Raw genomic sequence first — 59958 nt, 5'->3', positions numbered from 1 at the left:
GGCCGTGCCCTGAGGGATATCTGTAAGGATAAAGTGTGGTTAATTTAGTTTCTTGCTTCAGTAATGGTAGATAGCTCTCTGATGAGAGTAAATTGTTTACAGGATGAGATCTAGGATTTGCTTCAGAGCAATGCTGGAGGGTAAGGGAGGTAAACTCTAATACTTCTATTTTACAGACTGTCATCGCCATCATCATCATACTCAGATATGCCAATGGATTTGTGATTAGTCTATTGGCATCATGAGTATGCCATTGGGGGCATCTCTGCACCACCATTGAGACAACAAGGTGACACAATGGAGGATGCTGGGTCTGCAGTCAGGAAGATCCAAGTTCAAATGTGACCTTAGACACTTACCGGCTTTTTGACCCTGGGCAAGTCATTTAGCCTCTGTTTTGCCTCAGTTTCCTCAACTGCTAAATGAGGATAATAATAGCACCTTCTCCCTGGGTTATTGTGAAGATTAGATGATTTAATATTTGTGCAGTGATCATAGTATCTGCTGCATAGTAGATGCTATATTAATGTTTATTCCTTCTCTTTCCCTGTGATCCCACTGATGCACTGATGCAAGTGGCAACCCATCCACGCCTGCCCAGCTGTGAAATCCTATCCATGTCCTCCTTTTCTTTTTAACACTTTTTTATGTATTTGTTCCAAAACTTTTAGCACTTTTTTTTAATGTATTTGTTCCAAAGCAGAAGAGTGGAAAGGGCTGAACAATTACGGTTAAGTGACATACAGCTAGGAAATAGTTGAGGCTAGATTTGAATCCAGGACCTTTCATCTCCAGGTCTGGCTCTCCATCCACTGAGCCACCTAGCTGTGAACCACCTCTCCAGATCATTTTAGAAGTCTGACACAAGGACCACCCCCCCAACACACACACACACACATATGCAGACATGTTCTTGAGAACTTCCTCACTTGCTCTCAACTGTTCAAAGGTAGAAGTGAAGTCTTTCATCAGATGCTGCATTATCCCATGTCACCATATAAATATTCCATCTTCTTTTGGGATCATACATGCTGTTGAAGATATCATTTCCTCTAGTTCTTCATAGGATCTTCATGTATATGTGCTGCAGCCAGTTCATGCCCACCATGCATTACCCATTGCCCTCTGAGCCCATCTATCAGGATTATCATTTGCAAGATCCTGCAAATAGCCAATGAGTTGGGTTCAAAATTAAACTGTTTTTGCAAGGTTCCTGTAATTACCCCAAACTTCTTTCTTTTGGAAAAAAAATGTATCTTTTTATCACCATCATTCTACCAATAGTTCATGGCTGTGTCATAGAGTACTCTAGAATCTAAGGAATTAAAAATGAATAATAATAATTATTATACTATTATTAGCATGGGGAGTTTTGAAGTTATGGCACTAAAAACAGTTTTTACGAATAGAAATACTTATTGTTACAATGGACCACAAATTCCCATACTACAAATATAAATCTTGAAATATCCTGGCAAATTCAACCAATAAACTATACTGGAATTAGACCACGATAAAATGCTGGGCTATTATTTCCAATAGACTAAGCATAACATTAATCCATAAAAACTTAAGAACATCACTTAAAAAACATGTCCCTGGGGGCAGCTGGGTAGCTCAATGGATTGAAAGCCAAGTTCAAAGATGGAATGTCTTGGATTCAAATCTAGCCTCAGACACTTCCTAGTTATGTGAACCTGGACTCATCACTTAGCCCCATTACCTAGCTTTTACTTCTCTTCTGCCTTGGAGCCATTGATTATAAAACAGAAGGTAAAGGTTTAAAAACAAACAAAAAAAAGTCACCATGCCAAAAACTTGAAACTAATGGAATAAAAAAGCGTTCATGATATAGAGACATAGCAGGGCACCTCAAAATCATGTGGAGAAAGAATGAGGTAGATATCATCTGTAAAATGGGGATAATGATAGCATCTATTCCCCAGGGTTGTTACAAGGATTAAGTGAGATAACATTTGTAAAGCACTTTGCAAACCTGGAAGGGTTATATTTTGTTGCTGTTGAGGGAGCTAGATAGGGCTCAGGACTTGGAATCAAGAAGACTCATTCCAGAGTTCAAATCCTATCTCAGATCCTTACTGGCTATATGGCTCAGGGCTGGTCACTTAACCCCTTTGCCCAGCCCTTACCATTCTTCTGCCTTGAAACTAATCCACAATAGTGATTCCAAGACAAGGCTTTAAAAAATAAAAAGTAATTTTTAAAAAGATGTCTACTGGATAGCATAGGCTTGCAAGGGTGGTCTCACTCAAAACTACTGTAGTGAACGACATGTAGGACGGACAATCCAGTTGCATCTCTTTGTGCTCTGGTACCAAGAGCAGTCAGAATACCTCGGGACAAAGCCAGCATCCCATTACCCCACTTTCTGGAAGTGCTTTAGTGGAGATGGTTCTGACCACTGAAGCAGGCAGGTCCTGAAATGGTTTGAAAACATGAATGCTTTCATTTTGTTCCACTACCGTAGCATAACAAAATGAGGATCTGATCTCATTAGGTACGGTCAAGGGCTTCAGAATGGTTTTATCAATAAAGACCTTCGGCTCCTTACTGCTTAGCAACATATTGCCAACCAGGACATCAGGTTAAAAAAACAACAACTAATTTTTATCAATTTGGGCTTTAGTAAATGAAGAGATAATAATAGCAGCACTTTAAGGTTCACAAAGAGCTTCCCAAATCTTATCTCATTTATTGGCCCCACAATCCTGGAAGGTTAGGTGCAAAGAAATCGAGCTGCTACTAAAAATGTTGCAGATCTATTGTCACTGGAAATCTTTACCTAATGAGGAAAACTCCAGAATTTTTTTTAAAAATCCCTTACCTTCAGTCCTTGAATCGATAAGTATTGATTCTAAGGGGGGGGGGGGGCAGGGAGTGTGGTAAGAGCTAGACAATCAGGGAGGAGTGACTTGCCCAGAGTCATACAGGTAAGATATATCTGAGGGCATATTTGAACCTACGTCCTTCTGACTCTAGGTCTGGCCTCTCTATTGATTGACTCACCTGGCTGCCCCCAAACTCCAGAAATTATACCTAATAACAAAACAGATGACAAAGGGATCAATGATCTCAGCTGATTTTGAGGAGATGGGCACAAACAGCCCAAAATTGTGAAAAGCCTTGTTTTGAGTTTGATGGTAAGAACACAATAGAAGACCAATTCACACAAAACAAAGCAATCTTGGAAAATCCACATCTGCCACCCATCACGAATGTATGCTTTCCCAATAGCATCAGCAGAAAGGGTGAGCGCATCTGAGAACAAAACACACAGCCTTGTATGTGGTGGGCACCATACCAGCAAGAGCGTTAGAAAGAACAGTAGGCTACCTAGGAGTGCACCCAAGAAGAGGTTCCAACCATCTCCATGGCAGAAGGGACTTGAGAGAGAGCCACAGCAAGAATGTTAGCCTCTTCCTCATCATAAAAAAAGTCAAAGGATGGATAAACATTTTTAGAGTACTTGATACATAGGTCAAAAGCTGCAGAATCACTACAGAACAAGTAGACATCGTTTTCCTCTACAATAGTTAAGACCAATAATATGAATGGGCCATTATATTTATTGAACATAACCAACAAGAGTGGTTTACTTCCTGGTGGAAACTGAAACGGCTTGAATGAACTCAGAACTCTCTCTGTGGGCTACAGCCACAAGAAGTCAGTGGTCTTTTGCTGACAAGGTTGTAGACAACAAAAGCCTGAGTAATGAGAATGTTTGTGGAGTTGTGAAGGGGTTTATGATGGCCATCCAGGATCAGGTCATTGCTACCAGAAATGACAAAAAGACACCCTCTGTTAGAGGGGCATCTGGATTTCAGAGGTGCCAAGACTTGGGTCCATGACCCATCCCTACCACACACTGGCTCTGTGACCCTGGGCAAGTCTTGGAATTCTAGGCAACCTTCTAAGTCCATTAGCTGCAGAGAAGATGCTGATTTACAGTGGTTGAGGAAATCTCATCCAGAAGTTCTTTATGCCAATAAAATCCCAGATTGAGTCTATGTCTTATCCTTTTGGAACAGAAGGAAAGCCATGTGGCACAGGGAAAGGATCAGGGACTCTGGAGTCAGAGAACCTGCATTTAAATCCTGCCTCTAACATTTGCTGCCTATGGGATCTTGGACAAATCATTTAACTTCCCAAGATCTCAGTTTCCTCATCTGTAAAATGGAAAGATATAGATGACCTCTGATGTCCCTTCTACCTCTATATCTATAATCTTTAAGGACTTCTGGCTTAATGATTGCTCTAAAATGAAACATGTGAGCAGTAGAAATTGGGTTACAGCATTGTAGAGGCAACTAGGGGTGTGAATTTTAGTTTTACTAAACCCTGCTTAATCTTTAGAATTCTAGCAACCAGGAATGTATACACCCCCACTTAAGAATTAAGTATGAGGGAGGAAGTCCATGACCCACTTGTGCTAGCAACTGACAAATCAGAAACAACTGACTGACCCCTGGGCCATCCAAATCCAGGTTTAAGCCACATTGGTACATGTAAGACACAGGAAATGATGTAAAGAACTGTCTTTATATTTCACATCACTTCCTGTGAGAGGGACTTGGCTGTGGAACTCGACCCTGGAGGAGCTCTAGCATGAGACATCAGACTGCTTCCCTTAGATGATTACATGGTGAGTGATAAGGCTGACTCCCCCTTCCTTGACTTTTCTGGAGGCAGCAGCCTCTGGAAAGGCCCATCTCTTGGGATTCCCTTTTCCTTGGCTTTTCTGGAGAGACCCCTTGGTTAAGGCCTCTGAACTCCTGCCTGGCTCAGACCAGGCTGGAGCAGATCTTTTTCCCTTTTCTCTTTTTCTCTCTCATTCTTAATTCCTTCCTTCTATTGTAAATAAACCACCATAAAATTCCATTCTGACTTGAGTATTTCCTTGGGATTTAGAATTTAAATCCCCGGTGACCAACAAATATATATATATATATATATATATATATATATATATATATATATATATATATATATATATATATATTGTCCAACCATAAAATTTACCCCTTACAGTCAATACAGAGGATAAAGTGCCAGGCCTAGAATCAAGGAAGACTCATCTTCATGAGTTTAAATCTGGTCTCAGATACTAACTAATTGTGTGGCCCTGAACAAGTCATTTAACCTTGGTTGCCTCAGTTTCTCAATCTAGAAAGGAAATAGCAAACCAGTCTAGTATCTTTGTCAAGAAAATCCTGAATGGGGTTATACAAAGTCACACATGAAAAATGACTAAATAACAACAAACAACAGATCACCTGTATATAAAAAATAGCATTTGTTAATATCTAGCAAGATACACTATACATTAGAAGATTATACATTAGAAGTTTGCTGTCATTCATAGACTAATAACAAAGATTAATTTTTTTAACCCTTATTTTCTGTCTTGGAATAACTACTGTGTCTTAATTCTAAGACAGGAGAGCAGTAAGGGCCAGGCAATGGAGGTTAAGTGACTTGCCCAGTCACACAGCTAAGAAAACAAGGCCATTCTTATAGACTAAAATGACATCCTACAATCAACCAGGCCTAACACTGATCCTTCCAAGTCTAAGAGCAATGGTTTTAGAGAAACTACTACATTAGATACTCATAATCTCCAAGCTTTGTGGAAGAAGAACTAGAATTTCAATAGCACTTTTAAGATTCCCGAGGCATTTTATACATGTTAAATCACTTGTTCCTCCCAACAACCCAGTGAGGGAGATGTTATTATTCTCCTCATTTTACATATAAAGAAACTGAGTACAGGGAGGTTTAAGCTCATAGGCTTAATAAGTGTCTCCTGAGGCAGAAGATGCACTTTGCAAATGATTAGACTGAAGCCCTTTACGTTGGCCAAGTCAACAAGGCTGAAAAATCGCCTGCTCTGTGTGTTCCCTCTAGAGGGAAGCCTTGGGCTGAGGACCATTAGCCATCATTTGAATGACTGCACTAAGGGAGGCTGGAAGCTTGCCTCAAGTTTTATTTCCCAATTCCAAACAGGAAAGGAGAAATTGCATTTCAGTGACAGATAATTAAAGCAGCAGATCGGAATTTCAATGCACATGAGCAATCAGACAAGGGCGATCTGCTTCCAGGCAGTGAGTAGCCAGTGGAGCAGGTGTACCAGAATACATTAAGAGCAGAGCAAATGGAGGGAACAAAGAGAAGGCAGGACTCAATGGAAGACAAATGATTTCCAGTATCATGCAAATAGCACCTAATGTGGAACAGGCTTGGGGCTAGATTGCATTTCTTCTTAAAATGAGATTTCATATTACATCAGTTATCCTCCTTGATCTCCAAAGAGTGTGGGGATTTCACACTCGGCCTCTTCCTAACAAATTCTGGGATTATAATGTTCCTCTTGCTCTTCTACTTAGCCTTCTCTATTGATGTCCTCCGAGTTCCACATCAGGTCAGACAGACTTCAATTATCTGGCATGGCCATAGTTGCTCTCACATTCAAAAGAGGAAGTGCAATTCCCACCTTCCTTACTTCTTTCTTTAATGGCTTTCCTGCTTTAATTATTTTGTTGTCAAAAATCTTTCAGTGACTTTTCTACTCAATTGGAATGATTTTCAGAAAGGCTGGGAATTTAGTTTATTATCTCCCCACCACATCCACTCCCATTCAGACCCCCTAATACTATCCTGTTTTTAAATAATCAATTGGTGGCTCAGTGGTTCAAGAGCCAGGTCTAGAGATTGGAGGCTTGGATTCAAATTTGATCTCAGAGACTTCCTAGCTATGTGACCCTGGAAAAGTCTCTTAATCCCCCATTGCGTAGCATTTACCACTCTTCTGCCTTAGAACCAACACACAGTATTGATTCCAAGATGAAAAGAATAAAAAAAAGAGAGAGAGACCACTCATTTTGAAGGTTAAAAAAAAAAGTCTAGGTAAAATGGAGATTTCAATTCTCCTTGATAATAGTTACAATTTAAATAAATCTTTATGGTTGCCAAACTAATTCACAAATATCTTTTTATCCTGAAAACAACTCAGTTAAGTAGGTGCTATCATTCTACCCATTTTACAGATGAATGAATTGAGGCAAACAGTATTAAGCTACTTACCCAAAGTCACACAACTAAATTTGAATTCGGGTCTTTCTGATTCAAATTCAGTGCCCTAGTAGTCACTGTGCCCAAGACAGAGGTAAAGTATTTTGGAATAATTCAAGAGGACGTTAGTATGGAAAGTTAGAGTAAATGTTAAAAAAAATAAAGGATGGACAAAAGGTATAAAATATCAGGACTGGAAGAGAACTTAGAGATTTATAGTTGAGAAAACTGAAGTCCAGTATATTTAAGGTATTTACAGCATTTGGTGAAATCAGTGATTGTAAAGATGTCTTGTTACAAGATATCATTTGTGAAAGTCTGCTCCTTCCCTTCTTGTACTTTCATCAAGGATATCCTTAATACATTTGCAATGAATTCTCTTAAAAATTTTGAGTAGATGAGAAAAGACAGATGGACTATTATTCCCAAATCATTTCCCAGATCAGCTTTTTGAGGGGAACAATAAGGTCTAAGATTTTTCCCCAAGCCTTTGGTATCAGTTTTGCCTCTCTAATCCCTCTGTTGTCTAACTTATCTTCCACGTAGGTTAAAAATAAACATTTCTACATCATAAATCTGATTATGTCATTCTCCTGCTCAAGAAGCAAGTGATAATATATATAAACATCTCTGTTGACAACTAAAATTCTTCATAATCTGGTTCCATCCTTTCTTAAAAAAAATATATATATATATATATATACACCTTACCTTCCATCTTAGAATCAATACTAAGTACTGGTCCCAAGGCAGAAGCATAGTAAGGCCTAAGCAATGGCAATTAAGTGACTTGCCCAGGGTCACACAGCTAGGAAATATTTGAGGCCATATTTGAACCCAGGACCTCCCTATTCTGGGTCTACATTCTATCTTTACCTGCTCATTTCCCCTCTCTCTCTTTTACATTCTCTGTTTAAGCCAAAAGGATCTACTTGAATTTTCCCACATACGCTATTTTATCTTGTGTCTTTACCCAGGTTGTTCTTCATGCCATGAATACTCTACCCATCTTATCTCCATCATTTAAAATCACTAGGATTTCTCAAGGGGTATAGACAGACTGGTATTTCTGATTTAGGGAATGTCTGATAAAGGAAAATCGCTATACCCAAGTAGGCATCTTTTTTTCTGCATTTTCAAGTTTTAGAGACTTTCTTAGGATTCCAAGAGGCTAAGAGATTTGCCCAGATCCCCCAGCCAGAAGAATTCAGGTCTTCATGGCTTCGAAGTCAGCTCTCTGTTCTTTACTCTAGATCAAATGTCACCCCTACATAGGACTCTTTCTCATTCTTCCAATTATTAGTGCATCCTTCCCAATCACTTGGTATCTATTTCATATTTTATTTGTACATATGTTGTTTACCCTCACCCCATAGAATGCAAACTCCTTGAGGACAGGGATTATTTCATTTTTGTCTTTATGTGGCATCTAATAGGTACTTAGTAAATGTTTGGCGAGTTGATTTAAACATTTTTCAAACTTTAAAGCACTCTATGATATTTAAAAGTTATAGTGACATATGTTATAAAATCCTTCCATTTTCCAGTTATGTATTGTACTCATAATTACATATCTAAATGCTCTTGCTATGATTTTATATTGTAGATTCTTTTGCCAAACTTTCTGCAAATTTACTTTTCTTTCCACTCGATGATGTTTCATGAGATGGCATTACTCATATGCTCCTTCATAATATCTTACAAGCAAGTTTATTCTTTAAACTATGTTGTATTTGGCCACCTCTCTGAATCACAAAGAGATTAAGATTTAGTCAGGAGTTGCTCAAAACGAGAGAGGGTGTTTGCTGTCCAAGACATATAAGAAGAGTCCGTCTGTATTTCAGGAGAAATGGGATTTTCCTCTCTGAGTAGTTTGGGAACAGCCTCTTAAAAATTTGAATTGGACATTTGAATGGGATCCTCCTTTTCTATTGGATCCTGTGAAGAGTGTTTAAAATTTTCCAATTGAATTTCTACTGCTTGAATTTTTGTTTGCAATTTCAGATTTTCAGTCTTTTGCATCTTAATATTAAGTAGGAAAAGAAGAATTCCTGAAAAGGAGCCATTTGGGAATCATAATGGTTTCGAATTTGACAAAAAAAATTTTTGACAAAAAAAAAAAATATATATATATATATATATATAGTTTCTCCTTTAGGGGCAGAAAGGTAGCCCTGCAGGTCAGCAGAAAAGGGAGGAAAAACAATACAAAACAAAATGAAAACTGAGTGTTCAATATTAGGCTCTAGTGGCAGGGGTGAGGAGGTTTAAATCAAGCATTATGGGCTGGTTTTAAGGGTAATGACTTCTTTTAGCTGGAGTGGGAAGAGATTTTTTGGTTTGGGTTTTTTATTGTTGTTTTTTGTTTTGTTTTTTAAGAGGGAGTATAGGAAGCTGGGTGGACAGGATTTAGTTAGGAGAGAGATCCAGTACACCCCCCCCCAAAAAATGGAAAATGAATCCCCTCCACTGGACTGGGGTTTGGGGGACAGGGAATTTAAAACTTACCAGAATCAGGAACAGCAAGCAGCAGTGACAGCAGAAGGGGTTAACAGGAACAGCCTCTGTGAGGGAGAAACCAGGCTACCCAGCTCTCCTGGTAGACAGGTGTAGGCAATGAGCCTGAGAAGGCTTTGAAGGGTTTTCAGAAGGGAGAAGGGAGAAAGAAAAGGGGAGAGGGAAAACCACAGCAAGAGAAGAAATCTGGTTCCTCTAGTTCTTAATCCCTTCATGGTTGCCAAAAATTGTAGGATTTTTAATAATAAATAAAAGAGAGGGGAAAGGGAAAAAAAAGGTTCTTTCAGTCAAGTGAGCAGAAAAAAGAGAGACAGAGACTCACACCTACAGCACTTTACCAAAAGTACAAGCTCTGAAAGAAGAGCCCGGCAGGGTGGGTCTCAGCCAGATTTATCTCCCAAACATCCTCATGTAAAATGAGACATAACTTAAAAGGATGCTGGGAATGTAGCTCAGGTGTGACAAATTTTCCACCTGCACATGGCTGAGTTTCTTTTTAAAATTTATTAAATTTATTTATTTTTTAGGATATTTTTCCATGGTTACGTATTCTCTCTCTCCCTCCCCCTCCCTTTCAGAGATGATAACCAATGATAAGGGTTTATACATATCTTATTACTCAAAACCTACTTCCAGATTATTCATATTTGAAATAGAGTATCTTTTTAAAACCACAACCCCAAATCATATACCTATATGAACAAGTGATGAATCATATGTTCTCTCTCTAGCTGTGGATACCATTAGCATTCTTTCTCACAAGTCTCAGAATTGTCCTGGATCATTGCATTGCTATTAGTAGCAGAGTCTATTACATTGGATTGTTCCACAATGTTTCACTTTCTGTGTACAATGGTTCTGCTCATTTCACTCTGTATCAATTCATGGAGGTCTTTCCAGTTCATATAGAAATCCTCCAGTTCATCATTCCTTTCAAATGAACTTTGTTATGGTTTTTTCTAATTCAGTAAAAAAGATTTTGGTAGTTCAATGGGTACTAAATAAGTAAATTAATTTGGGTAGGATTGTCATTTTTATTATGTTAGCTCATCCTTACCCATAAGCAATCGATGCTTTTCCAATTGTTTAGATCTAGCTTTAATTGTGTGGAGAGTGTTTTGTAGTTGGGTTCATATAGTTCTGTGTTTGTCTTGGTAGATTCCTAAATGTTTTACATTGTCTAGGGTGATTTTAAATGGAATTTCTCTAATTCTTGCTGTTGAGATGTGTTGGAAATATATAGAAATGCTGATGATTTATGTGGGTTTATTTTGTATCCTGCAACTTTACTAAAGTTGTTGATTATTTCCACTAGCTTTTTAGTTGATTCTCTAGGATTCTTTAAGTAAACCATCATATCTGCAAAGAGAGATAGCTTGGTCTCCTCATTGCCTATTTTAATACCTTCAATTTCTTTTTCTTCTCTAATTGCTACTGCTAGTGTTTCTAGTACAATGTTAAATAATAGAGCTGATAATGGGCATTCTTGTTTCACTCCAGATCTTATTGGGAAGGCTTCTAGTTTATCCCCATTGCAGATGATATTAGCTGATGGTTTTAGATATATACTGTTTATTATTTTTAGAAACGACCCTTCTATTCCTATGCTTTCTAGTGTTTTGTTTTGTTTTTTTAAACCCTTACCTTCCGTCTTGGAGTCAATACTGTGTATTGGCTCCAAGGCAGAAGAGTGGTAAGGGCTAGGCAATGGGGGTCAAGTGACTTGCCCAGGGTCACACAGCTAGGAAGTGGCTGAGGCCAGATTTGAACCTAGGACCTCCCATCTCTAGGCCTGGCTCTCAATCCACTGAGCTACCCAGCTGCCCCCTCTAGTGTTTTTAATAGGAATGGGTGTTGTATTTTATCAAAGGCTTTTTCTGCATCTATTGAGATAATCATGTGGTTCTTGTTGGTTTGCTTGTTGATGTGGTCAATTATGTGGATGATTTTCCTAATATTGAATCAACCTTGCATTCCTGGTATGAATCCCACCTTGTCATAATGAATAACCTTCGTGATCACTTGCTGGAGTCTTTTTGCTAGTATTATATTTAAGATTTTTGCATATATGTTCATTAAGGAGATTGGTCTGTAGTTTTCTTTCTCTGTTTTTGACCTGCCTGGCTTTGGAATCACTACCATATTTGTGTCACAAAAGGAATTTGGTAGAACTCCTTCTTTTCTTATTCTGTCAAATAGTTTGTATAATATTGGGATTAGTTGTTTTTTGAATTTTGATAGAATTCATTTGTGAATCCATCTGGTCCTGGGGATTTTTTCTTAGGGTTTGTTCAATTTCTTTTTCTGATGTGGAGTGGTTTAGGTATTTTAATTCTTCTTCTGTTAATCTAGGCAATTTATATTTTTGTTAATATTCATCTATATCATCTATATTGCCATATTTATTGCCATATAATTGGGCATAATAGTTTTTAATGATTGCCTTAATTTCCTCTTCATTGGAGGTGAGTTCTCCCTTTTCATCTATGAAACTGTTCATTGGTTTTTCTTCTTTCCTTTTTTTTATTGGATTGACCAGTACTTTGTCTATTTTGTTTGTTTTTTCAAAGTACCAGCTTCTAGTCTTATTTTTTAAATCAATACTTCTTTGACTTTCAATTTTATTAATTTCTCCTTTGATTTTTAGGATCTCTAGTTTTCATCTGAGGATTTTTAATTTGTTCATTTTCTAAGTTTTTTAATTTACATGCCCAATTCATTGACTTCTACCCTCCCTAATTTGTTAACTCAAGGGTGTAAATTTCCCCCTGAGTACTGCTTTGGCTGCATCCCATATATTTTGAAAGGATGTCTCATCATTGTCATTTTCTTCAATGAAATTATTGTTTCTATGATTGGTTCTTTAACCAATTTTGGAGAATCAAAATATTTAATTTACAATTAATTTTTGACTTGCCTCTCCATGTACCCTTACTAATTATTATTTTAATTTCATTGTGATCTGAGAAGGTTGGATTTATTATTTCTGCTCCTTTGCACTTGTTTGTAATAATTTTATGCCCTAATACATGATCAATCTTTGTGAATGTACCATGTGCTGCTGAAAAGAAGGTGTATTCCTTTTAATCCCTATTTGTTTTTCTCCACATATCTACTAACTCTAATTTTTCCAAGATGTCATTCACTTCTCTTACCTCTTTCTTATTTATTTTTTGGTTTGACTTATCTAGTTCCAATAGAGGAAGGATCAGGTCTCCCACTAGTATAGTTTTTCTATTTATTTCATCCTTGAGTTCCACTACTTTCTCCTTTAGAAATTTGGATGCTATGCCATTTGGTGCATACATGTTGAGTACTGATATTTCCTCATTGTCTATAGTGCTTTTTAACAGGATGTAATTGCCTGCCCTATCTGTTTTGACTAGATCTATTTTTACTTTGGATTTGTCAGATATCATGATTGCAACTCCTGCCTTCTTTTTCTCAGTTGATGCCCAATAGATTTGGCTCCATCTGCTCACTTTTACCCCATGTGTGTCTACCTTCCTCATGTATGTTTCTTGAAAACAACATATGGTAGGATTTTGGTTTCTAATCCACTATGCTATTTGCTTGCATTTTATGGGAGAGTTCATTCCATTCACATTCAGAGTTATGATTACCAGCTGTGTATTTCCCAGCATTTTGATTTCCACTCCTAGTCCTGCCCTTTCTTCTTTCACTATTTCCTTCTACACCAGTGTTTTGTTTTTAATCAGTCCCCCTAATTCCCACCTTTATTTTACTTCCCTTTCTGCCCCACTCCCTTCTCTTGATTTCTTTAAAGTCTTTTTAAACTACCCCCACCCTCTCCCTCCCTTGTATTGCTTCCCTCCCCACTAGTCCATTTGCTACCCTTCTACTTCTTTAAAGGGTGCAAATCAATTCTCTGTCCCAATGGATTTGATTGTTCTTCCCTCTTTGAGTCAATTTCAATGCTTGTAAGAATTGTGTATTTCCTATCTCCAATGTTTTTACCCTTCCAGTGTATTGGTGTTCTCCCCCACTCCTGACATGAGCTTCTTTATGACATATAAATATACCCCTTTTTGTTTCTTTTCCCATTTCTCTTAGTATTAACCTCTTTTTAAACTCTAGTTATATTTATATGTATATATGTACATATATTTATGCATACATATATCTATATACTTATTTATGTCTTGCCATTTCATCCTATTCAGTTTGTCACTGTTCCCTGTAAGTATAATTCTTCTAGCTATCCAGATGATAGTAACAATTTTTAAGAGTTACAAATATCTTCTTTTCTTGTAGGGATACATATCATTTTAACTTATTGGGTCCCTTAAAAAAGGGTTTTTTTTTTGTTTTGTTTTTTCCATCTTTCTTAGTTACCTTTTGATGAGTCTCTTCAGTTCTGTGTTTGGGCATCAAATTTTATGTTCAGGTCTGATCTTTTCTTTACGAATGCTTGGAAGTCTTCTATTTTAATAAATGACCATACTTTCCTCTGTACGAATATAGTCAGTTTTCTGGGTAGTTGATTCTTGGTTGTAGTCCTAGTTCCCTTACTTTCCAGAATATCATATTCCATGCCTTTTGGTTCTTCAGTGTAGATGCAATCAGATCCTGTGTTATCCTAACTGTAGTTCCATGGTATATGAATGGCTTCTTCTTAGCAGCTTGTAATATATTTTCCTTGGTCTGGTAGTTCTTGAATTTGGCTATGACATTCCTGGATGTTTTCAGTTGGGGATTGAGTACAGGAGCTGATCTGTGGATTTGTTCAATCTTCATTTTTCTGTCTTGCCCTAGAATATTGGGGCATTTTTCTTGGATAATTTCCTGTAGAGTGATGCCCAGGCTAAAAAGCCTTTTGTCATGGTCTTCTGGTAGACCAATGATTCTTACATTGTTTCTCCTGGACCTATTTTCTAAATCTTCTGTTTTGTGGATGAGGTGTTTGATGTATTCCTCAATTTTTTCATTCTTTTGATTTTGTTTTATAGTATCCTGCTGTCTTGTGAAGTCATTTGCTTTTAATTGTTGTAGTCTAGTTTTTAAAGTCTGAATTTCATCCCTGGCTTTTTGGTCCTCCTTCTCCTTCTGGTTTGATTTTCTTTGGAGGTCATCTTTCATTTTCTTTGCCTCATATTTCATCTCCTTTGCCTCATTTTCAAGCTGATTAATTTTGGCTTTCAAGACACCATTTTCTCATTTTAGTTCAAGTGCCTCTGTTTCCAGATAACTTATCTTGCTTTTTAAGTTGTTTTCAGCCTCTCTTAATTGTGTTTTGAATTGTATTTTGAGTTCTTCCAAAGCCTGTGTCCAATTCACTGGAGTTTCTGTGTTTTTGCTTGGTATTCCTCGATCCTCCTCTGTTTCACTTGTTCTTTGTTCATTGCCTGGATAGAAGCTGTCGATTGTAATTTCTTTTTTCTTTTTCTGTTGTTTGCTCATATTTGCCCCTTCTTTTCCCCCTCTAGTTGCCTGTAGTGTTGCTCCTCTCATTATGTGCTGGATCTGTGGGTGTTGGCTTTTCTTTTCTAAAGGGACTTCTCTTCTCTGCTGATTGGTCAGGTTGAGTCCTGATGTCAGATCTTCCTCAGGTATCAGCAGAAGCTGAAAAGAGCTGGGCTTCCCACCTTGTTATTAAGGTGTTCTGCAGTAGTTCCAGTCTTCACTCTTGGAGCTTGATCAGCAAGGCTCTCAGAGCAGTCTGTAGGGGAGGGGTGTTGGAGCTTGAGCTTCCCTGCCCTATGAAGGCTTGATAAGATTAATCCAGGGTGGGGTTGATCTTGCAGAGCTAGATGTGCCCTGAGGCCAAAACCTTGGGAAGGCCAGGGGAGGGGGCAATATGGAGTGTCTCAGCTATGATTGGGTTGCCTTCTCTGAGCTTCACCTCCAGTTATCTCCCCACCACCTGTGTTCAAAGCCCTGAGCCTGGCACAGCTTTACCTGAAAGGTACTCCTTCCAGACTAGTGTCCTTGCCTACCCAGAGATTCTAGGCACTGATGGAGGCTCAGTACTGTAGGTGAGGGAGGGGTCCTGTGACTTTCATTCTTCCTTCCCCTTAAATCCAAGTGTTCTCAAATTCAGGCTTTTGGGGGATGTACATTTTAAGTTGAGTCCAGGAGGAGGGTTCCTTAACTCTGAACTGTCATTAGATTTGGTTTTCAGTTCCCTAGAAGCATTTTGTTTTTAATTGGTGAGGGTTTTCAGAGGTCTAAACTTTTGGGGCCTATACACTGCCATCTTGACTCTGCCTCTCATCATTCCTTTCAGCACAAGAGTATTCCATCACCACCATATACCACAATTTGTTTAGCCATTTCACAATCAAGAGACAACCCCTCATTTTCCAGTTTTTTGCCATTACAAAAGGCACAGTTATAAATATTTTTGTCACAATTTTTTATCACTTTGGGGTACAAACCCAGTAGGGGTATAGCTAGATCAAAGGGCATGGAATCTTTTAAAGCCTTTTAACCCTTTTTGGGTTCCAAATTGCCTTCCAGAATGATTGGATCAATTCACAACTCTACCAGCAATACATTAGTGTCCCAATTTTGCTCAGAGTTGTTTTGATTTGCATTTTTCTAATCAGAAGGGATTTTTCATGTGATTATTAATAGTTTTGATTTCTTCACCTAAAATTGCCTATTCATATCACTTGACCATTTGTCAGTTGGGAAATGGCTTGATTTCTTGTAATTTGACTTAGTTCCTTATATATTTGGGAAATTAGACCTTTGTCAGAGAATTTTGTTATTAAAAAAATTTTTTTTTAGTTCGTTGCTTCCCTTCTAATTTTGGTTGCATTGGTTTTGTTTGCACAGAACCATTTTAATTTAATATAATAAAAATTATTCTTTTTACATCTTGTAATGTTCTCTATCTCTTGCTTGGTCCTGAGAAAATTTCTAAGCTTTTTCTGGTCTCTGTTTTAGTGAAATAGACAAAATTTTCTTAGGAAATATTAGTCTGTATTAATGTCTATTTTTATCTATTCCTCTTTTTTCCTATTTCAGTAGTTTGCTTACATAGATCTGGTTGTCTCCTCATTTTATTCTATTTTAATTTTATTTTTCACTTTAATCTTTCTTCTAACAAGCTGTACATACAGAGTTGATTAATGACTCCCATCTCTATAAGTAGTTGTTTTTTATCTGTTTAAATATAATCAATTTCAATTTTATGATGTTATTTGTTGCTTGACATTTCCAATGTCTCCCAACTTCTTTCTCAAATTACATAGTACATAGATGTAATGCTTCTGAATATTCTCTAAGGCTTTGACCTTTCTCATTTCTTATTCTTCATCCATGTTTACCAATAATACTGTCCCATTCTCTCCTATGACCACTTTTGAATTGAAATAACCAAGAATTAAACTACATGCTAATTAAATTTGGAGGATTTTAAGGAGTTCTTTATTGAATTGTTCTATCTCTTCTTTCTTTGCAAAAAATATTGGTGCATAAGTCACAAATATTTAATAATCTTACATTAACAAATAATTTTTGAATTCATCTATTTTTAATAAGATACTTAAAACCCTAAAGATATTTAAAGCTAATGAATGAAAGAGATTCACTACAAAATAGTATCTTTCATTTAATTTTACTTCTAAATAGACAGATGTGCGGGCACAGATGGTACAAAGAATTTCTGGTCAACAGTGGGCACATTAGCAGAAGTGTTAGTAGGAACTGTCAAATGTAATATGGAAATAGCTTCATTACATTAAACTTGATATCATAAGAGTGACATGATGGTGATGAGCTCACATTTATAAGGCACAATTTAACTTGTATTTTTTAAGATGAATTGTTATTTGCTACTTTTATGGAAAAAGTGGGATTTGAGTGAGTCACCACTGCTTTCTTTTCTCTTTCTCAGTCAAATTTCCTACTGCCCAAGTGAAAGAAGAACCAGGAGAATCTTATACACAGAGATGAATATACTGTGGCATAATCGATTGTAATGGACTTCTCTACTAGCAGCAATGCAATGACCCAAGATATTTTTGAGGGACTTATTAGACAGAACAGTATCCACATCCAGAGAAAGAACTGTAGGATTAGAAACACAGAAGAAAAACAACTGCTTGATCACATGGGTTGATGGGGATATGACTAGGAATGTAAGACTCTAGGCAATCACCCTAGTGAAAATATCAATAATATGGAAATAGGTCTTGATCAGTGACACATGTTCTGATTCAGCAAGTATTTATTAAGTGCCCATTTGGTCATGCCATTGTGCCATGTGTTTGGGATACAAAGACACAAATGTAACAGTCCTTGCCCTTGAGGAACTTGCATTCATTTTACTGGAAAAAGGAGAAAGTACATAAATAAGTAAACAAGTTAATTTGAGGAAGGAGACAAGTTCTAAGCAATTAATCAGCCAGCATTAAATTAGTTTAACCCAAATTAGCTAAACCCATTAATTTAGTGGGCTAAGCCTTAGGGATACAAAACAAACATTAATAATCACTGCTCTCAAGGAGTCTACATTCTATCAGTTCCTATATACATATTTATATAAGTATATACAGACTAAATACAAAAATCAATGAATGGTAGTTAGGAAGAAAGGGCAGTAGTAGTTGAGGGGATTAGGAAAGACTTCAGGCAGGAGATCATATTTGAGCTGAGTCTTGAAAGAAATGTGTGTCCTACAAAGTAGGTAGCAAAAGATTTTATTCTCCTTATGGAGAAGAGCTAGTGCAAAGGGAAGGAGATAGGAGACAATACACCTTCTTTGAGGAACAAGAAGTATAGTTCACCCTAGAAGGAGCAATGTAGGAAAGGGAGAAATATTAAATGAGAAAGGTAGGTGGGAGACAGATTGTTGAAGTGACTTTACCCCATTTGCCTCAGTTTCCTCATATGTAAAATGATCTGGAGAAATAAGTGGCAGCCTGCTCCAGTATCTTTGTCAAGAAAATCCTAAATGGGGCCATGAGGAGTCAGACTGAACAGGAACAATAGAAACAATATGGAGACACTAGAGTTGATTGAGTAGAAGAGTGTCATGGTTAGGCTTGCACTTAAGGAAGAATTAACCACTTTGGAAACTATGTAGAAGATGAATTGAGATGGGGAGAGACTGGAGGCAAAGAAACCAATTAAAAGGTTAGTGTAATACTCTAGGTGAGTCGGGATGAGAGTTTGAATAGGGTGTCAGCTGCAAGAAGGGGGAGATATGAGAGATGTGGAGGTAGAAACAATGAGATTTGATAACTAATTGAACATATGGAATGAAGAGGGTTAGTGAACAATTAAGGATAACAGTAAGGTTGCGAAGCTGCGAGCCTCAAAGAATGGTGATGTGCTAGAAATAATAATAATAACAATAGATGATAGCATGATATCTAGCAGTTATATATCACTTTGAGGTTTCCAAAGTACTTTATAGACATTATTTCTTTATCTTCACAACCCTGGGATGCAAGAGCTTTTATTAGCTCTATTTTACAGATGAGAAAAACAAGGTAGAGACTCCAATTTCAGTAATAACTTGCCAAGGTCACAAAACTAGCCTAGAGCAATTTATATCAGTCCTGGAAGATGCTGACCATATAGGCCATAGCATAAATTCAATTTCTCTCCAATAAGAAAGATTTGGTGCTGCTTTCATGGATTCCTGTATTTGCTTTGAATCAACTAAAGCCCTGGGTTGATGCTTCTCTGCCTGAGTGTAGGCAGAGTCTGTGTTAGACAAGCCAGGCTCCTAGAGGCTGGTAAGTACTTGTTTGCTTTAAGTATCCTGGATGTGCCCATTCTCAAAGGGATTGCTGGGGATGGACATGTTATCTCCTCTGTGAGTATTTACAAATGGTTTATGTGTTAATTTACTTTCAGTGTTAGATATATGCTGAAAAATGAAAGGCTAAATGTAGCACTAGAGTCAATATTGATTTTAAAGCTCTTCAAACATAAAGAAAAAACACAATTATAGAATCACAGGACTTTAGACCTGGACACTTTCAACCTTAGAGATCATCTAGAAGGGATTCCCATTCAGTGGTTAGGGGTATGTTGTTCAGTCGCATCTGACTCTGTGACCCCATTTGGGGTTTCCTTGGCAAAGATACTGGAATTGTTTTTGTCATTTCTTCTTCCAGTTCATTTTACAAATGGGAAACTGAGGCAAATAGGGTTAAATGTACAATGGTCCAGATGGTTCTGCTGAATATTCTGCTTAAGTAAGAAATAATTGTAAATCATGTTTTGAGTGGTAAATTAACTTTCTCTAGGGGTTCACAACACTTTTTTTGGTTATTAGGGTTTGGGAACCAACTCAAATGGTTTTTTTTCTGTTTTTAATTTGCTACATTAAAAATCCCAAGTAATTCCCTCCTTCTATCCTCTCCCCAAACTAGAGAAGGCATTATTTGACAAAAAGGTGAATACATACACACACATATATGGCTCCCTAGTGTTCCAAGTTTAATTCTCTATCCACTATACCTCTTCCAATGGAAGAAATAATTTTAAAAGAGTCCCTTTCTTGGAAGGAGGACAAGATAGCAATAATTGCTTATGAGCTAATAAATTTGTGGTAGAGAATGCAATGTACCATACGATCCATCCAAAGATTTATCAGCCACCTGCCCTGCAGAGAGCATTATGTGCTGGGCACATGAGAATGCCAAATTTTAATAAAATGCTGTCTCTGGTCTCATAAGACTTCCAATGGAAATGAACATTCAAATAGATCACTCAGCCCAGCAGCTCCTGCACATGATTTTAAAGCTCAAGTAAGAAATTTCACTGGGAATTAGAAAACTTGGATATGAATTCCAGCTTCCTGTGTTATCTTAGATAAATCACATTCCCTCTCTGGGCTTCAGTTTTCTCATTTGTAAAATGGTGTTGTAGGTAGTTTCTTGCTCTGAATCCAAAATTCTTTGATCCCAAGTAACAGAATCTCCCTCCTGTCCTCTTCTCTCTGATAGCTCTTGTGGATTTTTTTTTTTTCTGCATGACTTTCTAAGGGAAACACATCTCCATGACACACATTCAGGAAGGCTCAAGAGCAGCACCATGGTCAAGGACTCCAAATCCTTAAAAAGGTCAGATACCCAAGTAGGTATCTGGGAGATTGGGTGATATTAGCAGGAAGAATTTAGAATTGAGGATTAGGGTTAGAATATTGGTTCTGCCTGTGTGACCCTCAGGAAAGTCACTTACTCTCACTTAGTCACTGTCTCCCAAATTATAAAATGAGAGCATTGAACTGAAGAAGCTCTTTGATCTCTTCTATATCTAAAATGCTCTGACTTCTCTGAAATTTTGATTTCATGTTTAAAATAGGAATTGTCCAGGATGATTACTAAGATTCCTTGCAACACTAGCTCCAAACCTCCTACGAAGCCTGTGAGGTAATAGATTGGGGAACAGAGTATAAAATACTATATCTATTTGATGCTTGGATTCTAAGCTAGTAGATTCTGATGGGTAGAGATTTCTCCTTTTGCGTTACTGTGAATTCTGTCTTCCTAATTAGATCCTTCTTAATTAGTTCCTTCTTTTTAGAAACCACATCTCCTTTCTATTTCTATTTCATAATGCCTAATAGAACTATAACTAGGTAAGAGTGACTAGGACTTTGTCCCAGGGTGCTTACTCAGAGTGGGGCACATTTCTTTCCTGTATCAGACTTCTGGTTCACCATTCCCAAGATTTGTGATTTACTATCTCAATTAACATGGGACTATTACTCATAGGGGCTAATTCCTATGACATCCCTTTCTGGAGGTCAACCTTCCCTCAAGATGTACCTTAACTCCACTCTCACCCTGTGAGCTTGGGGAGTTGACGTCCATTGATCATTTTAAAGGGGAGGCAAAGTTAACAAAATCCAGATTGCCTGGTAATAGCTTCTAGTTCAGAGTCCTCATTCACCTAATTGTTAATAATCTGGTTCCCATGCTGCTAAATTATAGTACATGTGAGACAAAGCCCCAGTTGGCCTGCCTTATTTATATGATTGTAAATGCTTTTTTAAAATTTAGAATATTTTTCCATGGTTACATGATTTGTAATCCCCTCCACTCTTTTTCTTCCCCCTCCCAAATCTGACAAGCAATTCCACTGGGTTATACATGTATCATTGTTCAAAACCTATTTCTGTGTTATTCATATCTGCAGTAGTTCGATCCTTTAACATCAAAACCCCAATCATATTCCTATCCCATTACATGACCAATCACATGTTTTTCTAATGCATTTCTGGTTCCACAGTTCTTTCTCTGGATGTGAATAGTGTTCTTTCTCATAAGTCCCTCAGAAGTGTCCTGGATCATTGCTTTGCACCTAGTAGAAAAGTCCATTACGTTCGATTGTACCACAGTGTATTAGTCTCTGTGTACAATGTTTTCCTGGTTCTGCTCCTTTCACTCTGCATCACTTCCTGGAGGTTGTTCCAGACTCCATGGATTTCCTCTACTTTATTATTCCTTTGAGCACAATAGTATTCCATCACCAAAATATACCACAATTTGTTCAGCCATTCCCCAATGAAGGGCATCCCCTCATTTTCCAATTTTTTTGCCACCACAAAGAGCGCAGCTATAAATATTTTTGTACACATTGTGAATTTTAGATTTACTCCACCCTTCTTAGTCTAACAAAACAGGAATGTTGACACCCCTACTTAAGGATTAAGTGCTAAGAAATATGGCCTATGACAGACATGTGCTGGCAAATGACAAATCAGAAACAACTGACAGACCCCCGGGCTGTCTTAAGTCAAGTTTAAGCTGCCATTGGTACATGTGAGATGCAGGAAGTGATGTAAAAACAGTCTATATATTTCACGTCACTTCCTCTCTCGGGGGTCTTTTCACGGAGAGGTAGCTCTGACCCTTGTGGCAGAGAGGTGGCTGGTGGCAGAGTGCTGGGCGTCTTGGCATCTTGGCGTGGCTGCAGATATTGTCCGGGTTTGGCAGTGAGTGTCCTTGTTACAATACTGGGAGAAGCTTAGTAGCCTAATTCAAGTGAGGCATCTTCCCTGAGCTCTGTCAGAGTTTAGGCTAATGCTTCCTTTTTCCTTTACCTCCTAAAAGCGCCATCTTCCTAGGAGGTCCCTCATCTCAGAGGAAGCCTCATGGCTGGAAGGTCTCTGAACTCCCCTTGGCTCAGGCTAGGCCAGAGAAATCCTATACCTTTTTCCCTCTCTCTTCTTCTTAATTCCTTCCCTCTATATTAATTAAACCACCATAAAATTTCCAAAACTGACTTGAACATTTCATTTGGGATTTGAATTAATTCCTGGCAACCAATTAAATTTATATTCAGCCTCAACCCTAAATTTGCCATTACAACATATTTTTCCCTATTATCTCTTTGGGGTACAAATCCAGCAATGGTATGGTTGGGTCAAAGGGTAGTAAATGCCTTTTTTAAAGGTTATCATCACTAAATCTTCATCAGTATCCTCTAGCCAATTTATTCTTTTATTTTAACCCTTACTTTCTATCTTAGGTATGAGTTCTAAAGCAGAAGAGTGGTAAGGGCTAGGCAATGAGAGTTAGGTGACTTGCCCAGGGTCATGCTGCTAGGAAGTGTCTGAGGGCCAGATTTCAACCCAGGTCCTTCTGAGTCCAGGTCTGGCTCTCTCTCCACTAAGATGCCCCTAGTCAATTTATTCTTATTTAATTTTCCTCATATAATCATAATCAATGTATACTCCATTTCTCTACTTCTGCTTTTTCATGCTTCCCATTATTTCATTAATAGCTTTCCAGCTTTCTCTACATCCTTTATATTTCTTGATCTTAACTGCATTAAAATATTCAGTTTCATGAATAGGCCATAATTTTTTAATCTTTCCCTTACCTTCTGCCTTAGAATACAGTATTGTGTATTGATTCTAGGGCAGAAGAGTGTTAAGGGCTAGGCAGTGGAAGTTAAGTGATTTGCCCAGGGTCACAAAGCTAGGAAGCTTTTGAGATTAGATTTGAACCCAAGACCTCCCATTTCTAGATCTATCTTTGAGCCACCCATCTGCCTCCACTGCTTTTTTTTTTAATAAATGGATTTTTTAAATGATAAGATCTGATTTAAAACTGGACCTGAAGGCACTGGACTTTCACCTTCAGCTTTTCCATAAATAGGGTTATTTTTCATACCAAGGTGATTAAAATCAAGGGAAGGGGGGAGCAAAGTGCTTGGGCCAATAGATCCTGAATCCCTCGATGCCTTATATTATGAACATAATAAAATTCTCCCTTTTTAATAAGGCAATTCTTGAGCCTAGCTCCCCAAACAGCAGTCACTGCTGGCTATCTGCTTTATGCTCTATGGCAGCAAAGGCTGATCTAAAATAGAAAAGGAACTTATCTCAGCTAAGCAACTCACCTCCAAACAAGTTTCATGTCCCCAGGATACCATCTTATACTCATGAGTGCTCAGCTAGGTTGTGATTAATTTGATATTGTGTAGATCAACCTTAAGTGGCTTGTTTCCCCAAACATCTTGCTGTAAATGCTAAAAATCACATGAAAGCCAAAAACAAAAAGAATATGAAGGCTCCCCCTTTATGACAATATAATTGATGAGCAGCAAGGATGCTGACAGAGAGACAAGAGAGAGATGAGAGATGAAAGACAGAGAGGAAGAGGGGGAGAGAGAGAGAGAGAGAGAGAGAGAGAGAGAGAGAGAGAGAGAGAGAGAGAGAGAGAGAGAGAGAGAGAGAGAGAGAGAGAGAGAGATGGAGAGGGAAAAAGAGAAAGAGAGAGAGAGAGAGAGAGAGAGAGAGAGAGAGAGAGAGAGAGAGAGAGAGAGAGAGAGAGAGAGAGAGAGAGAGAGAGATTTTTAATTCACTTAGATGCAATGCTTGACTTTGAAGGTAACCCTAGGCCCCTGAGGATACTGAGCAAGAATGTGTTTTGTCAATGTTGCTATTGTTGAATCTCCTTCAAGAAACCTTGTTTCTTGGAGGAAGATTGTGGAGCCTGGCAAAGCCTATAAACTATATGTGACAGGAAAAGGTCACATTGCTTATGCTATCCTGATACAGATGCTCAGACAGCATCTGAATTTAAGCCTCTCTGTTACTGCCTAGGTCTGTAGAAGCCTCTAGCAAAGCGACCAATGTTCTAGGGTTGGTTTTTTTTTTATGTAATCTGTAGCTCAGAACCTGAAGATATGAACATCTGAAACACTTTTCTTGCACAATTTTTTAAGTTTCTCATAATTTTAAAAATATCATTTATTGCTTAAATGAGAAAAAAGTTAGTCTTTTCCAATAACATAAGAAATAAAGATGCCTTTGATCCTCTATACTATGTAACATAATCCTAAAAAAGCTCATTATAGTAATGACAAGAAATAAATCAGAGAAATAAGCATAAGCAAAGAAGAAATAAAATGTTTGCTTTTGAAGATAACATAATTTACTTAGAAAACCCTGAGAAGTCAACCAAAAACTAACTGAAATAATAAATTCAGCAAAGTTGTAGGATATGAAATAAATCAACAGAAATCACAAGCATCCCTATATGTTATCCAAAAAATCCAGCAGGAAGACATAAAAAGGGAAAATCATTCAAAATAACTTCTGAAGCTATAAAATATTTGAGAGTCTATCCACCTGAATATACTTGGGAATTCTATCTAATACTGCAAAATAAAGGAAAAATTAAATAACTGGAGAAATATTAATTCTCATATGTAAGTAGAAGCAATACAATAGATATAAAAATACTAAATTAATATATTTATTCAGAATCACAGTAATCAAAATAGTAATAGATTGTTTTGTAGAGCTAGAAAAAATTATAATGAAATTCAGAGAGTAGAACAAAATGTAAAATATTTCAAGAGTAATAATGGAAAAAATGGAAAGGAAGGAGGTCTCTCAGTATCAGATCTCAAATTTTACAAGAAAACAGTAATCGCTGAAATGCTTTGGTCAACTGACTAAAAATATAGAGGTTGATCATCAGAACACATTAGTAATACTATACAAAGAAGCAAAGAACACAATGGCATGGTGTTTGATAACCCAGAGACCATAGATATTGGAGTAAGGTTCATTATATGACAAAAATTGATGGGAAAACTGAAAAGCAATTTGGCAGAAACTAGGCATGGACTAATATCCTACATGGCTTATACATGAGGCAATATTATAAGAAAATTAGAGGAACAAAAAAGAAATTACCTTTCAGATTTATGGATAGAATTCATGACTGAACAAATAATTAAAAAGATTACAGAAGATAAAATGGGAAGTTTTTATTATATAACATTCTGAAACTTTTGCATTAACAAATCTAATGCGGTTCAAATTAGAAGGGATACAGGTAAATGGGAAATCTCTGAAGCAAATTTTTATGATAAAGGTCTCATATATTCCATCCATGTGTTCCTGTCTACTTGTGATATTTACATATGTCTATTCTCATCACTAATATCATGGATCTTGGGTATATTTCTGGACAAATAAACCCAGGTTTACAGGAGTGTTATTTTATTGTTGTTTTTTTTCGTACTATGCCATTTCTGTAAATGCTATTGTTTTGTCATTTTTCAGTCATGTCCAACTGACTCTTTGTGACCCCATTTGGGCTTTTCTTGGCAAAGATATTGGAGTAGTTTGTCATTTCCTTCTCCAGCTCATTTTCCAGATGAGGAAACTGAGGCCAACAAGGCAAAGTGACTTGCCCAGTATCACACAACTATTATGTGTCTTGAGACCAGATACCTGGTCCAGTACTCTATCTACTTTGCCATCTATTTGCCCTGCAGAAATTTCATTAATTTGAGCTCATTGTATCCTTTGGCTGACTACTAAAAGATAAACATACTGGGGGGTGGGGGGTCTCTTGATCTGAAGTTTTAAAGGTATAAACCAACAGAGTGTCTTGAACTTGGGGCAACCACCCTTCCGGCACTTGTCTTGGAGGATAGTGAAGGAGGGGCAAGTATTCAACATTTAGGATTGAGATAAGTGCACGGACTGTTTTTCATCTTCCCTTTCAACTTTCATCACATCTCCTGTCCACCCAACAATGAGCCTCCTTCTAAACCATTTAAGCCACTGTATACATTGTACAGAGTAACACTAGTGACACTTACTCTGAACTGCTTGCTTCTGCCAAAAAGTCCCTTCTCTCTTACAAGTAAAGATGTCACTCAACAAGTCTAATATTCTATGAGAGTATAAAGAGTCTCATGAAACAAAAAAATTTAGAATTTTAGGATCAACTTCATCTTAATCAGGACATTTTGAACTTGTTTTGTAGGTGCCACTGAATTAGTTTGTATATGTTGGATCCATTATTTATTATTTATCTCACTTTCCAATTTTTTCCCTTCCATCTATTGCCTCAAGGGTGGAGGAAGGACAAAGAAAAGAGGCAGAGACTTAGGACAATTTTGCCACTGATGAGCTTTGTAATTCACTTTAGCTGCTCATTCTCCGCTTAGGAGGATGAGATGCTGCTAAGGAGCTCATCCTATTATACTGAGCCTGTCAGCAACAACACTCTTTGTTCCTTACACCTTCTGAGTGACTGCTATGCCCAAAATCAATAGTCACACAAATGAATTTACCCAGAAGATGCTTATCATCCGCCCATTGTAACAACAACAGTCTTGGGAGGGGATGCATAAATAGACTAGGAATGTTATTTCAAATTGTAGCAAATGAGTTGTCTAGAGAAGAACATATTCAGTTACTAACCAGCTCAAATGAACTAGATACCCACAGAGACGAGTGCTTTCAGATCCTCTTCAAACCCTTGTGTGTGTAATTTGCTTGTGTTTCAGAGCATGCTCTACATACAAGTGTTAATCCCATATTAAAGAGCAAATCTAAGGAGAATTAGATATCTCTTCATCAGCAAATTATATCTTCGCTTGGGGTAGATTCAGTTATGAAGGCTCACAGGTATTGTAGACCAACCCCTTAATTAAGTCTCTAAGACCAAAGTCTATTTAGACTATTAAATTATGTGTGTATTTATGTATGTATGTAGCTATCTATATCTAGATATGTCTCTAGACTATGACCACTCCACATATAAATTTATAATTGACAATAAACCAGTTATACAAGGTAAACAAATTCCTAATTGTTCCCTGCCCTGGTACTTATTTCCCCTCTTGTCAAGATTTTGTCAGATTTCTCTTCATCCTAGCACACATGACTTTAATACAGCTCAACAATTCCATAATGGGGAAAGGAATAGGAATTTCACCTGCTGATAAAAGTTTGATGGCTCTCAAGCAAACGAGGACATTTTAAAAGGTTTTTAAGTTTTTTCCCCTTTAAATGTACCCAACAATATATTTGATAGAGTTTAATATTATATAACATTACAGTGCAATCACTGTTATATGATACCTTGAGTAACAACCAATAGTTTCAAATTTTTCACAAGCAATAGCCAAATAGTTTCAGATGAAGCTTCAAGACATTCTAAAATATGATCATCAAAGCTGATAAAATAACATGTTTTCTAAATATATTTTTTTACCTTCTTTTAAAAGTTCAACTCATAATCTGACAACATCCAGACTAAAGAGAAGCTGCTTTAATCAGATTCAGTGCTAATCAGATGATATAAATTTAGTGAGATGGATTTCCATATTAGCTTACATAGAAATGCCCTTATTCTATCACACATGACTCTAATACAGCTAAATAAATTTAGATAGTGCTTACAATTCTCTAATATGGAATGATCTGAGCTCATTTACAAATTTTCCCATTCTACCCAAGTGTAAACTATTTCTTTCACCTACGAAGGTTTAACACCTTACACCAAATTATCAGCAGAGCTCAAACAATCTTATAACCATTTCCAATAACAAGGTTCAAATAAAGCAGCAAAGATACTTTGGAAACCATAATTACAATCCCAGTGAAATAAAATATGCTTAGCCTCTGCATTATTTCCCAAATCTAATTACTTCAAACTGTTAGCAAGCTGGTAACATCTTACAATGTCTAAGGAGTTGTTTTTTTTTAATAGAAAAAAATTTTTAATGTCAGTCCTTTTACAATTAAATCTATAACCCATGAGAAACAAAGAAAGGTTTATTTTTCTAACAATACTTTCTAACACCACTAATGATCACATTTCTAATAGGCTAACAAATTGGTAAGCTGGGGAAATTGACTTAATACCAAATAGCAAAATAAATCTGACTTACTATAATTGTCTCACTAAAAATAAAACCAAAATAAATTCAATTACACCTGTATCTATATTTCCAAATAGTAACACATGAAATACTCAATTCTCTAGTACTTTTCTTTACAAGGGCCAATCATTTGAAGCACTGTATAAGTCCCATGGTTTTCAGTTAATATAAGGTAAAAAAAAAATTTTTAGGTAATCATTCTTTTTTTTTTCAGGTTCCAATTTACCAGAATTCCCCTAATAAAGTAGTGCCTTTTATTCAGAATATATTTCAACAAGTCAATTCTGGGTTTTAGAACTAATGGTAGTCCATAACTTTTGGCTATTTATCCTAGAACTGCTCAAAAGAACCTGACTCGTGAAATGTCAAATGTCCTCCTTAGTTCAGAAAACTTCCTCAAACCTTCTTTAATATGCTTGACCTTTCTATCTTAATTTTTCTCCCATTTTATATACATCTTTCAAGTGGTCTTGAAAACCACACCTTTCTTATTTCCTTTATTATTATTCTCCTAATCCTACCTTTATTTCCTCAAGTTTTCATTCTTCACATTCTATCTAGATCTCAGACTCTACTGAATATTGATTTTGAAATGTTAGCACATAATTGTTGGTAAGCAAAATTCAGTGACTTACTAAAACATTTATCTTCCCAGCTGTATACTTCATTTCAAGTCATGTGACCCATTTGCACTAATTTATCCACTGTAATAATTTTTTTCTCTTCTTTATCAATGATAATTCATGTAATTTCTAGGAGACCACAGTAACACAGATTTTTCTCATTCTCCCATAAGGGGACAGAAAACTACAGTGTTCATTTCTAATCCCATTATATGAACCCATTAAGGTATTGCCAGCAATTATAAAATCTTTAGAAGGCCTGAAATGACCCCCACACTCCTGTTGAAGCACAGAAGGTGGGAGAGGGGTGTGTTCCCAGCTTTCCCAGTCCTAGCTGGCAATCCCTCCAAAAAAAAAAATTGACTGCTAAATCAAAAATCAAAGTCAGTTGTATTGTCTAAAAAGATCCACTCAAAGGAATCCTCCAAATTAAATCATACTTACTCCATTCTCTTCTCTGTTTCCTTGTTCTTCATCTTTCAGAACCCAGAGTGTTAATAATCTTGTTTTTAATTAAGATAGCTGTACTTTCTAATTCTTAACATTTTTTACAATAGTAACAAAACATTAAACTTTAAATTGATTGCATTTTAGGTTACTATGGAAAAACCTTGATCAAAATATACCTTAAAGGACAGAAACTTCCCTTTTTAAAAACAATCTTCAATGTGAACTAAGAGAATGCTGCTATTTCCACCCCCTCTCCCATGAGGTTTAGTGGGAGACCACTAATTACTGGGTGGTATGCCCTTCAAGAATTAAAGGAACAGGACTTAAATTCTGTTACTGTTCAGGCTATTATTCTCTAGATGTTATTCTTACTGAGTTTCTCCTTTATAATCTTCTACTTCCAAAATTCATATAATCAAATTAAACTGTTGAGTTATAGTCAGTCATAAATCCTATCATTTCCTAAAAAATGGAGGCACCAAAACCCATTATATCAACTTTAATAGTTTACAAAAACTTTGTTTTATACTCATTTCAATTATATTCCAATGTATTATTCACAAGTATGACACAGAGCATTTTCCTAAATGAATTTCACGTATATTTCAAGCTACTTTTCTTAAATAAGCTTCTTTAGAATGAGTTGGAAGCAAGGCATTCTTAACACTCAGATCTACAATCTGTTATAAAATGGAAGGGATCATATACTTCATGGCAAACTTCTAGATTCAAGCCAATTCTAAAAAAAAATTTAATTGATTTCTGCCTTTCTCTCCCATGTATCCAATTAGATTTTTCAATAAAACTTGTTCACCTAAATTATATAAACTTTTCTATGATTTAGGTGCATTTCAGCCTCTCCTTATAGGGTTTTCCTCTTAACAGTAAAATGACCATTCTTTAAACAATAAATTTGCCTCTCTACAAGCAAAAAGTGATGAGAGACCCTATTCATAATTTTAGTTTCTTCAAAACAATTAGCTCAAAATCCACTATGATAATTGCAGCATTTTAAAAAAATCATTTAAACCACAATTTCAGAATTCATAGTAGAGAAAACTTACAGTCCAGTCATAAATTTAGATTCAAATTATTTAAGAAGTCATAATTAAAGGGTCTCTCATCTGTTTTTCATGTGTATTTTAGACTTTGAGATCTAGGAAAGAGATATGAATTCATTCTCAAGAAAAAATTCACAATGTCATTGAATACACATTCACAGAGGAATTACAGACATTCAAAGACTTGACTTCAGACAGGAGCAAAAGACAAAAGAGACACAGAGCATATCAGGGAAGTTTTCATTCCTGGCTCTCTCCTAGAAAGTCACATCCCTGCTGGGGGATCTAAATCATAAATCATAATCATAAATCATAAATCTAATCATAAATCTAAAACATAGATTTAAACCTCCATCATGTAGTTTTAAACCTTTATTCTGCCAAGCATCTACTAATGCACATATAAGATCAATGGGATTCTATTCTCATTTTGGGCTACTAGCTGCCTTCTGAGACTGTGCTAATTTACACACCCAGAGATACAAAACACCACAAAAAGACGGACAAAAGCTTCCTTTCCTACAAGATTCTCATTAGTCTAATCCTTTGTGGGATGGGAAATATTTCAGCCAAATCATTCCAATCAGCTTGCAGGTGTCCAAATCTTACTGCAAAGCCAACTGACTGCAGTTCCAAAAAAAAAAAGGTGGGGCAGGACCCCTACCCAGCATGACCCAAGGGTCTTTACTAACTGTCTTAATTACAGAGGCCAACTCAACTGTAAATGACACAGGTTCAATATGCAAGTGTGATTAGATACTAATGAGAGGGGACTGGAGATTATGAATATAAACCTACTCTTAGGACTAGGCAAGATAAGATCTCAATGAATCCCACTTCTGACATCAAAATGGTGAGTTCTGAAATAAATCAAACACATGCATAAAGAAGAAGGGTGTCTTTAACTGGGAATTAAAGGGTCACAAACCTGAGGCATGGCCACATACAAGGATGTCCACTGAGGAAACTGACATAAAGATATTTATGGGATCAGAAGAGGGAGTGGGGGGCATGTGAGAAGTGAGGTCTGATCATGAGGTTCCAGCCACATCTGGCTGTCTAAGCAAGAAAACTTGCTCCATTCTGGTCAGTTTTATTCAAGTTTTATCCAAGATGCCCCAAACTTAATCAGTTATCAAGGCACTTCTGGAAGTCCTGGCTAGCCTAAATTAGTTCTATTTACAGGACAAACAGGACTCAGATTCCCAAGATGGTACCCACTCCAACCTGATTAAGGACAAAAATACCTTAAGACCAGATATGGAAGACATTCTTAGGACTATTTGGGAATGGGAAAGGAGAGGTTCATACTCTTAAAAAAGTCCTTTTGATAGAGAGGGAAATATCACAAACTGATATTAATACAATATTATAATTAATTCTCCTCCCTCCTACCTGTCTGTCCCCCATGCCTGGAATTCTCTCCATCATTATCTGTCTCCTGATTTCCCTGGTTTCCTTCAAGTACCAGCTAAAATCCTGCCCTCTACATTAAGCCCTTCCTGACCCTCCACTTTATTGCTTGTGTCTTCCCCCCACCTTTGATTATCTCTAATTTGTCCTGGATATCAACAGAATTGTGTTCTTGTTGACTCTCTGATTAGACTGGGAGCTCTTTGAGAACAGTAATTATCTTTTGCCTTTCATTGATCCTCAAGGCTTAGCACAGTGCCTGGTACCTAGCAGACCCTTAATAAATGTTTATTGATTGATTCAAAGGTAAGTAGAATTTTTTTATTATATATTAGAGCACAACTTTCTACCTCAGCATAAAATCCTATAATCCCCTAAAGTCTATGGACTTTTCAGAACTAAGTTACTTAAGTTTAGTTGCTTAATATTCAATTTTCCATGCATGAAGTTTCACTTTCTTGGATCATGCCAAGATGGACACACATAGGATATCCAGGAGATGAAGATCATGCATGTCCTTTTGTGAGTGGCTATATCCATCCAATGAGTTTGTATATTATCAGTAAATCCTGACATTACATCAACTTTTGAAATCCCAGTCCTGACTATCATACCTCTCTTCTACTGTTATCACATAATCACAATAGTAAGAGCTCACAATTTCACATTGGTGGCTAGAGTCAGGAAGATCTGGGTTCAAATTTAACCTCTTTCTTTGCATGTAACTCTATAAAAAGAGTTCTTAACTTGGGGTATATGAACTTGCATTTTAAAAAATATTTCAAATATTAATATTATATGATGTATTCTGTTGTGTTACATATATTATATTAAATATTTTATTTTAAATGTTGAAATATTTTACATGCATATATACATATATATGATTGACTCATTTTGTAATGCTATATAGTTTCCTTTAGGCAGCTAAGGTGGTACAGTGGATAGAGCAGTAATCCTGGAGTCAGGAAGACCTAGGTTCAAATTTTGGCTTCTGACATTTACTAGTTAAGTGACTTTGGGCAGATCACTTAACTTCTTTTTGCCCCAATTTCTTCAACTGAAAAATAGAGGTAACAACAGTGCCTACATTGCATGGTTATTGTGAAGAGAAAATGAGGGGATATTTGTAAAGTACTTAGCATAGTTCATGGAACATATTAGATGTCATGTAAATTCTTATACTCTTTTATTTTATGCATTTGAAAACATCTTGAGAAGGGATTTATATGCTCCACCAGACTGGCAAAGGAGTCTATGGTGCAAGAAGAAAAGTTAAGAACCTTTAACTCTAAAACCAGCAAACACTGATATAGTGCTTTAAAGTTTGCAAAGCACTTTGCAACCCTTACTTTCTGCCTTGGGATGGATATTGAGGAAGAACTACAGTGAAGGCGGGGCATACCACTTAATGTATGGAAATTTGAATATTAAGCAACTAAACTTAAATGACTTGCCCAGAGTCACATAGCTGGGAAGTGCCTGATACCAAGTTAGAACTGAGAACCTGGCTCTCTATCCATTTTGCTACCTAGAGACCCCTATCTTATATGATTCTTACAATAACCTCTGAAATTGGTGATGTTATTACCCTCATTTTACAGATGAAGGAACTAAAGATTAAAGAGGTTAAATGATTTGCCCAGGGTCACAGCTAGTAAGTATCTAAGGATTGATTCACACTCAGAACTTCCTGAATCCAAGTCCAGTGTTTTATCTACTCTGTCACCTAGCTGATCCTCATTAGTGGATAGAATTTCTATACCAAGATGGAATCATGGTAGTAGTAGTAGTAGTCTCTGGGTAACCGAGGATGACGATTGTCTTTGTTTGCACAAAGACACTTGTGCGTGAATGAGATTTAAGTGGAAAAGTCAATGCACAGAGATAGTCCCACTCTCTCGGCATTGGAAGCCTGGGTCCAGTGGCACGAAAAGTTGTTACACCTGGAGACTTCCTCAGCTGCATTGGATGGCCATGTTGTCTTTTGTGCTCCAACATACCCTTAGCACTCCACAGTGCTTTGCTGCGTCGACCTTTCAGCCATTGAACCTTCTTATTGGTTTCTTCCGCCTGTTCCGCTGAAGCAGTCTTCACATGCTGGGTGAGCAAAGCCCTGGTTCACCAGGGGTCAGCAACGACCCGATGGCTACCCTCACAAGGTTTGGCCGGCCTGTCGAAGGCGTTGCCCGGGGTGTGGCCATTGCTGCATGCTAGCAGCTACTGGGAGCCACAAGTGAGAGCTGGATGTCAGGTGGGGGTCAGAGGCTGGAGAGCTGCCCTAGGAGGGCACAACAAGCCCTCCATACCAGAGATATTACCCCTCCCTGAGCACCCCATACACCCCGGAATCATGGTACTAATCCCTAAAAGACATACTGAAAAAGGAAAAAAGGTGAACTTTTCCAAATATCAGCCTTTTTGTCCTTCTAAAACTTGACTTCTCACATGTTTAATATCCTTTATTTGCCATATAAATGACTAGAAACACTGGGAAGAGTGGATAATTATTGGCAAAACCAATCAGCTTCCTGAGGGTACCTCTTGAGAAATATTCTGGGAAGCTTCTAGAAGGGCAGCACAAAGAACAGAGATAAGCAAAAGGCCTCTGAAAAGTCTCTTTCCAAAGTGACCCAATTTCACCTTTGTCCATGGCCCAGTGGCTACCCCATGGGCATGCATCTCCTTAACTGCAATTCATGACCTTTCACCAAGACCTTTCCTCCAAAGAAACACAAGCCTCTGAGGTTTATTTTCAGGTTCATGAGACTGGGAAGGAAGGAAGTTGTCCTAGTATCATGCCTAAGGTCACTTGGTTCTTTAGTGGCAGTTTACAAAGACAATAAAAAGAATTGTGAGGTCTGGAAGCTGGTAGAAAGGGTCTAGGCTTATGATTTCCTTGATGTAGGGAACTCTCCATGTAAAAATTCCTCATCATTGATCGAGATCAATAATATAGAGTCTTGGAAAGTTACCAGGGGCACTGTGGTCAATAGGCTCATAAATTCAAAGCTCGAAGTGATCTTAGAGGACCTCTTGTTCAATCTTACTTCCCCATTTTACCATATAATGGGAATCTGGAACACGCCCAGAGCACCTCCACATTAATGATGATTTTTGGTGGAAGTGCCACCACTTAGAGGCACTAGATTATGGGTGGATGTTCTGTCATTGGTTTTTTACACACACACTTAGCTCTCTCTATATATGACTTTAGCTCCAGTGAGAGGTAATGAGGGTCTAAACCATGTTAGTGGAGAGAATTGGACCAATAAAAGAAGATATAGGGATATTTGTAAAGGGAATACAGTCAAAGGAAAGACGATGAGCCCATTTTGGATTAAAGATATTGGTAAAATAATCCAGATAGTAAGATACTGAAACCTGAAGTTCAGGAGAGATTCTTCTTCCTTTTTCCAGTAAATATCTCCATGAAGACTTCCTCTGGTGTATAGGAAGATTTAAACTATTTGTTCCAATGGTCATGAAGATGACTAAAGCAGGCATTGGGGAGTATTTAGAACTTGGTCAGATATCAAAAACATCAAGGTCATCCACAGTATTCAAAGCCATCACCAGTCATCCTGACTTTTGTCCTGCCACTGGTCCTGGATGACTGAAAAAAAGAGCGAGGATGATGAGTTTGTACAACTGTCTGGCTTAAATCCAATTCACTTGCAAGTTCACACTTCATCCTTGTGATGTCCCTGATCCTCTTTGAAAAAACAAGGAATGAACAACAAAGCCAGATGTTCTTCTGCCTCCAGCCCCTCCTGCAGGTCTTCATGGCTGCTGGTGGCCAGCACCAGGCATTACTTTCAGACGAGCAAATGCCCCTGAGAGATAATCTTTTTCTCTTGTGGACAGATGTCTCTGTCATCAGTCTTCCTTATCTGTTAGAAGGCATGACTCTCTGGATCACAAGATTGTTATAATATTGAACAATGGCCGCCAAGGAATTTACTTATGAAATTCCTAAAATGAAACACTCAAGTCAGAATGGAGTTTATGGAGGTTTAATCACAATGGGAGTAGGGAAAAGGAGAGGGAGAGAAGGAGAGAGGAGAAAAAGGAAAGGGGCTACTCAACCTCTGACCAAGGCAGAGGGAGTTTAGGCCCAAAGGGCCAAGGTGGAAGGAATCAGTCCTTGACTCACGTGACCGATCTGAAGGGAAGCTGTCTGTGAGCCTCCTCCCTGTCCAAGCTCCTCACATGAACTCGGGTCTAGCTCTCTCCACAGGAAGTCCGCGAATTCCAGAGGCTGTTCCCTACCTCACTTCCTGTGCCTCACAAGTGCCAATGGTGGCTCTAGCTTGGCTTAGGACAGCCCAGGTGGGCAGTTAGTTATTTTTGATTTGTCATTGACTAGCACATGCCCGTGTAGTGTGGGTGTGCACAATTTTTGGGTGCTAGACCAAGATGGAGACTTTTAAAATTCACACAGGATACAATGCCACAGCAGATATTCATTCTCACCCAGACTTTGTCACATTAAAGTGGTCTACAAAGTCAGTAGATCTGAATCTAGATTTGGCGATTAATTCTCAAGGGTTAATGAGCAGGAAGGGGCAGCTAAGTATCTCAGTGAATAGAAAACAAGGCTTAGAGATGAGAGATTCTGGGTTCAAATTTGACACTTGTTAGCTGTGTAAAAATGGGCAAGTCACTTAAGCCCAGCTGCCCAGCCTTCGACACTATGGATACTTAGAAGGTAAAGATTTTAAAAAAAAACAAACAAGAACTCAATCTCATAAATCTTCAAAATATGGAGTGATTTCATTTACAATGGAAATTTTACATAGAAAGAGCTGACTTCTTAGCCCATAGAAAGTCAAGAAATCTTCTTTCCCCTAGCCAACTGTCTCTTTCCCCTATCCTTCTAGAGTTGGACTCATAGTCCTGCCTGGATAGGGCTCAAAAGCAAAGGAGGTCTTAAGACTCAATCCTTCTTGTCATGAAATATTGATCCTCTGCCATTTCCACTCTGTTTTGTTGCTAGTTCCTTCTGTTTCAAGTATTAGTTTTTCCCTTGTTTGTCTGGTGCCCTACTCCCTGTATTTTATATAGGCATATTGTATACATTCCTCTTTTTAATCTCAATTCTTTTCTTTTTTATTTTTCCTAGCTGTGTGACCCTGGACAAGTCACTTAACCCCTATTGCCTAGCCCTTGACACTCTTCTGCTGTATAACCAATACATAATATTGATTCCAAGATGGAAGGTAAAGATTTTTTTAAAAAGGGGGTGGTGATGGCAAAAAAAAAAAAAAGATGATAGGTATTGCCAGTGTCAAACATGCAACTTTGGAAGGAAGGAGTTTAAGCTGATGAGTTTAGAAGCCAGATTTCAGAAGGTTTAGAAGCAATAGGGTAGGAAGTGGAGGTGTCTAGTGGAGATGGCTTTCTCAAGTTAGTTAATAAAAAAGAGGAAAGATATAGGATAATAACTAGCAAGGTTCAGAGAATCAAGAAGGAGTTTTGTTCTTTTCTTCCTCTTTCTTTCTTTTTTTTTAATTTAATTTAATTTTATTGATTAATTAAGAAAAATTTTCATATATATGTTTTTAAAAAACCCTTACCTTCCATCTTGCAATCTTACAATCAAGCCAGGAACTAGAGGTAGGCTGGCAGTCCTACCTCTCTGGTCCCTCCCCCAGTCTGAGGCTTTATAAAACAAGTCAGTGGAGCCTCAGAGGCGCAGAGTGGAGTTTGTAGCCTCAGGTCTGAGCAAGTCCAAGCTCCCCGAGGGCAACAGACGAGTACGTGTGCCCCGAGACCCTGCAGATGCCCAGGTAGTGGGCATTCGCCTCTGCCTCGGCTCCACAAGTGTAGCAGCCCCCGGGTCCTCGTGGGAGGAAAGCACCCTCCTTTCAATATCTGCCCCCCCCCCGCCCCCTGCGTCTCCAGCCCCCTGTAGCTGAGCCGTGATGGTGGGGCTGAAACCCTCTGACGTGCCACCCACCCCGGGCGTCAAGTTCTTGGGAGCCGGGGCCGCTGCCTGCATAGCTGATCTGGTCACCTTTCCGCTGGACACCGCCAAAGTCCGGCTACAGGTAGGAAAATGAGCGGTGGCTGGGGGAAGAATAAGAGATATTGGTTCTCTCGCGTGACTCTGTCCAGCCTCGCTCCTTCCACCTTCCCCCAAACGGGAGGGAGGCTCCTCTGTATCCCAGAAGATGATGTCTGTTTAAACGCTGTCTATCACTGCCGAATTCAGCTTTATTTTGTGCACTTTGGGGCATTTTTCAGGGAGCTCTACAGTTACACACACACACACACACACACACACACACACACACACACACACACACACACGCACGCACGCGCGCGATAGTGGTACACCCAGTGTCCTGTAAGTTTTAATGCAGGCTTGTTTTACACTTTCAAGTTTAAGCTTTCAATCTCAAAAGTCTTAAAGCAAGTTTAAAACAAGTTTTAAACCTGGGTTAAGGCACAAGTTTTAAATGTGTGTTAAGTTTCTTGGAGCACTTGGGTATGTAACTATCAACATTTTTTCCTATAAATATATGATTTTAGACATTTACCAGAAATATGTGTTACCATGTTGCTTTATTATCAAATAGATGTACAACTTCTTAGCACTGGCTCTTCAGTCAGGACGGAGATTTAAACCTTGCTTCTGATGCTTCCTACCTGTGTGGTAAGAATAAAATGTAGTGAAATAGAATAAGAATTACTATCTGAAAAATATATCCACCTCCAGAAAAAGAACTGAAAACAGGAAACCTAAAGACATAATTTATATACACATACCTTTTTGTCAGGTGATGCCTTCTATGGTTTAGGAAGGAAAAGATATCTGAGATATCTGAGAATAGGTTCTATTTTTAAAATATATATATATAAATATGTATATATATATATATTTTTTAAATGGTATAAGATCAATTCTGGCAGCTAGATGGCACAGAGGATAGAACAGTGGACTTGGAATCAGGAAGATCCAAGTTTGAATCCAGCCTTGAATATTTACTAGTTGTATGACCCTGAGCAAGTCACATACCCCTATCTCCCTTGGTTTCCTCATCTGTAAAATGGGCTGGAGAAGGAAATGGCAAACTACTCCAGTATCTTTGCCAAAAAAGCCCCAAATGGAGTCAAGAAGAGTTAGATACAACTGAACAGAGACAAAAGATCTCTTCACCTCTAGGGTCCTGTTTCCCCATTTTCAGAATGAAGTGATTAGAGAGCTTCTAAGATCTCTTCCAGCCTTGAAAGAATGAGATGAAACTGAAACCTATTCCCATATTAATTAGAGGGAGACAACCAGTGATTGGCTTGGTTAATTTATCTCTCAAGAATAAAGACTACCTTGTGGCAGGTAGGTAGCTAGTGAATAGAGCCAAGCCAGGAAACAAGAGGTTCTGAGTTCAAATACTTTCTAGCTCTGTGACTTTGAAGAAGTCACTTAACCTCAATTACCTATCCCTTACCCTTCTTGTATCTTGGAACTGATACTTAGTATAAATACTAACAGAAGATTTTTTATAAACAAAATAAAACAAATAAAAAAAAATAAAAGCTCCATCAGCCTGGCAGTCCTTGAATCAAAAGCCATGCTAAGAAGTTATGCATACAGATGATAATAAATCAATATGGTAACAAATATATATTTCTAATAAATGTATACATTTATATGTTTATTGTTTAAAAGAACACTTATAGTTACACACCCAGGAGTTCCAAAACACAGGAGATCCAAGAAATATAGAGCTAAACAAAGAGAATTGGGGTTTGGGAAGGAAGGAAGATGTAGATAGATAGGCTCATGGTCATAGAGCTAGAAGGAACCTTGGATGTCGTTTAGTTTAACCCCTACATTTTACAGATAAGAAAACTGAGGCTCATAACAGGGAACCATTAGTCCAGGTCACACAGATCATCAGAAGCAGACCTTCATCAGGGAGAAACTCAGAGTTTCCTCTTCCCTTTTCCTCTATGATTTCCATGAATACTTGAGAACTAGGATCTTGTACCCAGATTTAAAAGACAGTGGGGCAAAGTAGTGAGGATATTAGATCTGGGTTAGAATGCTAGTTCTGACACTTACTGGTTGTGTGACCAGGAACTCTTAAGACATTTAAACTCTTACAGCTTCTGTCACCTCAACTTTAAGATGAGGAAAATTTTACTTCGCAGAGATATGAGAAAAGCTCTTTGTTAATCCTAAAACATCAAAATGTGAGGATCCCTAGTCTGGCATTTACTATCCTGTGTGGCTTTGAACAAATTATTTCCCTTTCCTGGGCCTCAGTTTCCTCATCTGTAAAATGAAAGAGGTTGAACTGGATCTCTGAATCCCTTCCAGATCTAGATATTATCTCCAATGAACAGATTTATCTCTAACCCTAAATACTTGTATCTTTGGGGCAAAGAAGAGATGGGATGAAGGGTAGTCAAGGAAACAGTACTGGGAAACAGAAGAGAAACTTTTCAATGTTTATTTTTTATAAAATGCACATATTTTAAATGATGGAAAATTCTGCTCTCCATAGTACAGAGATATTTGCTTTGTGATAAGCCAAGTCACAGTGTTAATAGTAAAGATTCCAATTGTCCTAGGGGACAGTAATGGTGAAAGGGGGATTGGGGAGGGGCTGGGCTTTATTTTAAGTCAGTAATATAACCTCAACAATGCCCCCCAAGCCAGGAGTTCCAGCTGGCCCCAAATATCCCAATATGTCTATAGTTTTAGGGTCAATCCCAGAAATAGGGGCAAAGGGAGAAAGCAGACAAATTATGGAAAACAGAAATATTAAAGGAAGCAGCTAAGTAATGTAGTGGATAGTGTGCTGGACTTGGAGACAGGAAGACTCATCTTTCTGAGTTCAAATCCAGCCTCAGATACTAGCTGTGTGATCCTTGGTAAGTACTTTAACCTTCTTTGCCTCAATTTCCTCATCATCTATAAATGAACTGGGAAAGGAAATGGCAAAGCACTTTGCCAAGAAAACCCCAAATGGGGTCATAAAGAGTCAGACATGCCTAAAAAATGACTGAACAATATAAAATGAAAAACTGGCTTAAAGTCCATGTTGGCTAGCTCGATGGGGATATGATTGGGAATGCAAACTCTAAACAATCACTCTATTGCAAATATTAATAATATGGAAATGGGTCTTGATCAATGACACATGTAAAACCCAGGGGAATTGCTTGTCAGCTCAGGGAGGGAGGAGGCAGAAGGGTAGGGAAAGAACAGGAATCTTGTAACCATGGAAAATATTCTAAATTAATTAATTAAATTTTAAAATGTATTAAATAAATAAATGAATGAAGTCTATGTTGGCAAGGGAGAGAGCCTAGTACAGCCAAAGTGAACAGACAAGATTTTGCCAAGTTTGCACTTTCACTATTCTCTCCAACTTGCACAAAATTTTCTAAAGGTTTTATGGAAGCCTTTATTTTTTTAAAAATCTCATTTAATTAATTTATTCTGAATAAATAAGATTTGGCAACTCTTATTTAATGGATATAACTTATTTTTTTCTTTTTTAGGTTTATTTATAATATTTTTCCATGGTTAAATGATTCACATTCTTTCTCTCCCCTCTTCCCTCCCCCCTCCCGGAGCTGACAAGCAGTTCTACTGGGTCATACATGTATCATTGTTCAAAACCAATTTCCATGCTGTTCAAATTGGCAATAGAGTGATCTTTTAACATCAAAACCCTAATCATGGATATAATGTATTTTTATGGCACCTTCATTCCAAATAATCTTTCTACACTCCCTACCTAGTTAGCCATCTCTTGTAACAAAGACTCAAATAGAAAAAGAAGAAAAGCAGTTCTGTAAAGCCATGTCTGACAGTCTATGTGTATTTTACCCCTCCTGCCCCATCCTCTCATCACTGATCTCAGCAAAGAAGGGAGGAAGGTGAAAACTTTTGTTTTTATAGCTCACAGTCATTTCTGGATAGCTTCATAAACCTGCCTTCCTCTTCCCTTCTCTCCCCTATTCCCTACCATGCTCATTTAAAGGGAATCATCTTTTGTAACTAAAAAATATATAAATTAACCTTATACATCCATAGAATCTGATAGCTTCTGCAACAGTGGTATCAAACTCAGTAGAAGGATCTCTTTGAGGGGGCTGCAAATTAACTTAGAAAACCAGATGTTGACATTATCCGTGTTCTCTTAATTTTTGTTTATTTTGTTAAATATTTTCCAATTATATCTTAATATGATTCTTGATCCACTCAGGGGTGGGAGGGGCTTTTTGGGGTGTGGGTGGAGAGGGCAGCTGTTTGACATCTCATATCTCTTACATTCCACACACATAGTGCATCACCTCTCCAAGGAAAAGTTGTTATTCAGTTCTTTTGGTTGCATCCAACTCTTCATGACCCCATTTGGCAAAGATACTGGAGTGGTTTGCCATTTCCTTCTCCAGTTCATTTTACAGATGAGGAAACTGAGGTAAAAAGGTTTAGGTGACTTGCCCAGGGTCATATAGCCAGTAACTATCTGAAGCTGAATTTGAACTGAGGTCTTCTTGACTCCTGGCTCTGGCTCTCTGTCCACTGCAGCACCCACCTCCCCCTCTAAAGACAAGAGGAAGAGGTATCTCTGTATCTCTTCAGGGCCAAAATTCCAACTGAATTTAAATCATATATATATCTGCCTTTATAGATCCAAGGTGAAGCCCAGACCATGGATGCTGTCAGATATAAAGGCATTCTGGGGACCATCATCACACTGGTGAAAACAGAAGGACCAAGAAGTCTGTACAATGGGCTGCATGCTGGGCTGCAGAGGCAGATAAGCTTTGCCTCCATTAGAATTGGCCTCTATGACACTGCCAAACAGCTCTACAACAATGGAAGAGAAAGTAATTGGATACAGGGAGGGTACTTGTATGTGTGTATGGGTATCAATTAAAATGAACCAGAATGGAGTGAGGATAGGTGGGAGCACTTAAGGTTCCAACACTGTTACATTTGGTACCCCTAAGGAAGGGACCTTAGAGCTTATCTAGCCCAATCCCCAAATTTTCCCCGGGGGGAATAAGCCCAGGGAAAGGGAAGAGATTTGCCCAAAGTGACCTGGGTAGTGAGGGTTAGGTTTAGAGTTATCTGAATCAGATTTGAAGCAGATTCTCTGACTTCAGAACCAAGAATGTGACTTGCACATGGTCCAGCACATGTGTGAGCAGCTCTCAGAGGTAGACCTGGAGCCCTCCTGTCCTGACGACTCCAGTTCCAGTATTTTCTATTTGTTTCCATCTTAAGTATCCTTAACCTTCCCATGTGGAAGTGCCTATGATTCTTAGCCTGATTCTGGAAGTGAGAGGGAGCTACTGGAGTTTACTGAGGAGGAGAAGGGTGGGGTGACTTAGATCTTCAGTTTAGAAAGATTACTTGGATTGCTAACGTGGCAAAGTGGAAGATGGACAAGAATGGGGAGAGGCTAGAAGCAGGGAGACCAAGTATATGAGGCTATTGCAGTGGATGATGATGGGCAGCGTGGTAGCAATGTCAGAGGAGAGAAGGGATGCATGGGAGAAAAGGTGGGAATGACAAAACTCAGCAGCAGACTGAATCCACTGAGCCATCTAATTGCCTCTATAATACTCATACAGAAATACATGTCACTTGGATTGGACCCGTGATTTCTTCAGTATGGGCAACTTCCTTCCACTTTATACAAGTCAGTAAAAAATAATGAGATAATGAGTCAAGAATGACACCTAAATTTCAGGCTTTGGTTTCATCCCAGAATTCCCTGTATCTTATTTCAACTGGGGTTTAATGGTGGTGATAAAAATCCAGCAGCCGAGCAGTAAAGATTTGTTAAAATGCCTCCTCTATGCCAGGCTCTACACTAGTGCTAGAAGGACAAAGGCCATCATTTTATATTCTGTAATGAGTATACATGGTCCCTGGCTGATTGTTTTCTTTTTTTGTTCTCTAGGGCTTATTTGGAATTTTATGAAATTATACCTGTATTAAAAGAGGTAAAGGAGTAGAAAGTAAGATTTCTGGCCAAGGGAGTCATTTTTTATTTAATATTTTGCTTTTATATTATCTTTATTTTTCATCCATCTATCAGTCTATCAATCAATCAATCTGTCTGTCTGTCTATTTATTTATCTATCCATCCATCCTTATCTTTCTCTTTCCATCTACCTACCTGTCTGTTTCTTTCTATTTATCTATCTGTCTATCTAAACATCTATATATCTTTCTATATGTTTATGTCTATATCTATGTCTGTCTATCCATCTGTCTGTATCTATCTATGCATCATCTGTCTGTCTGTAACCATCCATCATCTATCTATGTATCATCTCTATTTGTTTGACCATCTATCTATATCTGTCTGTCTTTCTGTCTCTGTCTCTCCCTCTCTCTTCATCTCTCCATCTCTGCACTCTGTCTCTGTGCTCTCTCTGTCTCTCACTGTCTCTGCTCTGTCTCTGTCTCTCTGTCTCTCTGTCTCTCTCTGTCTCTGTCTTTCTCCCTTCCTCCCTCCCTCCCTCCCTCCCATCCTCCCTTCCTCCTCTACTTCCTGGGTAGCTATACCTTCTAACAAAGAATAAAAATAGAAATAAAAAACAGTTTATAAAATTGACTAAGTGTAATAATATCCTTACCTCAGCAAAGAAGAGGGAGAGGATCGTTTTCTCATTTTGTTCAGGGACAAGCTCAGTTGTCAGAGTTACATGGTGTTTAGATTTGAGATTTTGGTTTTTTCAAGTGGATGGATTTTTTAAATGATACTTTTCTGATAGGGCACTAGATGGCACACTAGATCGAGCACTGGGTCTGGAGTCAGTAAGTTCAAATCCAACATCAGACACTTACTAGCTTACTAGCAAATGATTTAACCTCAGTTTCCTTAGCTGTAAAATGGGGGGGTAATAATAGCACCTACTTCCTAGGGTTGTTGAGAGGTTAAGCTTAAAGAAGATAATATTTGTAAAAAACCCAAATGCTTAGGACAGTTCCTGTCATAGAGCAAGCATTGGACAAATGCTTATTCCCTTCCCCTTCTCTCCAGCTTGCTCTTCCCCTTTAGATGCACATGTCCAACTATAGAAAATTTGAGAGGGAAATGGTTTGTCCTGTTGAGTGCACACTGTGCCTCTAGCATCTGCTTTATTGCCTCTCTGCCCAAGAGATAAATGGGCTCATCATAAATGGATGCCAGTCTGGTGGATAGAGAGTCCCCTAGGAGGCTGTGTGCTTAGCTATGGCCAGAGCAGTTACCATGTGGTTTCCTCCCCGTTTGGCTGTTTGGCATCTCTATAACTTAGAAGGTGATTCCTGGTGCGAGTCCATCACCCTTTGGCTGGTTGAGCTGTGCTGGGACCCACCAAGCTGGTATGCCATGGGGTGAGCTTTTGTGAACCCAGAGCCAAGTTCATGCCACAATGGTACCTTAGAAGAGTCCTACTGTGATTTAATAGATGATATAAACACAGTAAATGATCACCATGGCCAGGCAGGAAAAAATATTTAAGGTTGACGTTCAGTCATGCCTGACTCTTTGAGACCCATTTAGGGTTTTCCTGGCAAAAGTACTGGAATGGTTTGCCATTTATTTCTCTAGCTCATTTTAAAGAAGAGGAAACTGAAACAAACAGGTTTAAGTGACTAGCCCAGGGACATAGAACTAGTACCGGTGGCTGGATTTGAACTTGAGTCTTCTTGACTCTATCCACTGAGCCATCTCTATAGCCAACCTCTATGGCATCCATACAGAAATACAAAACTACATATACTTGGTATGGACCCATGATTTCTTTAGTATGGGCAACTTCCTTCCATTTCATACAAATCAGCAAATTTTCTGTAACATATTCTTTTTAAATTTTTAAAAAATATTTACCTTTTGTCTTAGAATTAAGACTAAGTGTTGGTTCCAAAGCAGAAGAATGGTAAGGGCTATGTAATGTAAGGAAGAGAGACCCCACTGTTGGAATGAGAAGTCAGACTGAGGGGAGATCAGCCTGAGGAGGGGCAAGAGAGGAGGGGCAAGAGAAGCCTGGCAGTTCTGGAAGAACTGGCAGAACTCTGAAGCGACTGACTGGCACTTCCATCCTGGGAAGGAGAGGAGAAGGAGTGTTTCCTGAGGTTTAGGGAAGATCTGAACCAGATTTCCTTTCCGGTTCTGGACCTGTCTCCAGCAAGAAAATCCTCCCCAATTCCCCTCACCATTAGATTCCTGCTACTCAAGACTGACCAAGAGTCAGTTGGACTCTGAGGCAGGGGCCAATCTGCCCTCTCATTTGGGTCTCTCCCCTTTTCACCATTCCCTGGTTATACAATAAGATATTAGCTTAAGTTCGTATGTAGTTAGGGGATAAGGAACAGGGTGTTAAGGGCTGAGGGGCATCAAGCCTACAGCAAAGGACCATGGATTTCAAACATCTGTTGAACTTAATTGTTAGGGCTATCCCCCACCTTCATTTCCCAACCCTTTCAAATAAATGTCCGTTACTTTCAGTTAGAGATTGCTTAGAGTTTTCTTAAGAGTTAGAGGTTGGGTGTGTGGGCACAAGATCAAAAGGGGAAACCTTCATTTCATCTGGGACAAGCAAAGACACTGGGATATTAGGGAAGGGTCTCACCACAAAGACCCTTACCCCTGGCAGGGGCTGGCTGGGATGTCACCTCCTCCCAACAGTTTGAGCCCACAATCAAAGGAAGAGAAGTAAACAGCCAGCTCTCCACAGACTTTGGCTTTCCTCACATCCTCCTACCTCCATATTTCCCTTCCACCCTCACTGCAGACATACTTCCATCCAGTGAGATAAACCCTGTTTACCCCTCTCCATCAGTAAGAAAGGAGAGAAATCCTCCTCCACTTTCTCCATTTACCTCCTCTTTTACACTAGGCAATTGGGGTTAAGTGGCTTGCCCAATGTCATAAGCTAGGAAGTGTCTAAGATCACATATGAACCCAAGACCTCCCATCTCTAGGCCTGGCACTCTATCCACTGTGCTATCTAGCTCTCTCTCTCTTTTTTTTTTTTAATGAAAAACATTTTTTCCCATAACATACTCTAAAAGGGCTTCCTGGTGGCACCAAAAAGTTGTCACCTGCTCATGGCTACACAGAAAGTCTGTGTCACAGGCAAGACTCGAACCATGATCTTCCTTCCAGAGGTTGACCACTTGCCTTTTTGACAGGCAAGTATACTTTTTGACAGAAGTATAACTGGAGCAGGATGACTGGACTTTGCCTCAGGATACTAAATTTAAAAGAAGCCAACAACTGCTTGCTTTTCTGTTACACAGAAACAACAGATTTTGGCACCCACCTAACAAGAGAAATCCTTTTAAATAGGAAGCTATCCTAGGAAAGGCTGAGGGTCAAATACCCTCACAAAATTACTCTTTTGCCCCTTCATTCCACCCCCTTCTGCCTCTTTCCAGGAGCAGGATGTCCTGGAGACTCTGCTTTGGGGCAATATTCTCCCTTTTTATGTGACTCTGCTTAACCTGGTGGGGAAATTGCTATTTTTCTCTGGAAAGCTGGAATTGGAGTCAAAAAAGACCCATGTTTGAAATCAGACTCTGACATTTACTATCTGTGAAGGTGTACAAGGTGCTTAAACTTTCTAAATAAAATAGACATCAGATTTTAAATGCTGATCATTGCAGATTCATCCTAGAAGAGCATTGCACTTCCTGAACCGTTCTCTAAAAGACGTGGTTTTTTTTTTCTTTCTGGGTGGCAGCAGCTGGAATAGGAAGCAGGATCCTGGCAGGGTGCACAACTGGAGGGTTGGCAGTAATAGTGGCACAGCCTACAGATGTGGTGAAAGTCAGACTCCAAGCACAGAGCAGCCTGTCTGGTGCCAAACCCCGCTACACTGGGACTTTCCATGCCTACAAAAAAATAGCATCCGAAGAAGGAACAAGAGGGCTTTGGAAAGGTAATTAAATTCAGTGGATAGGCTTATGCTGAATAGTAAACACCATGGTATAATTTAAACATCAAATGAGTCCAGCAAATACTCTGTCCTGTATCAGTCATTTGATATTTCCTCTTTCCAGGGACGATGCCCAACGTGGCAAGAAATGCTATTGTCAATTCTGCAGAGCTAGTAACCTATGATCTAATAAAGGAGAACCTTTTGAAATACAACCTACTAACAGGTAACTTATTCGAAATGATGAAGACAATCCTATATATTTTCTCTTTTCTTGGAACTTCTCCCTATTAGTATAAATTCTGAATTCTCAGAGGAAGCTCCATAAAGGCAGGAGCTTCATTCATTATCTTTGTAGGTGAGCATTTAATAAATCGTTATTTAATTGAATCAGTTATTCTCACGGTCATCTCAAGGTGTTTACACTCTTCTAGTAACTTTATTTTTAAACTCTTAACCTGGTGGGAAATTTTCTCTTTTTCTCTGGAAAGCTGGAATTGGAGTCAAAAAAGAAATCTGACTCTGACATTTTCTATGTGTGTGGTAAAACTCTTACCATCCATCTTAGAATCAATACTCTATGTTGGTTCTAAGGCAGAAGAGTATAAAGGACTAGGCAATGAGGGTTAAGTTACTTGCCCAGGGTCACACAGCTAGGAAGTGTCTGAGGTCAGATTTAAACCCAGGATCTCCCATCTCTAGAACTGACTCTCAACCCACTGAGGCATCCAGCTGCCCTCTTACAGTCATTTTAAAAGATATCATCGTTGGGATTGGGGATAAGGGAAGGGGAGGGTATCTCTCCCAGTGACACAGATCACAATTCTTCTAGATCTTAGTAGAAACTGTCAGTTGTGGCCAAAAACAAATAAATGAATTACTGACTGAATGAAATAAATTCAAATCACTTGGTGGCTATCTCTTCATGATAATCCTTTCTAAACTTCAGCAGGCTGGTGTCCAAGTTATAGATATTACTGGGCAGATAGTTAAAGCCTTTCCACCTTGGTAGGTAGCACAGGCCAGAGTTTAAGCTCCATTGGGACAACCTCTGAGAATCTGGTTCATTTCTAAAACATGAATGACAAATACTATAGAAGGACTTCAGGAGAGGACATATATGCACACAGAGAGAGAGAGAGAGAGACAGAGACAGAGACAGAGACAGAGACAGAGACAGAGAGACAGAGAGAGAGAGACAGAGAGACAGAGAGACAGAGACAGAGAGAGAGACAGAGAGACAGAGAGAGAGACAGAGACAGAGACAGAGAGACAGACAGAGAGAGAGAGACACACACACACACACAGAGAGAGAGAGAGAGAGAGAGAGAGAGAGAGAGAGAGAGAGAGAGAGAGAGAGAGAATTGATACTAAGTATGCCAATCTTCAACATGGTAACTAAAATATCACATGCTACAAATGTGCTTGCTGAGTAATTTCCCCCTCTTCCCTTGACCAAACTGTAGACAATTTACCTTGCCACTTTGTGTCAGCCTTTGGGGCTGGATTCTGCACAACGGTGGTTGCATCTCCAGTGGATGTGGTAAAGACCAGATACATGAACTCACCACCAGGACAATACACCAGTGCCCCCAAATGTGCGTGGACCATGCTCTGGCGGGAAGGATTGACTGCTTTTTACAAAGGGTATGACCTTCTTCATCTAAAACTCTCTTTCATTCCAGGCATCTGTCAGTGAGTCAGACTGCCCCGTAAGCAACCAGCTACATTCGACTGTGATACCCATTTTCTCTGCTTCCAATATCAATCTTTCTATTGGATAATATTTAAGAGCATCTTCTATTTTCTGCCTTGATTCATGAGTTTCACTGATTAATTCAGTCTACAGGCATTTACCAAAGTTCAGCCAGCATTTCCTTTTACTGTTACCCAATAACGCATCTCCTAGTGGAGAAAGGGTTATATAGAAGTTTTAAAGAAAGGATTCAATCCATTCCTTTTTAAAAAATATAACCTTTACCTTCTTAGTATGAATTCTAAGATATAAGAGGGGTAAGAAGTAGACAGTGGGGGTTAAGTGACTTGCCCAGGATCAGATTTGAACTCAGGAAGATGAATCTTCTAGAATCTAGGCTTGGCACTCTACCCACTGTACCCTCTAGTTGCCTATATTAAACACATGACAGTCATTGTTTCACCTGTGGAAAATAAAAAACATAAAAAATTAATACCTTCTTCCTACCTCTTCCCAGAGATCTGTGCTGTCTCCTAGATTTGCACCACTCTCTGAGAAAGGGCAGGAGGATGAGGTTGCTAGAAAGTCAACCCATTTCTCACTCACTGAACAAATAAAGGACCAGGGACACATGTGTTCTTCCACAGTCTGACTCTCTCCCTTGCTAGTGCTTTGCTCTGGTTCTCAGTCCAAAAACCCCGGTTTTGCTTCCATAACTTTGTGCTACCTAAGAGCTTCCCTTCATCTCTCCTTACAGAATCTGTCAGCATTCCACCCCCTCCTCTGGCTGCTGCCACCTCTCCAGTCACTGGCCCGCCACCAGCCTGTTACTGTCTCTCGTTATCATGGCTGCTATGTCTGGGAGCCAGGGGCTCCAAGGAAGGGCTCTGTGTGGATACAAAGGCTGTGACTCTGCAGCCCAAGTCCCCAGACTTTCTCTGTGTAGAGCTGCTCTCTCCCCCGGCATGTCTGTCCAAAATTCACATCACCATTCGATTTATTTAATATCCAAAGTGAGGCTTATTCTTCTCAAAAACAGTCACTTTAACAACTAAAGGCCTCACTTTGGATTGGAAAGTATTGAATTTATCCTCTGGTCCTTGATAATTTTTGTTCTTTGCTTTGGCCCAGAAGTTACCAACAAGCCATTTTTTTTAAAAAACATAAGCAGGGTGAAATATATTCTTTTTTTTTTTTAACCCTCACCTTCCATCCTGGAGTCAACACTGTGTATTGGCTCCAAGGCAGAAGAGTGGTAAGGGCTAGGCAATGGGGGTTATGTGACTTGCCCAGGGTCACACAGCTAGGAAGTATCTGAATCCAGATTTGAACCCAGGCCCTCCTGTCTCTCTATCCACTGAACTAGCCCTAGTTAGCCACATTTTTACTAATGAGGAAACTGAGGCAAAGCAGAGTTGAGTGACATGCCCAGTATCACAAAGCTGTTAAGTGTACAAGGTCATATTTGAATTCAGGTCTTCCTGTCTCCAGGTCCAACATTCCATCTACTTTACTACCTAATTGTCTCCAAGGGATTGAGAATGAGGAGTCCAGGATGACGCTGAGATTACAAACCTGGTACCTGAGAGAATGATGGTGCTTTTGGCAATGAGAAAGTTAGGGAGAGGAGAGAAAAGGGAAATGATAATGAGGAATTTTTCAGACATGCTGACAGAGATATCGACAGGGCATCTTGTTTCAGATGCTCAATTAGGAGGTCAGGAGAGCTGGACAAACAGATTTGAGGATCATTTACATGGAGATCATCCACGGGTGTTTCTGAGATCACCAAGACAAACAGTATAGAGGAAGAAGGGAAGAGGGTCCAGGCCAGAACTTTAGGGGTCACCCATACTAAGTGGACTTGACTTGGATGAAGCTATGGTCCTTCAGTAAGAGCTAGAGCCGCTTCACAGGATGGGAGATAGGATAAATGTGGGTAGTGGATAGTGTAGTTCAATTGGTTCACCAAGGGGTTAAGGTAAGGAAGGGAATGATGGTTGGGGGAAAAAACTGAGGAATGGAGAGATGAGGTCATTGTGAGGACAAAGAACAGGTTTCAGAGTCATAAGTAAGAAGGAGAGATAGAATTATTTTAAATGATGATGAGATAAAGATAAAGGAACTAAGGCCATGAGAATGAATAATTGAGGATGTGGAGTTAGGGTATTGAGAGATGTCTATAATATGTACTTTGAGGGTGGCTCAGTGGATAGAGAACCAGACCTGGAGTCAGGAGGATCCTTACCCCAATTGCCTCGCCCTTACTGCTCAACTGCCTTGGAACTAATACTTAGTACTGATTGTAAAACAGAAGGCCAGGGTTTTTATTAAGAGAGTTAATAATAAAGATTTGTGTTTTGGTACACAAAAATATTGCCTTAATATGTAGAGAAAGGGGGAAAGGCCATCATTCTCTGCCTTGGTGAGGAATTGGAGGGCTCTTTACAGACTTCAGTTCCTTTTTTCTTTTTAGCAGAATCTAGAAAAGCCACCTCTTTTGTTCCTAACCACGTTCTGTAATCTTCAGTATCAGCAGTTTCTGAGGTGGCAGAAACAAATACATAGACTCCCAAAGGGGTCCTCATGTTAGTTGCAATTCTTCTTCCCAACTTCTCTCAGACACCATCATTTTCCCTTGACCTCATTTTCCCAAGGAGTCATCCTTGACTCCTCCAGATCCTTCATCCCATTTACCCAATCAGTTACAAGTACTGTCAATTCTACTTCCACATTTCTCTCTTCCATCTCCTTCTCTTTATGTGTATATCTCATATGTATGTGGTTGTTGCCATGTTTTCTTTCCCATTAAAGTGGGAAGTCCTTGAAGGCAGAGACCTAGTTTTTACCTTCCTTTGTTACCTCAAACTTGGCATAGTGCCTGGCACCTAACAAGCACTTCATAAAGGCTTATTGCAGCAGATAGAGTTCCAGACATGGAGTCAAGTCACTTTCTGGAGTTCAAATCTCATCTCAGACATGTCCTAGCCACAGGACCCTGGGCAAGTCACTTAATCATGTTTGCCTCAGTTTCCTCATCTTCTAAATGAGCTGGAGAATGTAATAGCAAGCCAGATGTGTGACCCCTGGCAAATTTAATCTTGTTTGCCTCAATTTCCTCATCTGAAAAATAAGCTGGACAAAAAATGGCGACCCACTCTAGTGTCTTTGACAAGAAAACTACAAATGGGGACAGGGCTGAAAAATGACCAAACATCAAAGGTTCATTGATAAATTCCACAGCCACTCATTTCTTTATTACTCCTTGTACTTCTTGAGTCTCATTGTTCTCCTTGCCTTTTCTCTCTCCTCTCTAGTCCATCTTCTACCCTGTAGGTAGATTGATATACATAAAGGACAAGTTGGACCAGGTCACTACCCTGTCCAATAAACGTCACTAGCTCCCTCTTTTCTTTAGGGTCAAGTACAAAATCTATTTAAAACCTTTAACAACCGGCTCCACACTACCTTTCTCGCCTTATTCATTCCTCTCTCGATACATACACACATGCATGCATGCATGCACAATTTACTCTAATTAAACTAGTCTTCTTGCTATTATTCACATACAAAGAATATGATACTCTGCTCCATCTTCATACCTTTGTCAAGCTGTCCCTCAGACATGGAATTCACTCCCTCTTCATCTCTACCTCTTTAGAATTTCTAGTTATTTTCAAAACTCAGTTAATTAGACCATTCTCATTCTTCTAGATCCCTACTTGTTAGTAAATATCCTAAATGACTCTGGATTTATTTCATGTGTATATGTATATATATATTTAAACCCTTACTTTACATCTTAGCATCAATACTGTATTGGTTCCAAGATAGAAGAATGGTAAGGGCCAGGGAATAGGGGTTAAGTGACTTACCCAGGGTCACAAAGCTGGGAAGGAATTGTCTGATTTGCATCCAGGACCTCCCATATCTAGGCTTGGTTTCCAATCCACTGAGTGTCCTAGTTGCCCCTGCATATATTTTCAATATACTTAGGTATATGTTGCCCAAGAAAATATGAGGTCCTTGAGGGCAAGGACTCTGTGTTCCTGTCTTTATTTCCTCAACATCTAATACAGCACTTGGTATGTGGAAGGTGCTTAAGAAACATTTATTAACTGTGTGGAGGGGAACTAACTGCTGGTGTTTTCCTCCATCAGTGTAAGCCTCTGATACTCCTAGACTTACTAGCTAAGTCCTAGAGTTGTCGTTAAGTATTTGGAGGTTAAATACCTCACCCAGGGTTACAGAGCTCAAGCTCAGAGTCTAGTGTTCCACCCACCATATATACATTCTACATATTTGCTGCTTGTCCATTCAAATGAAGAATGAGCCAATATACAGCCATTGCTATACACAATGAATCACTGGAATACCATTCTCCCAAGGAATACATGAGTGTCATTCAGAAGGCAAAGGGGTGGGCACATGGTATGGAGGAGTAAACTAAAAGATGGAATCCATGAGGAGCTTCAAAGAAGAGCTACCCAATGGAATTGTGCATGGGCTACCGGAAGAGTAGGGGTAGGGAAGGGAGGGATAGAATATGATTCTTGTAACCAAGGAATAATGTACTAAATTGACTAAATAAAAATTAAAAAAATATAATAGAAGAGCTATTATCAAATGACTGAATGATAGGAAAAAGAAGATGGGCTGAAGAGCTGGAGTTCCATTAGCAACCAAGAGAATATGAGGGAGCTAGGAAGAAGCCCTACACAATGGTCAGGCAGGGATGATTTGGGATCTGTCCAGTTGAAAGGAACATCTCAATCCGGGAGATCACCATAAACCAGTTGATGAAATGCAAAGCAGTGACCACTGAGGGTTGACTGTATTATCTTAACTTGCGAATTTGGAAATGAAATGACATGTGGTGATTTACATTCTTATAGGTTTGTGCCTTCCTTCTTAAGGCTGGGATCTTGGAACGTCATCATGTTTGTGTCCTATGAACAGCTCAAGAGGGCGCTGATGAAGTCTAAACCTACCATTGACTGTACCACAGAATCATCTTTATAAAAGATACTGCAGGAGGATACTGCTAGGGTTATTTAACGACTGCATGAACATTTACAAAAGCACATTAATTAGAAAGGCAGCTACATAGCTCAATGGATAGAGTGCCGGGCTTGGAGTTAGAAAGCTGAGTTTAAATCCCACCTCAGACACTTATTAGCTAAGTGACCTGGGCAAGTCACTTAATCTGTTTGTCTTAATCTACTGGAGAAGAAAATGATAAGCCCTGTAGGAAACATGGTCCACAGGTTCAGAGTCAGATGCAACTAAATGAATGAACAACAATAACAATATTCATTTGGTAACTTAGTGGGCTTTGGTCACTCAAATACAATGCAGAATGAGAAGTGTCCTTCACAACTCATGCAGGAGGTAGCCCTGTCTCAAGGAATAGGAACAGCTACGTGGCTCGGTGGAGAGAGGACCAGAACTGGAGTCAGGAAGCCTCATCTTTCTGATTCAAATGTGGCCTTAGATCCTGCCTAGATGTGTGGCCCTAGGCAAGTCACTTTATCCTGTTTGCCTCAGTTTCCTCATCTGAAAAACAGCTAAAGAAGGAAATGACAAACCACTCTAGTAACTTTGCCAGGAAAACCCCAAAGAAGGTCACAAAGAGTTAGACACAACTGGGAAAATGACCCCACAGCAAAATCCCATCTCATCCTGGAGAAGAGATCAGAGATCAAGAGCTAGGAAGGACTTCGGTGATTATCTATTCCAACATCTTCATTTTAAAGATGAGGAAGCTGAGACAGAGAAGCCAAGTGACTTCTCTAGGTTACACAGATGGCCAAGGCAGAATTTATACCCAAGTCTGCTGACTGGAAATCCAGGATTCTACACTATAGCATAGTGCCTTTGCTCCCAAAAGATGAGGAAGCTGAAGCCCAGAGGATTCAATGACAATTCAACTCAACTAGTTAGGGGCAGAGTCAAAGATTCAGGCTATTTCTCATTTCAGGTTGCCTACTCTCCTACATTAAACAAAGAAAAAGAACAGCATTTGACTATATATTTATGAGCCATATATTTTTTAAAGCTTTCACTAGCATGGCCTTTACATTTTAACCTTAGAATGAAGAAAGCAAGGACCACAATTCCCCTGATAAACATAACTGCTCAGATAAAAAAAAAATTTTAACAGTCTTACTGTATGAATGTAGAAGAAAGGAGACCATTTTTCACTTATTTGGATTTATATTTTGGGGTTTTGGTTTTATAAAATTATTCACAAAAATGACCCGTATGGAAATATGTTTTACATAATACATGTATAACCCAGACTGAATCACCTGCTAGCACCGCCAGGAGGGTGAAGGGAAGGGAGGGAGGGAGATAACTTCAATCTTATAACTTGGGAAAACTTGCATGAAAATGTGTTATTATATGTAATTGGTAAAGAACATTGAAAATACATTTAAAGAAGGGGGGACCCTATTGTATATCAACTTGGCAGCATTCTTGTGGAATTTTGTCTTAATAAGCACTCAAGGTCAATTTTGATTAACAATGTAAACTGAGAAAAATATAAACCAAGAAAAATACTCATTGTTAATAGGTTTTGCTTTACATAAATTCACATTATGTAACTTTGACTTTAGATGAAGAATTCTGAAAGAAATCCACATCCCAAAGAAAAGATGAGTTGATGATAATATTGCTTACTATCATCAGATATACTGGGGGGGAGGGAGGGCAAGAAAGCCATCTTCCAAATATCTCTCTGTAGCTTCAGAAGGAGGTTGTGCAGCCAAGACAACAGCAACACAATGCAACAAGAGCAGTGCTAAAGGTTAGGTGCGGTGGGTAGGGAAGGGGTGATGTGTGGTCTCCCTGTGTCAAATTACCACACCGTACAGGGCATATTTTTCTTTAACTTTACCTTTCATTTTATAATTCTGTTTATTGTGCTGTGGAGTATCTAGTATGTCTGCATCTTAGGACATTTTATGACTTGCATAAAATGATTAATTGGGGTATGCCTTTGTTATGTAGGCCCAGTGAAGTGGGTAGGTTGTTTTAAGTTTGTTATGTAAAAATCACTAATACAGTCTGTATTTAAGAGCAAAAGATATAAATAAAAATATCTGGCAATTGTCCATTTTCTTAATTTATTAATCTCATCTGTCAAACTGAAGCCATCGGTGTTGTGCAATGCCTTTCTTAATCTGTCAAGAAGGAGACAATACTAGCAACATTCCAGTGCTGTTCTGGCTTGAAATAGTAATTCATCTAAGCCCAGGGAGACAGTTCACTTAGCCAATAGTACATTTTTCAATACTAAAGGTCTTTGGGACTCAGCAGTACAGTTATTTTGGGCCTGTTTTCCTCATTAAAAAGCTAGAATTTTTCTAGTACTTATGTTTTCCCATTTTCAAGTCTTCTGTTAAGTTTTTCAGAGAAGTTTCTTTCACAGAGAGTTCTCTAACAAACTTTCTAGTTTATCTTTGATGGCGTCATTAATCATGGCAGTTGCCATTTACTTTCTCCTTTGATCCTGTGAAATTTAGATTACTCCACCCTACTGAGATTTTACTTTATGGAAAAGATGAAATTGTAATCTTCTGATTGAACAATGAAGGTACTTAGTTCTTACTTTATAGTGAAGCTAGAACTTTGAGATAAGTCTATTTTAAGATCTTAATACAAAAAGGTGTTAAGTAACTATAAAGGTTAAATTAATCATAAAAAGGTTAAGTAACTAACAAAAGGTGAACTTAACAAAGAAGTGTTAAGTAATTCAAAAGATATAATCTAATCAAAGAAGATGAGAACTAAAGAATGGGCAATCCTAGAGAAAAGCCTCTGATATGATTAGTAGATGTGGAAAATTTAGAGGAGGGGACTGTAGCAGTTAAAATTAGTTCTCTGCTGAAAGTATTATATTTTTAGAGGTTTATTTAAGATTAAGAAATAAAGAAAATACAAAATATGAAAGCACGTGTCTAGGTCCAGAGAGCCCATTCACAACCACTCACATCTTGCCTGCTAGGTAGAGAGCTGTGTGTGTGCCCAAGCGGAAATAGTGGGTAGAGAGCCAGTAGGCTTTACAGCCAGTTTAAATACAAATTTTGATCCTGCGCAGGTGGGAACTCAGGTGAGACTAGAGGGCATCCTGGGAACTAGAGCAAGGACTTCTGGGGATTCAAGTCCAGGGTTCAAGTCTCCATTTTTACATCCCCCCATTTGATCATTATTAGGGAAAGAAGTTTCCCCAAAAAGGATCATGAAAACATAATCAACTTAAACATTACAACAATTTGAGGATAACAGGGGAAAAAAAGAACAAAACCAATAACTGCTAGATGCATTGACAAAAAGCCAGTTAGGGGGAAGTCCCCCCTTTGGCATGAAAGTATAGATACAAATAAATGTTCAATCAACCACACCCAAAGTTCATTTTTGATCTTCTTGTGCAGCTTGTGGTCTGGAGGTTCTTCATGGTGTCTTCTCCAACAGTTCAGTTTCTGGATTCAGAGAGGTAGCATCTTTCTTTACCTAAAATTCTTCTTAAGAGGAATTTAAACTTTGCAATTTAAAATAATATTTTTACATTTCCCATTTAAAAGGGTGATTGAAAAATACAGGATCACTTAGGGATGCATGGCTGAGTTATGAGGTATATGAATCAATTGGCAAGAGAAATTAAAAAGGTATCAGAAAAATCCAAATAAAAAAATTACTGGAGGAAAATATAGACTATCAAAGTCTTATGTGTAAAAATTCTAAGTAAAGGAAAAATAAATCCATAACAGGTCCTTGAATCAGGGCCCAATTAAAATGATCTAAGTAATGATGCATTTACCCAGTCAGTAGCCAGGACTACAGAAAGTTACCACACTATGAAAGACAGAAAAAGGGACCAGATTATAGGAGCCAAGTAGGAGCCAAGTTTGGGGATACTCGTCTGTATTTTCAGAGTGAGTGTGGACACAAGGAAGGCCTAAGTCTTAACAAATGTTAAACATAGCAACCTCCAGTCTTCACACTAATATATCCTGCGTGCTCTTTGTGGCACTAATCAGGTTTAGCTTTGTGCTTCATTGGCCCTGTGAAATGGCTCTTTTGTATACATATATCTTGTTCTGGAATTAGACAGAATCATTAAGCAAAGTCCCATATTTTTTTAAAAATAATTAGTGGCATCATTTTTGTAGTCTCAACCTTTTGGGGCATGCATTAGCAAATGTATTTAAACTTATAGTACTGCAAAATCAAAAAAGCTAAAGAAAATCTCAATACTGGTGACATGTGCTTCAAATATAAAAAGGAGAGAAAAAACTGAAATAGAATATTGCACATGCAAGAAAAATATAATAATAAAAGAGTTTTAAAATTCAAAAATATAGCTTATAATCATTGACACTCTGTGTCAGCTAAGAAAATATAGAATAAAGGCTTTCTCACCAAAAATGAGATCCATTTCCTCTTCACATCTGGCCATGATCCATTGTGAGTGCAAACAAATGAATTGAACAAGGTAATATTTTTCATTTTTAAAGAATAGTAGTACAAATATGTAGGAATCAGTATCCCCAAAATTCTCAATAGCCCAATTAATTACAATAGCAAACAAACACACTATCATATTTCACATAAGTATGACATTTTTAAAAACCTATGAACTGATCGATATTTGTCACAATTTTTATAAATGTAGCAAATCTTTCAACCTTGGTAAACATATTTTTTAACAAAGTAAAACTCATTTTGGGTTTTTACCATCATCAAAAAATCTAGAGATCATTCTGGTGGAAGTAAAATGAGCTGAAGAGTTATGAATGAGAGATGCTCCTTTTTTGGAGGCTTTTTTTGGGGAACAAATGCCCTGAGATTAACTGCCCAACTTCCATTCACATTTTTAGAAATGCGGGAGTTGAGAGTTAAATTGTATTTCAATTCAGCTGTTAAAATGGGCCTTACCTCGTGGTAGGGGCAGGCAAAAATGACCAGAGATTGTTAAGAAAAGTTCTAAAAATCATGTCTAAAGAACCCTTAAAATTACAATTAAATTCTTGGCTCATTAAAGTTGTATATAGTTTTTGAT

The 59958-nt window shown here is 38.4% G+C and overlaps 1 protein-coding gene across 3 annotated transcripts; it reads left to right on the top strand.

Moving 5' to 3' along the window:
- The first annotated feature begins 37872 nt into the window (after window positions 1-37872).
- UCP1 (uncoupling protein 1) lies at window positions 37873-57010 on the top strand. Of its 3 annotated transcripts, XM_001377518.4 has the most exons (6): window positions 37873-38340; window positions 42946-43144; window positions 48002-48199; window positions 48321-48422; window positions 49663-49843; window positions 54788-57010. In XM_001377518.4, the coding sequence occupies exons 1-6, from the start codon at window positions 38215-38217 to the stop codon at window positions 54912-54914; spliced, it is 933 nt and encodes a 310-aa protein (XP_001377555.1). In that variant the 5' UTR covers window positions 37873-38214; the 3' UTR covers window positions 54915-57010. The 3 variants fall into 3 exon arrangements, with proteins under 3 accessions (XP_001377555.1, XP_056658702.1, XP_056658701.1); XM_056802724.1 differs by lacking the exon at window positions 48002-48199 and having other exon boundaries at window positions 54788-56550; XM_056802723.1 differs by lacking the exon at window positions 48321-48422 and having other exon boundaries at window positions 54788-56550.
- Window positions 57011-59958: the final 2948 nt, after the last annotated feature.

The sequence above is a fragment of the Monodelphis domestica genome, chromosome 6 (assembly GCF_027887165.1).
Source record: "Monodelphis domestica isolate mMonDom1 chromosome 6, mMonDom1.pri, whole genome shotgun sequence".
Taxonomy (NCBI): Eukaryota; Metazoa; Chordata; class Mammalia; order Didelphimorphia; family Didelphidae; genus Monodelphis; species Monodelphis domestica.
This window is presented reverse-complemented; position numbering and strand designations above follow the sequence as displayed.

Excerpts from the sequence above, each read along its gene's own strand:
- UCP1 (XM_001377518.4), top strand. The coding sequence starts at position 38,215 with ATGGTGGGGCTGAAACCCTCTGACGTGCCACCCACCCCGGGCGTCAAG. Across the intron at positions 38,341-42,945 it reads CCGCCAAAGTCCGGCTACAG|ATCCAAGGTGAAGCCCAGAC; the intron begins GTAGGAAAATGA and ends CTGCCTTTATAG. Across the intron at positions 49,844-54,787 it reads TTGACTGCTTTTTACAAAGG|GTTTGTGCCTTCCTTCTTAA; the intron begins GTATGACCTTCT and ends ACATTCTTATAG.